The sequence below is a fragment of the Gossypium hirsutum genome, chromosome D06 (genome assembly GCF_007990345.1).
Source record: "Gossypium hirsutum isolate 1008001.06 chromosome D06, Gossypium_hirsutum_v2.1, whole genome shotgun sequence".
Taxonomy (NCBI): domain Eukaryota; kingdom Viridiplantae; phylum Streptophyta; class Magnoliopsida; order Malvales; family Malvaceae; genus Gossypium; species Gossypium hirsutum.
In genome coordinates this window covers 61441675-61513763 of record NC_053442.1, presented here as the reverse complement: position 1 = coordinate 61513763, position 72089 = coordinate 61441675, and the positions used below count along the sequence as shown (strand labels likewise).

At 32.4% G+C, this 72089-nt stretch overlaps 5 protein-coding genes and 1 long non-coding RNA gene across 10 annotated transcripts in view; 4 read left to right on the top strand and 2 right to left on the bottom strand.

The window, feature by feature from the left end:
* Positions 1–841, bottom strand: part of LOC107902140 (uncharacterized) — a 1998-nt gene extending 1157 nt beyond the window's left edge. The window contains exon 1 of the mRNA XM_041095619.1: positions 1–841. This exon is cut by the window's left edge and continues 740 nt beyond it. Within this exon, the coding sequence (XP_040951553.1) occupies positions 1–841 (841 nt within the window).
* A 1819-nt stretch (positions 842–2660) lies between these two features.
* LOC121203274 (MACPF domain-containing protein CAD1) lies at positions 2661–4732 on the top strand. The gene is made up of 3 exons (XM_041096065.1): positions 2661–2770; positions 3744–3982; positions 4501–4732. The coding sequence occupies exons 2-3, from the start codon at positions 3744–3746 to the stop codon at positions 4706–4708; spliced, it is 447 nt and encodes a 148-aa protein (XP_040951999.1). The 5' UTR covers positions 2661–2770; the 3' UTR covers positions 4709–4732.
* Positions 4733–25820: 21088 nt separating this feature from the next.
* LOC107939534 (proline-, glutamic acid- and leucine-rich protein 1) lies at positions 25821–37264 on the top strand. 4 transcript variants are annotated; one of them, XM_041096063.1, is made up of 15 exons: positions 25847–26265; positions 26625–26741; positions 27766–27830; positions 28385–28490; positions 28907–28978; positions 30055–30114; positions 30237–30366; positions 30458–30630; positions 30801–30985; positions 32600–32727; positions 33874–34157; positions 34833–35076; positions 35961–36491; positions 36579–36744; positions 36851–37264. In XM_041096063.1, the coding sequence occupies exons 1-14, from the start codon at positions 25990–25992 to the stop codon at positions 36734–36736; spliced, it is 2529 nt and encodes an 842-aa protein (XP_040951997.1). In that variant the 5' UTR covers positions 25847–25989; the 3' UTR covers positions 36737–36744; positions 36851–37264. The 4 variants fall into 4 exon arrangements, with proteins under 4 accessions (XP_016728363.1, XP_040951997.1, XP_016728364.1 ...); XM_016872875.2 differs by having other exon boundaries at positions 35961–36744; XM_016872874.2 differs by having other exon boundaries at positions 25821–26265; positions 35961–37264.
* Positions 37265–39746: 2482 nt separating this feature from the next.
* Positions 39747–41822, top strand: LOC121218600 (F-box protein At3g07870). The gene has a single exon (XM_041096062.1). It carries the CDS (start codon positions 39844–39846, stop codon positions 40993–40995), a length of 1152 nt encoding a protein of 383 aa, XP_040951996.1. The 5' UTR covers positions 39747–39843; the 3' UTR covers positions 40996–41822.
* Positions 41823–42697: 875 nt separating this feature from the next.
* On the top strand, positions 42698–45584 carry LOC107939523 (uncharacterized). Of its 2 annotated transcripts, none has more exons than XR_001695135.2 (2): positions 42698–43220; positions 44942–45584. It is a non-coding gene; the product is annotated as an uncharacterized lncRNA (long non-coding RNA). The 2 variants fall into 2 exon arrangements; XR_005915071.1 differs by having other exon boundaries at positions 42713–43948.
* Positions 45585–45898: 314 nt separating this feature from the next.
* LOC121218599 (pentatricopeptide repeat-containing protein At5g66520) lies at positions 45899–47833 on the bottom strand. The gene has a single exon (XM_041096061.1). The coding sequence runs from the start codon at positions 47695–47697 to the stop codon at positions 46420–46422; it is 1278 nt and encodes a 425-aa protein (XP_040951995.1). The 5' UTR covers positions 47698–47833; the 3' UTR covers positions 45899–46419.
* Positions 47834–72089: the final 24256 nt, after the last annotated feature.

Here is a 72089-nt window from a genome sequence, read left to right as displayed (position 1 = left end):
TTGAGATAGGTAGCATGCACCGATCACATTTTCTATCAATTTCCTCCTCCAACTTGTCTGCTAACACCAAGCAATGTTGATGACTAAAATGCTCAATCTTTGTAGCTTCCCCAGCTTCATTCACCTCAATAATACGAATGATGGAAGACTGCATAGATTTTTCTTCAAGCTCCTCACATTGCTTTTCATCCTCAATTACCTTGTACAACCTTGCATCCTCTAAGACACAATTCACATGGACAATGTAATTGCAACCTGGCCTCCTACAAGAGTAACTCCCACGATCTAGTTTTACTTCATTGAAACAAATCTTGCAATCTTTCCTTGTAAGCTCTCGTGTTTGAAGAAAATGTTTGTGAAAAATGCAGTGATCATGTCGAGAAAATTTGATAATGCGTGGGAGTGAAATGCATTTCTTATGGACTATGGTGCAACATGTAGAACATATGTAAGAAATGTAATTTCCTTCAGTGCCACATGCATCACAAATGAATGAGTCTTGTCTCCAAAATAAGGTGAGTGGGTGCTGATGACGGCTTTTGTCTTCAACAATGGACCTCAGCAAAGCATATTCAAGATTGATGTTAAAATGGCAAAGAGAACAGCCATAAAAAGCTCTAGAATGTTCCTTTTGGCATAGGTTGCAAAAATGGTTGCGATAACTATAATAAAGGAAAAGAGGGTGTATGTGGTGGGAAGGGTGATTGATTTCAGTGGGTAACTCATCAAGGCATTTCTTGTGAATGATGAATGATGGACAATTAGAACAAAAATATGTAGCATCTGTCAATGGTTCATGACACCAGGAGCAACTGAATCTTTTGAATACATCTATGGCCATGGGACTTTCTATGAAGGTCAATGGATGTTGGTGGATGTCATGTTTGGACAGTTGGCTAAACTTAAATGAAGAAGATAATTGAGCACATTTGATGTCAATGGAAAAATAACACTCCCGACATAGATAAAAAAACATGTTACATTTTTCCTTGCATAATGCACAACCATATACCTTGAGATCCCTAGGATATGGCCCTCGTCGAAGAAAAAGACCTGCGCCTGAGTGCTTGGAATGGAGAGGGTGATTATGAAGGTAAAGGGGTGCCTCTGCACATTGCTTGTGAAGGTGATAATTGCAATGAATACAAGTGAAGTATGGAGCTGAAAGCAGTTCCCCACATCCATCGCTGTGGGCTTTGAGACCTTCATTGCTTTGCTCTGCCACTAACACCAAGGGATGTTGCCGATGAAAAGGATGCTGAATCTGTTGCACCGACTTGTCGTGACTTGCACTCTCATTCTCGTTCTTCATATCGATTAATTAGTGTGGTTGTGAGAAATGAAAAAGATGAAGGAGATGATAGGAATGAAAGAAAGGCAGAGGATGAAGAAATGAAAGAAGAAAGGAAAGAGTGAAAAAGAGATGGGTAGAAAGAAAAGAATGGTGTAGATGGTTGAAGGCATTGCAATTCATCTTTGGTTAATTGAAAGTTATGGTAAAATGGAATAGAAAAGATGCCAACTATCTTCTCTTTCATATCAATCATTTTTTAATATTATAACAAACTATTTTACTTTTGCTAATTAAGAAATAGTTACCACTCATGATTTCTTCAAATTTCAATTTTGTTTATAATATTTTGTAAATTTATTTCAAAAAGGTTTCTACAGTAATCATCAATATTAACTATTTGGACTAAGCATTATTAAAAAACAATACCAAATTATTGTAGAAATTCAAGTAATTTTAGGCCTAGTAGAGGGACTAAAAGCAATATTTGTCCAATTTTCTGTAAAATGCAAAAAAGACTGAACATGTGTCAAGTAGAGGGACCAAAAGTGATATTTGACCAATATTACATAAAAAAAAATGAGTCTGAACACGTTATTAATTTGTAATGTATTTTTGTATTGCACAAAACGAATACAGAAGATACAAAGAAAATGACAATTAAAGAAATTGATAAAAAACATATTGATAAATTATTTATATATTTTAATAACAATTATAATGTAAGCACATATTAATTTTTTATATTTAATTTAAACAGTAAATTAATTGTTATATAAAATTTTTATTACATTCAATAAAAAAAGATTTTACAAAATAAAAAAACTAAAAAACTTAAAAGGGTTTAAATGAAAAATAACTTTATAAAATGAAAAAAGTATTTAAAGTAGGACATATTATTTTTTATATTTATTTAAAATTTAAAATTAATTACTTGATATATTAATTTTAATACACTCAATATAAAATAAAATATATTTTGATGTTCAAAGCGAGCCAAAAAAAGTATAACACAATGTTTGGTTGGGTGTATTGGTATAGTCATTACACCCCTAATCGGTGGGCCCCACTTAATCCCCCTTTAATCCTTTGTTTGGTTCAGTGTATTACTATTACGGGTCTAATACATTACAGATCTAATCCTCAAAATCCACCGATTTCTATTCCGGAAGGAAAGCTCAGTTTTGCTGCGTATTAAGTTCTCCCGATTTTTTCTACCCTGTTTTACCCTTCTAACTGCTTCTTCTGATTTCTTCTGATTCCATAACTTTTTCCTTCCTTTCGGCCACCACAACTGCTTCTTCATCATCACTCATCAGCAGACTGCTTCTTCTTCTTCATCCGCTCGCCGATCGCCAGTCATCCGTGTCCATTTTCGGACAACGGTGTCTTGACAGTTCGTATTCCGTTGACACCAGTACGAGAGGGGAAGATCTGTGTCGGTGCTTCTCCATTGCCTGACATCCTTATACAAGAAAGGTTTTTTATTTGCTAACATTTTACATTTCATTCTGTTCTCTGAAAAAAATTGAATTTTGACCACACGCCAAGCAGCCCGAGCCCTTCTAGTTTTTAGTGATTACACTTCTCGGCTCCGGGCACTTAGCTCCTTATGGTTAGCCCGACCTAGAAACTGATATTATTTTATTTCATGAAAGCTCAACTTGACTGCATTAATGCTTTGCATAGAGTGTTCTCCCTATTTCACCTTTTGGTACCCATTGACGATTCTTGGATGGTGAAGCATAATGTGAAATGTAAATTTTGGTTGCTGTGGTTTACACTCACTAGCCTATGGAAATGGCAGTAATTTAGACAATTGCTGTATATTAAGTAGGATCTGAGCAAAATGTGTTTGTGATTGTGTGTAGTAATCTCACATGTGAGGCAAATCTTCCAAAACTTTGACCATCTTGTAATCACCTTAAGTGCAATGCTAACTTAGATAGTTCAATGCTTCCAAGTATTTAACCATCCACATATCATATTAGCATCAATTTTTCTCTGAATTGGCTATCTCTCTATATTACAATGTCTAATGTAATCAATGATGGAAATGATCCACAAAAGTTATTTACAAGTAACAAGATATTATGAACCACGATGTTGAACTCCCAGGCAGTTGATTTTGCATCTTGCTTGTTCATGAATGTTTGGTCTCCACTGGCCTGTAAAATTTTCGCCTATCCTTCCTTCCTGCAAGCATGAATGTTTGTTCATGAATTCTCAAATAAAAATAACAACTAGCTTGAGGTTAACTAATTGTTAATAATGGCTGATATTAATCAGATAGCTACTGTCTATCATGCTGAAAACTTCTGTAACCTTAACGATGAAGAAATCCGAAAAAAGAAAAGGCTAGAAAAGTATATAGAATTATGCAGTTTGTTCAATTTGGTGTTTTAATGATGTTGTACCTTACATTTGTTCCAAAATCTTATTTCTTTTACAGATGTCTGAGTTACTTAATCAGAAGTCTTCTATACAAGGAAAAGTTCATTCAGGGTATCTTAACAGTATCTTCGATTTGAGTGGAAATTGGCTTCATGATGCTACAGACACCAAAACTCTCGCTTTCGATGGTTACTTTATTTCGTTGTACTATTTACACCTTACAGCATTTCCACTTGTTCTAAACGACAGAGTTAAGAAGTCTGTTCCACCTCATTGGGATCCAGCAGCCTTGTCTAGGTAACTTTTCCACATATTGTTTGCACATTTTTGGCATTAAGAATCATATGGATTATGCGGATGCTTTTTGAATGAATGAAGAAATAGTACTGGTGACCCTACTTTATAAACGCTTGCCTATGTTAAAAGAAAAATATATTATTATTATGCTGAATTAAAGTGGTTCTCAACTGGTTGGGTCGATCATGTGGCCATATGCTGTAAAAATATAGTGTAACTAATTATATGTGGGATGATGAAGGAGCTGCAATATGTGTTTTCAACTTTCTTATGCAATTTTAGCTAATTTCTAAACATTTTTTCTCAAAGAAGTAGGATTCTGTTTATTGATCATTAGATTGAACTTTCGGCATATAAACTGTTACATAATTGTGCTTCTATTGCCTAATTGGAAAATTTTGAGACAAGGATAAGTTACTCTAGTCCATCGTAAAGTTATAAAATTGCTACTGCTATGGTTGTTGTCAATAGTTGTAGTATAATATGCAGTATATATCTAATAATTTGTGTTTTGGTAGGTTCATACAGACATATGGAACACACATAATAGTCGGCATGGCTATCGGTGGTCAAGATTTAATATGTGTCAGGCAAAACTCTTCCTCTACAATTCCTACATCCGAGCTTAGAGGGTATTTGGAGGACCTCGGAGATGTTATGTTTTCAGATGGGAAAAGCCCTTCATTAATACAGAGAAAGTCAAGAGATGGCAAACAAAAAGTATAAGCAACTCATTTATATTTAAGGGCCCTTTCTTCTTTTGTTCGGTAAACACTGATATTTTTACTAAATGTCGTATATTTATGTAGGTGCCCGACATCTACCGTATTTTGCAATCAAGCACCATGCAGTTGGCCAGCATTGCAGAAACATCGAGCGTTCAGCACATTGAGGTACTAAGCCATTGAGGGCTTGGTGGTGATTGGCAAAACCCCTTTGCATTCAAACCCCTTGTCCTCTGTCTCAACGGTTTTCTGATTCCAGTTCTTTATTCTTAAAAATTATATCTAAATTTGTTTATTGTGATCGCGATTCTGTTCGTTCTAAATAACTTTCTCATTGACAAAGAAAGTATGTGTCCCATAAAGAACTGCAAAAAGTTCAAAAACAAAGAAAGTAGTGTTAAACCACTAATGAACATGTCTAGAAGTGTGTATATGGTATATGCCCCATGTTTTGAAGTCTTTACTCTTTAGCATGTCTAAGAGAATGTGTATAGTATTTGCATGTTGAATTTTATATAAGCAAATTAAGTGATCAGTTTACTAATGCAGGGAAGAAGCAGATGAGTTGTGCCAAACGCTGGAGGAGAAAGAGGACAGTTCATGTACTGCCTCAGATCAGTTTTCTTGTATCACAATATAATGAACCTTGCTAAACAAGTTATGCGTGCAATTTAGTTGGAGAGGTTTTTTGTTAGGTCATGTAAGACTTTTGTTGGTTAAACTATTAGAAATTCAAGAGCAAATTGGGTCCTCTAATATAAAAATGAGCAATTTAGTCCTTATATAATTCGTTTTGAAGCAAACAAGTAACTTTTGAATAGTTTTAATATTTTTCTTATCTAAATGCTCGTGGAAAAAATTGAAAATAAACATGTCTAAAAGTTTAATCATAAAAAAATCCATCTTTCTACAGAAAATATAACAAAAAAGAAGTTCAAATGAACGAAGAAAACAACATTGAAGACCAAAATTGCTTCAAGTCAAATCTAGAAACAAAAATGAAATTGAGAAAATAAAATTTACGTTCTAAATTTTAGAATTCGAAATTGTTGATGCACGAACAATAGAATCCTAATTTGTCAATGGACAGAAAATCACTGATGAGATGAGTTGAAAGGTGCTTTACGGTCGGAAATGGAATACATAATTGGGAATATGAAGAAAAACCCTAATTCATTATGTTGATACAATCATAAGAATATTTAATACTAAGAATTTTATTAAATTATATATTTTTGTTAAATTATATTTAATAATAATTATTTTAAATTATATTTTAAAGTATTATATATTATGATTTTAGTAAATTCATATAAGAATATTGATTATTAAGAATTTTATTAAATTATATATTTTAATTATAATATATTTAATAATAATTATGTTTAAATATGATTAAATTATTTATTATTGATATTAATAATCTTATTAAAATTTAAATAACAATAACAATAATCATTTACCAAAACAAATTTATGCTAAGGGTATTCTAGTCATTTTAGTTTTTTCCATTATGCTATTACACCTCTATTCCATTCAACCAAACACAAGATTATTATTACGTCTCTATTCCATTACATTCAACCAAACAGTTGATTTGCTATTACACCTCTATTCCAATACACCTCTAATCCATTACACCTCTAATCCAATACACCTCTAATCCAATACAGCGAACCAAACGTGCCCTAAGAACTTAATTGATTTTCTTTAGAAAAATTTAGCGGCTTTAGTCTTAATTTTAATCTCATAGTTAATTTTTTCAACATATGATATATTTAAAGAGTTTGATTCGAAAACATAACCACCAAATACACAAATTATGTACCAATTGCTTGCAAGAAAGCAAAAACATCAACATTAATCTTCTATGGAACATCAAAGTATCCCCTTGAAGCTCCAAATCTCATTATAAAATTATCATATTCCATAAACATATTTTTATTTATGAATTAGTCCTCCAACATATTTTATTAAAAAAATAAGGAATATTACTATAAATTCTAGCAAGTAAGGTATACGCAAGAGTGACTCCAAAGCTTCCAATGTTAGGGCTGTCACTTTTCTAAGACAAAATTAAAGTAATCACTTTGCTTTGTCTACTTTAAGGGGAAGACTACTTTATAAATAGATTTTATGTATAGGAATGATAATTATATAATCAGTCACCCAATTATTACTATATTTTTATTTTGATTATTAAATTATAAAAATTTTCAATTTTATCACTCATTTTTGTTTTGGTCATTTGCCCTCTCACTAGTTAGAATGTTAAATGGAAATGGTGGGGTGGGTTTTTTTTTACTTGGTATAATAATATATTTAGTCCTTAACACTTATACATTCTATCAAATAAGCTCTAATTCTAAATAATGCAACAAATTTAATCTAAATTCTATCAATTTAATTCTCAAACCATACTATTAATTCGAGGAATGACTGAGAAATGGCAGTTTGAGGATTTACAGTTTGACTTCTTTATATTTTTTTTTTCCTGCTTATAGTTGACTAGGTATGTAACAACTTGTCAAATAAAATGAGAAAAAAAAAGGAAATAAAATATATATGTGGGAAAAGTTAACGAATGTTAACTTATTGATCTGGCATCCATGTAGAAGTCTACGTGTATGCCATATAAGAAATTAATTATTTTTAAAAAAAATATTAAAAAATGCTTTTCATATAGTATAATAAAATAAATTTAAATAGACATAAGTGATTGCAAATACCTTATTGGATATTTTAAAATTAAGTTAACTTATAATTTTCAATGGTTGTGTGTGTTAATTGGACCATGCATGTTATTTATAATTTTGAAATTAAGAGGGACCAAATATTGGAATTAACTTTATGTATAGTTGAAATTGAGCTTCATATTTGTATAATTTCAGTGACTCTTTTATATCATATTCTATCTTTTGATCATGTTTTATTTCATATAAATATTTATACTTATACTTGTCAAATAAATATATGCAATAGAAAAGCATTTAGCATTAAAGAAAATCGGTGGCTTCCAAATATTTCATTCATATACACCCTAAAACAATAATTTAAATAATTAATTAGTACGGCAGAAATGATTTAAATAGCAAATAAATTATATTAGAAATAATTCAAAAAATTATTAATTTTCTGACCCAAAATAATATTGAAAATTAAATCTTACACACTCGTACAAATCATAGATGAACCCCTAAGTAATAGTGAATTTAAATCATACAAACCCAAATAAATCTTAAACAAAGCAGCACTTAAACCAAATCACACTTAGAATTTGAGCATCATTTATTGAAGAAGTACGAATGAAATGTCAAATGCTTCGTGAACTCCTTGAAACGGATAAAACTTCTGGTGCTTTGCATTTGAGCAAAACACATCTGCAGCCATGAAGACAATTAGAACTAATGTTAATAATGAAAATAAAATCATGAAAACAATTAATTGCATTGATGATTTTTTTTAAATAATAGCTATTTAATCATCCAAAGTACTAACCACAAAGCTCTAAACTTGGTAATTCAGACATTTGCAATGAATAATATAGTTGCATGAATAATTCAGACATGTTTTGGAAAAAATGCTCATCGTGCTCATCCTCAGTCTTAGAGTAAACCAGAATATCATCAATAAAGACAAACCAGAATATCATCAATAAAGACCACGACAAACGAATCCAGATACGGCTGAAACACTCTGTTCATCAAATCCATGAATGCATCCGGAGCATTCGTCAAACGAAGGGCATAACTAGGAACTCGTAGTGCCCATAACGATTCCTAAATGTCATCTTATGAACATCCACTTCCTTAACTCTAAGATGATGATACTCAGAACGGTGATCTATTTTCAAAAACACTAAAGCCCCTCAAAACTGATCAAAAAAGTCGTTGATCCTCAAAAGTGGATACTTATTCTTCACAGTTAGTTTATTCAACTGTTGGTAGTTGATGCACATCCTCATGGTACCATCCTTTTTATTTACAAACAGAACCGGTGCTCCCCACGGAGACACACTAGGACGGATAAAACCACGGTCCAGAAGCTCTTGAAGTTGAGCCTTAAGCTCTGTAAGCTCCTTCGGTGACATTCGGTAGGGAGCGATAGACACCGAAACTGTACCTAGTAGAATCTCAATGCCGAACTTAACTTCTCAATTTGGAGGTAAACCCAGTAACTCCTCAGGAAAGACATCCAGAAATTCCCTCACTATTCTGATATACTCGACAGAAGAGTCCTCAAAAACTGAAACACTGACGTAAGCCAAATATGCCTGACACCCTTTTCGAACCAATTTCTCAGCCACTAGAGCGGAGATCACATTAGACAAGTAATCTCGAAGCTCACCGATCACAACCACTTCCTTATCATCCACGGTCCTTAGAATAACCCTTTTAGTCGCACAATTCAAGCTAACTAGATGCTCAACCAACTAGTACATTCCCAGAATTAAGTCGAACTTCCTAAACGATAACTCTATTAAATTTGCCAGAAACACAGCCCCTTGTACCTCTAATGGAACATTTCTATATAATCTACTAACCTGAATAGATTGTCCTAACGGACTTAGTACGGTAATCTCGCTAGAAGTACTCTCAACAGAAACCTCCAAGTTTTCAGAAACAGTACTAGCTACATAGGAATGTGTAGAACCTATGTCTATCAAAGCAGTATAAGGAATATAAAAAATAAATAATGTACCCGTGATCACATCAGGAGTATCTCTATCCTCTTAGTGTCGAGCAACATAAACTAATGTAGGCTGTCTCGCCTCAGTCTAATTAGCACATCTGCCTGATGCTCTCTATCTTGGCCCATACCATTACCACCCCTAGCCGGTCCACTGCCACTAGGTGGCTACTGAATTGCCCTCTGAGGCTGTACCGAACTCGGTCCTAAAGCATGCATTTGATCAGCACGCTGTGGACACTCTCTAATCTGATGCTGCAAAAACCCATACCTCAGACAAGCCCCTAACCTCTTCCAACACTTGCCCGGATGGCGCCTACAACAATCACCACATGGCTGAATCCCAGTAGGAGCGACAGGAATTACCACCTTAACAGGTCTATCAGGTCTGGCCCATTTCTTAGGCATCTGAATAGAACTAGAGGGCTCCAAATCCCTTTTATTCCTACTTATCTCATAATCCCTATTCTGGCGCTCCAAGCACTTAACCTCTTCAGTGATTTTCGCATTATCCACCAAAATAGCAAACTCACGCTCCCTCTATGGAACAATCAGAACCCTCAAACTATCCCTTAAACCATCCTCAAATAGGACGCATTTTTCATACTCAAATGCCACCATGTCTCGAGCGTAGTAGCTCAACCTTTGAAACTCAGCCTCATACTCGGCCACAAATTTATCGTCTTGCGTGAGATTCATAAACTCACATCTACGAGCATCAACATAACTCGCGCCCACATGTTTTCCCTAGAAGGTAGTCATAAAATAATTCCAGTTCAGACGATCTAGTTGAGTACCCTCCTCAACTGACAACCACCACTGATATGCCTTGTCACGAAGGAAAGAGACTGCACCCTTAAGTTTATTCTTAAGAGTAGAGTCGATATCGTTTATGATCCTCTCAGTGGCCTCCAACCAATACTCGGCCACAATAGGGGCGACTCTAGTGACACCCCTAAACAGCTCAACCCCATTGGACCGGAGTCGTTCAGTTACCAACCCACGGTCTCCAGATCCAAAATAGAGTCTAGTGACCTTCTCTAACACCCTCAACATAGCTTGGACAGTGCGTCATCCTCAGCTGAGCAGCTTTGATACCCAGTCTCAGTAGCAGGTGAAACCAGTGTCTCACTCGTGTCTAAGTTTGGTATACTACCCAGAGAGAAAGACTCAACTCGAGCCCCTTACGGCCCTTACTGCACTCATGAATACCACGGCAGTAAGTTTCACGAGCGTTCATCATATATTTCAAATTTATCTACATTATAAAATTTTATGTATCAGTTCCAGTATTTATTAACAAATATTTTATACTTAATTTATCAGAAGTTCAAAAGTATTTTAGAGGTTTTAGTCTCTAACTAACTCAGTATAGTTTCAGAAAGTGCTAACTACAGTGTTTTCAGAATATTCTATCTAAGTTCAGAAATACTTACAGGATCGGCGCTAGAGACTCGGTATACCACAAACTTACTCAGTGTGATCTAAATCATTTGAAAACTAGTTCTTTCTGAAACACAATTTTGGAACTCAAAATTTACAGCCCGAGTTTTGTAACCTATCTCTAATACCACTAAATGTAACACCCCAGACTTGGCTTAGATGTTATGGTCGAATCCAATAGTGTTACATGGAAGGGTTTTTAAAACAGTGTTAATTTTATAAAGTTTTGTTTAGTCGTTTGATAAATCATCCTAGTTTAATATCGGTTACTGAAAGCATTATTTAACTAATTCATTTTTCCAAAACATGAACTATAGCTAAAGTTTTTAGAAAACATTGTATTTTGGAAATATAGTTCGTGCGTTTGGAAAATCCTTTTATTTTTGTAAAATCGTGATTTTAGTCAAACGTGACGATAAAAGTTAAAATGCCTCCAAACCAAAATAAAAGTCAAACAATCCAGAGAGTCCAATTATTACAAAACTTCCAGAAATAATTCTTAAATTAAATAAAAACCTTAATCTTAAATAATTTACGGACTCGTGGTCACCATGAGGCTCCGTCACACTGATCCGCCTAAGTCTGTAGATTACCTGAACAAAATAAACATACAGATGTGAATTTTTGTAAACTCAGTGTGTAACCCAATAGAAATAGACATGTAACACATACAGAAATCTCATATACAGTCAGATACAGATTCGGACTTATGTCAATTTCAGATACAAATAACATATTCAAATAAACAGTACAGACATGTAGAAGCCTACCCCATCCTCTACACACCATCTCCGACCATCTCATCACATCATGTGGGGTTAAAAACACTCACTCATCCTAACACACCATAGATGCGACACATTACAGATAATATGCAGACAAGCTACCAGAGTATAGGAGAAGTGTCACTGTACAGAGCACTTCCTCCACATATACAAAACCTGGTCCAATCACAGATATAGCTTATAAATACAAAAATAACAGATACAGTAATATCATTCATAACATACTTATACACAGATAGCATATATATATCTACTTAAATAGAACAGATATACATCTCGGTATCCTACACAAGGCAAACTATCAAAATATCAGATCACATAATTGGTTTGGTTAACCCTTACCGACCTTACGATTGGCTCACAGTCGATCGAAACAAACTGTGTAACCCTAGGGAAAATTTTAGAATTATGGGCCCACATACCCGTGTGGGCCCACACGCCTAGATTGGCCTTGCCCTGTGGCTCACACGGGCTAGCCCAAAACGTGTCGGTCCAGATGCTTGTGTGGCCCACACGGCCTACTTGGTTTAGCCTGTGTGGCCCACACGGCCATACCCACACCACCGCACGGCTGTGTCTTACGCATGGTCATGCCTTCGACAAACACACGGTCGTGTCTCGCACACGGCTAGGCACACGCCCGTGTGGCGTCGATAGAATTCATTTTTTGGCTTTTACTGAAACTTGATTTTCTGCGTTTTGGGAACACAACTGTTTCAGTTTTAATGCGAAAACACTTCCGAACCAAAACAACACCTAAAATTGACACAACTAAACTTCCAACATCATTCTAAACTCACAATTAAACCGAACTAACGAAATTGATGACGATGAAACTCGAATGTTCAACGCTTACCCAATTTCTTGAATGACTTCGACTACGATTGCGCAAGAGGAGAGTCTCGTTCTTCACGATTCGCTACTACCAAAAACATAATTTCAATACCAACGAAAAATCAACATCATTCTAAACAGCTTAAAAGAAAAATCTCTATAACCCGAGGAAAGCATTCTAACACCACTTAACAAACGCACAAGAACACCGAAAAGCTGAACTACCAAGACTGATCAATTAAATTGATAAAAAAATGTAGAGAAAGGGAAAACCAACATCAGAAATTTTTTTGAGAGAGAGGACCAATTTTTTTTTTGAAAAAAACAAAAACAAAATCAGATAACCCCAGTATCCCAACTTCCCACTATCATCTCAACCACAACTAGCCACTCACTCAGACTCCCACTCCCATCCAAACTCTCTTAGCCAATCAAGGCAAAAATTAATACCCACACTCACGCAATGATTCAAACACAAGACCTTCAACACACCAACTCCTTACCACTCGAACCAATAAGCTTATTCTAATATGAATTATCAAACAATTTTATATAAACCCACTCAACAAGGATAAGGCTAGGATTAGAAAAATAACAAAATTTACCTAAAGTGGGACTTGGACCTAAAACCCCATACACACACCCAAAACACTTAACCACTAAAACAAATATACAATTATGTCAAGTATTTACAAAAACAAAAATAAATTATTCAGGGCGTTACATATCCAAATATGATTAATATATAAATCTAGTAAGTTAAAAAATTTAAAACAATTTTTTAAAAATGTAAATCGAATCATTCAAATCCAAAATAAATATATATATTTTTAGTATAGAATTACAATTAGTAGTTTAAGTATATCATACCAATAAGTGTTGGGTACTATGATAAGATACATTACACTCTTAAGCGAAGAACGTATATTTGAATCTTGAAGGTGATATTATTAAGAGAGGCAGTCACAAACCCGAAACATGAGCAATAAAACGAACTTGAAAAATAGTAAAAAAAAATCTCATTATTTATACTAATAACTTAATTATTTTATGAACAAATTTATGCTTTTTATAATAGTTTTTAAATTTTATTAATAATTTTAATAATTTTCTATATTTTTAAATATTTTCCATAATTTTGCAATTTTTTTTGTAATTTATATATATTTATGTTTTCTTAATCTTTATTTAAAAAAGTTTCAATTTTTAATATTTTTTTATGTTTTATTCCATTTATTATATTTTTAATTTGAAGATATTTATATGATTTTTTATATAAAATATCCTATTTCACTGCATGGCACAATCCTGATGTGCCACATCATGAAAACAACCTCTAAAATAGCTATCGTTACTCTTTTAACAGTTGACCGTTAACTTTAACAATTAAATGGTTTAACAATTAAAATATCCTATTTCATGATTTTGTTATTATTGTTATTCTCTTCTTCATTTCTTTTAACACGTAGTTTTTCTATGTTTCCATATGTTAAAACTTTTTATGGGACCAAAATGAAAAAATTAAATTGCTCAAAACAAAAAAAAATATAGGGACCAATTGTAAAATTTAGCCAAATTTTTTTGTTTGAAATGACAATTTAACATGCCACGTCAGCTTACCATTACACCGTTAACTACAATTAACGGCTCAGTGTCTAAAATGTTACAACAGGTTAACGTAAGTGACTAATACGTAACCTGAAGTAAACAAAAGTGACTATTTTGGTATACCCTTTTTGTAGTTCATCTTATTTTTAAACTTTTTTTTATAATTTTTTCACTTTCTATATTTTATAATATTTCAAATAATTTTCTATATTTTAAAAAATTTTCATAATTTTTATAGTTTTAATTTTAAATTTTAATACTTTTTAAATTTTTTCAAATTTTAATAAATTTAACATTTTTTTGTCATTTATATAATTTTTGTTGTAATTTTTCACTTTTATATATGTTTACAATTTGTATATATATATTTATAATTTTTATGATTTTTAATATAAAATGTCAGATTTCACCATATAACACAATCCTAGTTTGCTATGTGATAAAAACAAGCCTCAAAATCGTCATATTTACTCTTTAACAGTTGACCGTAAACTTTAACAGTTTAAAAACTTAATTACTTAAAATTTTAATATTTAAAGACTCAATGGAGTGCAAAAAAGAAAAGAAAAAAAAGCATAAGAGCTTAAATAATTTTTCGTAAAAAAGTTTAGGTGCTTCAAACACCCTTTAATCTTAATTTTTATATCATAATTAATTTTTTAATGCATCACATATATAATATTTTTATTGGAAAACATAATCATTATTAAAAAAAGTAAGAAATTTATGGAGAAGAAAGATAATTAAATTGAGAATAATTAATTAAAAACAAGGCATATTACCATAAATTCTAGCAAGAAAGGTATATGCAAGAGTAACTTGAAAGGTTGAGATGCTAAAGTAAAAAAAAAAAAAAAAGGAGTATTGTGCTTTGCTTAATTTCAAGTACAGATCACTTTGCTTTGTCTAGTTAAAGGGGAAGACTACAAAAAAAGCATGCCTCTCTTATATAGATTTTATGCATAGGAATGATAATTATATAATCAGTTACTCAATTATTAGCGTATTTTTTTGTTATTAAATTATAAAAACTTTCAATTTTATCATTAATATTATCTTTTATTTTTGTTTTAGTCACTTATAGACCTATTAATAGGTTGGGCCACCCAGCTTGGCCTAAAGACTTACCCATAAAGTTAGAAAGTTTAAGTAAAAATATAGGCTCGAAAAATTGGTATGAGTTAAAAATAAGGTACATTTAGAAAATGGGTCGGACCTTGAGTAAGGTTTTTTTGACCCGAGTCTAGCCCAAATTTACAAAAAAAAACAGTTTTTGTTGTTGTTTTGTTTACTATTCTGATTCTATTTTCTTGTTGTTTTAACACTATTTTGCTACCATTTCATTACTATGTTATTATTATTTTGTTGTTATTGTTTAGATATTATATAACTCTTATTTTATTGTTAATTTTGTTACTATTTTAAAAATATTTACTTGTTAAATTAAACTATGTTGAGTTATAATAACACGGTTATTTAAGTATATATATATATATATATTAATTTCTTAGTGTTACTAACATATTAAACTCGATACAAATAGGATTAATATATTATAACACTGTTATTAAATAAATAACTGTATTATTAAGAACTTCACAAGGTTAAATAACAAAAATATTCTTTGTATTTGTTACTTAAAAAAGGTTAATATATAGTAATGTTATTATAACAGTGTTATTTGTACACATAGGATGTTTTTTCATTCTTTATAACAGTGTTATTTGTACGCATAGGATGTTTTTTTCATTCTTTATTTAAGTATACATTTTTTAATTTTATTTTTAATTTGTTAGGAAATATTTATTTTATTTTTAAGATATTATAGTTTTTAAAAAAATTATATGAAAATATAAAAAATTTAATATAGTTGGGCTTGGGTTTTAGCATTTTTATCTGTGTCAGGCTTAGGAAAAATTTCAGGCCTATTTTATAAAACTTTTTTATAAAATAAAATGTTAGACTATACTAGCATGTTGCATATTCATAATTTCAATCTTAGGTGAAATTGTGATGACCCATTCTTCATAAAGTACATGGAAGAAAGAGATCTCGATAATCTTAACGATGCATGTTCAAATTGAAATGATGACAAGGAACATGCGTTAAATAGTAAAAGAGAGAATAACCCAACAAATATGCACTAGAACAATTAGATAAAATTACATATGACGTTTATTTTTCTTGCTATTTTTATTAATAATCGTATTATCAACAACTTTTTTAGACTAAAATCTTCGAGTAGAGAAAACAATGCAACACAAAATCTTTCATGAAATGAAAAATCTTGAACTTTTTTTTCCTTTTTTTTTATGACTTGGATATATCATCAATAATTTCCAAATTTGGTAGTCCAATTACGACGGTCAAATTACCAAAGCTCCAAAAAACCAAATTTTGTCGATTCCATGTCCCATGGGGATGTTCAACTTTATCTCTCGTTAATCCTCATAATCTATTTTGCGTTATACTGTTTTTGTTTTATTTTTTACTTATATTTGGTTTTTTATTTATAATATGTTAGATATGTTTTAATTATGATTTGGAAATTATTATTATATTTAAATTATTAATTAAGTTAATATATTTTAATTATATTCAACATTTTGGATAAATATTATCATTTTAGAATTATTACAGTAATTCAAAATATAATATTTAAAAAACTAATTGAATATTTTTTTACACTGATTATCATAATTAAAAATATATTCTTTTAAAAATTAATTAAATTATTAAAGGCTTAAAATCATGTACAATGTATGTGATGCTAAAAATTAATATATAAAACATAAATTTAGAGAAACTTTTGAACCGATTAATATAATTTTTGTTGTTCATTATAATACTAAAAATTTTCATTTTAATACTTCTATTTATAAGATTTATTACATTTATAAATAAAAAATTTAGCTTTCCTAAAATATTTGGTTAAACAAATTTACTTGAAAAAAGTGATCTCATAAGTAAGAATTTGATTATATTAAAAGACTACTATTAAATGACTATTATATTTCCATTAAAGAAAATTTTAATTATTTATATAAGTTGCATATATAAAATTTTATAGATAATACATTTATATAATCTAATCTAATATATTATAATTATATTAATTATATATTATCTACAAATTTTTGTATTCAATTTATTAACTATAAAGAAAGAAAGAAAATACAAAATTGAATATGAAAAAGTTTAATTTACAATATATCATTTTTTTTTCTAGTTTGTACAAATGGTGTAATATTATTAGGAATTTTTTTATTAACATTATTTTTTAATGATAAAAATTGTAACATCCTCAACCCGACTTGATTCACCGAATCTAGGTCTCAGATATTACGACATACATTACTTAACAAAAGCTTTCAAAGCAGATGGCAGACATTCTTTACTTAAAACATTTTTCATTACCATTTCATATGAATACTTATTATCAAAGGAACAATAGAAAGTATTTAAAAATAAAAGTTTGCATCAGACCAAAAACAATTTATTACAAAACAAGTATTTACTACATAATTGACTCTTATAGTAAAATACTACAGTGCGCCTTTTTTTTCCACTGTATGCATAATAATCCTTTTCGTCGCTACTTTAGCGTACTCCTTGCGTCGTCCCTCCTAGTGCACTATTATATCGCATACCTAAAACAACCACAATCGTTGTAAGTTTCAAAGAACTCGGTGAGCCTTAATATACAATACCTTGACGGATACTTCCTAATACTTGCAATACATCTATGCGCCAACTATCTTTTTTAATCACTTACTTCTGTTTTAGGCAGATACTATACAGTTTCAGCGTACTCTTACACACCAACTACCTTATTCTTAACTTATCCATTCTTTATGAACTAACTAGCTTATGATCCTTTCAAACATTACACCCATCCCATCTTTCTCTTAATCACAAAAGTACTACTCCAAAAAATATGACTACAAGCTTACTTCGTACAAATAGTCTCTTAACCCATACACTTATTCCAAAATAGTGGTTCTTATCATTTTGGCAAATGCTTATACAGATCTGAATTCCCTCAACTACCTGTCACATCATGTCTAAGCTCGATATCATACCAACTCACACTGATAACATTTTATACAGATCATTCTGATAAATTTCATACCACTCTATCATAAGACTCCAAATACTCAAGATAACAATAACTCAGATTCCATGTGATTTTAGAAGAAGGCTTAATGCAACTCAGGTATGGTGGATTCCTAATGACTCGTATTCAACCCTTACATAACACAGACTGTAACAGTCTAATTTTCAGTGATGTCGAAAACAGTGGTTCGAGACCACCAAATCTAGTAAATAAGCTCGTAAATTTTTATTATTTAATATTTACGATTCAAATGTGGTTTTTAAAAGATTTTTGAATTAGTAATTTGAGTTTTACAAGGCTTTATTAGGTAAAGTGATTTAGAAAAGAGGTATCGAGATCTCGGTCCTATAAATCGAGCCGTAAATATTTTTATAAATATTCAAGGAGTGTCATTAAGGTAGTACTAAAGTTTTGTTAGAAAATTTTAATGTTTTGGTAGTTAATTAATTAAAAAGGACTTAATTGAAAAAAGAACAAAACTTGCTAATTAAATAAATAGTGATTAAATAGCATAAATAGTAAATAAAGGAGGACTAAAAGGGCAATTGGACCCACATGGGATGGCTGAGGTGGCATAAGCATAGAAAAATCAAAGGATTGATGTGAAATAAGGGCCAAATTTAAGTGAAATAAAAGGGAAATTGAAATTCTATACATTTTTATCATCATTTTTCAGTTGTAAAACAACCATTTAAGAGGGTTTAAGCTGGTTGTTCAATATTTTCTTCATGTAAGTTTAATTCTTGCTCTTTCCTTGAAATTTTTATTTTTTGGGACTTTTACAATTAGGTCCAACTAACCATGTCATTAGTTTTTGATTTTGTTGAAAGTTTTGAAAGATACCATTGATAAGTTTATATGATTTTAGTTATTATACGATGAAATTGAGATGTATATGGATATTTAAAGGTATTTTATTAAAGGATTTTGGATGAAATCATTATTTAGGGATTAAATTGAAAAGTTGTTGAATTCATGCAAAATTCTAAAATTTCATGGAATTCATGATCTGCTATTAATATATATGAAAATATCTAGGCTTGAGATAAGGATTAAATTGCATGAATTTTATTTTCCGAGCCTAGGGACGAAATCATCATTAATTAAAAGTATAGGGGCAAAATGATAATTTTGCATAAGATGTGACTTGGATTAAATTGAATGTAAATTGTATTAAATTGATGTTAAATTTAATCGTATAGATCTAGATAGATCAAAAATGGAGTTAGATCGTGGAAAAGAAAAAGTATCGGATTAGGAGTTTACAAGTCACGAACAATTGTCGAGGTAAGTTCGTGTAACTTAATTGTGTATATTTATATGCTTATATTGAGTGTTGAATATGTAAATTATGTAAATTTCATATATGTATATGTAATTGATCTCATAACTGAAAATCCCTGATAAATAATAAGTCTCGTTTGGATAATGAGATTCGATGGAAACACGGTTCTATTTCCCGAAATGGTAGTTTTCCTGCATATATTGTGAACGTATCGTAGCTCGAAAGAGCGTCCCGTTACAAGCCCTCTCAAGCTTCCTGTTATAGTGTTCTTGCGAGCTTCCCGTTAAATGCTCTTTAGAGCATCCCGATCTGTTGTGACCCTACATGTGTTGTGGGCACACTGCAGCTCTTATGATCGTCTCGTTATATGGCTCTTCATGTGCTTCCCGATTAAAGGTTCTTTATGAGCTTCCTGTTAGTGCTGGCTTGAACTTCCCGTTATATGGTTATCATGTGCTTCCTGTTAATTGCTCTTCGAAGCTACCCATTAATTGCTTTTTGGAGCTACCCGTTATAGGTTCTTTGTGAGCTTCTCGTTATATTGACCGGATAAGCTTCCCGTTACAAGGCTCAATGAGCTTTCCGTTATAGTGCTTAAGAGAGAGCTTTCTGTTTAAGTGCTCATAAAAGCACTCTCAGATATGAATTGACGAATTTATAGTATTGTACACTTTAGGTGTACAACTCAAGTATCCATCGAGATTTCAAATGATTCAACGGGTGAAATTCTGACATGGAAACATGTGAAATCAAAATGAAACTATTATCTGTATATGCATGAAATACTTGGAAATTCAATACATGATGAGCTCATCCTTGTTCTTGTTATTTACATGAAACACATGACTAACATGTTTGTTGAGGTTACATGTGTTAGGCTAATTGCCAAATTACTTTGGATGTATTATGCATGTTTATTATATAAGTAAATGAATGGTAAGTTAATTTTCCATTATACGGACTTACTAAGCATTAAGTGCTTACTCTGTCTTATTTCATCTACTTTATAGTACTTAGAGGCTCGTAAAGGTTGGAAGCTAGTTAGAGCTACATCACACTATCCCTCAGACTTTTCGGTATATATATAAATAGTAAACTAATTTTGGTAATAATGGCATGTATAGGTTAAATGTTACCATTGATGGCAATGTAATGTTGGTTGAAATTAGCCATTGTAATGGCTATTAAGTGATATGTTTTGATATGTAAATAGTCTTAATATGCTTGATGAGTATGTTTAAAGGGTTGAATAAGGAAAATCATATAAGTATATTGGATATTAGTTTATGATAGTGTATTTAGTAAAACATGTTTATAAGTATTAGACTATCTTGGTAAGTTGGACATTTGATCATAGGTATAAATATGTCATGCATAAGACTTGAATTTGGCTAGGTTTAAATGTCTTGGATTGACTCTTGAATGTGTTTAAGTGTTTATATAGGTGGCAGGTGAAATTGGGTGAAGAATAAGGCTTGGAAATGACCTTATTTTGTCCAGACGGGCAGAGACACGGGCGTGTGTCTCAGTCGTGTGTGACACTTGGCCTAGCACATGAGTGTGTGTTCTAGCCGTGTATCCTCTACAACTTAAAAATTTAAAGCAGAATGCTCAGAAATTTTCACACGGCCTGGCACACGGGCGTGTGACTTGGCCGTGTGACTCTTGCACCTAAAAGAATTGCAAGTCAGAGAGTTACATGGGCTAGGGACATAGCCATGTGCTCTACTTCAAACGCCACACAGCCTGAGACACGGGTGTGTCACTTGGCCATGTGAGCCACAAGGCTTGGCCATACAGGCGTATGTCCCTTGTACCTTAGAAAAATTTTGAGATTTTACAAAAAATTCTTTGAGTTTTTGATTTAGTCCCAACTTGTTCCTAATGTATGTTTTTGATTTAGATAAACTTCATTCATTATAATTCATAAACTTATAATACTAACATTTTTAAGCATTTATATTAAAACATAATAATCTTTATACACATCCTATGTACATGCCACATTACCAAAAGAAAATATACATCACCAAAGTTATGCTGAAGCCGAGATTAATCTGGATGCTGAACCGGGACCTTTGACTTCTATCGACCTGCGCACGGAAATAACCGTACTCTGAGTATTTCATACTCAGTGGTATTACCATAATTCAAATTATAACAATAATAAACATGTAATGCATAAATCTTATATACAAATTTTAATTCAATATCTCAACAGTAGCAATTCATCAATTAATATCATACATCCACAATTTGATTTTAGACATATCATGAACCTTAGGTTCATTTCTCAATCTCATATCACATTTCAATTCATAATTCAACTTTTTCATTTCATTTCAGTAGCACAATTGATCAACTCGTACGTTTATCATTTCATTATTTACCCTATTAACAAAACTTGGACTTTGGCAGATACATGGATTCAACCAAACACACCAAAATGGCACCCAGTGCCTCATCGGATAGTTCGAAGCAATAGTTGACACCCAGTGTCTCATCGGCAAAGCCGAAGAAAGTTGGTACCCAGTACCTCATCGAATCTATCCGAAGAAATATAGTGACACCCAATGTCTTATCGACTCGAGATCGAAGTATCCCTGAACTCTTCCAATCCTATGGCATGCCAACTATATCCGACTCAGCCCGACTAGTTAATAGGGTATTTAAATCACATATAACCTCAATTCAATCACAAATTCTCACATTTTCAATTCAATAATTTTTCCACCTTTCAATCAATAATTAATCTACAATTTCATACATTTTCACAACTCAATACATTTCAATACAATTTAATACCATTCACAATTTGATTCAAATTCATTTCCCAATTTCAATCAACAAACAATTCAAATATTAATTCATATCAACTATTCAATTTAATTCCCACTCATCTTTATAATAATAATAATACTAATAATAATAATAATAATAATAATACTTACGTCACATTTCATTTACTAAACACATAAATTAATATTTAACATTTAATAATAAATAACTTGAATTATAGTAATACAAACCGTAAATCTCCCGTTTTAGTCCTCGATAACTTTGTCCTTTCCTTTTGACGCCGATGCCTCAAGTTCTTTGTTAGCTACGAAAATAATAATAATTTATACTATTAATTACAGCACTAATTATAATAAATAATTAAATTTCTAATCGATTCCTACCTTGTTCTCAATTTAATCCTAACTAAGTTCACTTACTTTTCTAATTCAATTCACACTCTATTGCTATTCAAATTTCATCCAAACTTAAATTTAACTATCAAAATTTCAGCATATTTTGCTAATTTCGAATTTCTCTAAATTTAGTCCCTAAAACGTAAAACTTATAATTTCTTTTACAATTTAATCCTTTTATCAATTCTAACTTGAAATTCATTCAATTAAATCCCTAATTCAACAATTTGTTCAACATGAACCATCCCTAAAAACCTATAAACTCTCAAAACCTCAACTTATTTTCAACAAAACTTTGTTTTAAAACTTCTAAAACATCAAAAATAAAAGAAAAGACTTGATTGACTTACCAAATTACATTCCAAGCTTTAAAAACCCTATTTTCCCTTTTTCTTTCTTTTTCTTCTTTCTCCCCTGTTTCTTCTCTGTTTCGTCCTTTCCTATTCTGTTTCTTTTCTTCTTCTTTTTTTCTTTTATTCTTTTCTTTTATTCCTTTTATGTATTAGATAATAATAATAATATAATAATCATATAATAATATTTAATTCACAAATATCTTTTACTTAAATTATAAGAAAATGTTTTATTTTATTACAAGTGTGTTTTTATATATTTTACACATGTAATATTTTATCACCACACAATTGTCTTTATTTTATTTATTTCTTATAATATAATATCTTAATTTTAATTAATATAATTTATAATATTTTAATTAAATAACATTTTTATAATATTAATCAAGAAAAATCTAAGATTTTTCCATGTATTGCCGCCTACTCTTAAGCCATTGGCTTATTTCCGATTTAGTCCCTCTTATTTTCTTTTGATCTATAATTAGACTTTTACCTTTTATTCAATTTAATCCCTTTTTCCTAATTACTCTCAATTAAGCTAAATTCACCATTCTAAAACCTAATTAAACATACAACTAGTTTCGTAAATATTTCTAATAATTATTTTCGAACTCAGTTTACTAAGACGGAGGCCCGATATTATACTTTTCCGATGCCCGTGAATTTTGGGTCATTACAATATCATAACCTTATCTTAGTAATACTTATCACAGATCAGTCAAAATGTTTCTAGAACTTACCATAAAAGCGAATAAACACTTTTTTACGAAACAAATTTAACATAGTACGCCTTGAGAGCTCAATAGAATACGATACTAGAGTAACAAATAGAATACACTACAAAGGTGACATATAGAATACGCTACAAAGACGACATACAGAATCATGTCTTTAATATCTCGGTGGACTCTCACAAAAGGTGGTATGGATTTCTCCCTCATGGACTTATACATAAGTGCATGTATCGTGAGTTGCCATTTCAATTTGTACATTATCGAAGGCTACACCATGAACATATATACAAACATATTATGCCATGGATCTCAACCACATGAACTTGCACATTCTCATGTATCGTGATTTGCCTGTCCAGTCTTCATCTTATTGGAGGCTGCACCATGAGTGTTTTCATATCATACGATGTCATAGGTCTCAACCTCATGGTCTTACGTACATTTTCGTATCGTGCTTTGCTAGTCCAGTCTTCATCTTACTAGAGGCTACACCATGAATGGTTCCAAATCGTATTAAGATGCTATAGGTTTAAACCTCATGATCTTACTTTTGTTTTCATACCGTGATTTGCCAGTCTGGTTAGCAATATAATTGTCTTACCAGAGGCTTCACAAAGAAACACATACTCAACATTCACTTACCCAGATGTTCACCACTTTTACTTGTTTATACATATTGTATTTTAGACCTTACATGCGTGCTTATAAAACATTATTCATTTTAACAGATCTTGTTACACATCTTCATAGCACAAATCTCATCTTCATTATACTTATACTTCTACTGATTATTGAAGACATCATCATCCCGTATATACGTATATAGTTATACTTCCATTGAACAAGTCACATAAAAGAGTTAGGATAAACACTCACCTGATTCTCATTTACTGCATCTAAGTTTTAGACTCAAACATCCTTCTCGAACCAGCAACAACAGTTGCTTATAGGACATAAATTCACTATTACAAATCTTACACATACAATTTACTTCAACTATTGACAACCTCATGCAAAACCTTACACCAAAAGCTTTACTGTTCATATATCTCTTACAAACTTGCTCAATCAAAATCTAACATACGGAGCTGTAATACTTACCCGGAAATGGAATAATCATTCAGTAATTGAGAACCATAGCTTCCAGCATCACGAGGAAGAAATACATTTAGACTATAAGAAAAAGAATCAATGAGTAGCATTTTTAAGGAGGAAGAAAAATAAGAAGAACCTTCCCCTAGAACTCTTTTCACACACACATATATCACCTATTTCTTCTTAGTGGAACTTAACAAGTGCCATAAATTTTTAGAGTTGTCCATTATAATGGTCTACAATTTCTAAGAAAAATATAAATGAGAATCCGATAGAATAAATATCAGACCAATCTATCTAGTTAGTTCCTAACCAAATTACCTTACAACTTAACTAATACAGTACTTTGGACAAACAGGGTGTACTATACCTTTGACGTTAACTCATACTATAATTATCTTTCTACTTGACAAAATATTTCTTTTCAAATAACATAATAATCTGAAATAGAACATTTACCTACTTACAAGACAGTTATTAATAAACCCACATGTTTAAGCCAAAAGAAACATACAGGTGAAGTACACTTCATCAAATATATTATTTCATTAAAACACGCCCAAATCTTGAATCTGTCAGATTTGGGGTGTGACAAAAATAATTTATATAAGTTAATTATGTTTATTAATTATATTAAGTAAAACTATATTCTACACTAAATATGGTAAAAATGTTTTGTGATTTGGAATTTATTATTACTATTATAATTTGAATTGTTAAATAAGTTACTACACTCTAATTATGTTCAATAATTCAAATAACGAAAATCAATTTATATTAATTATAGTAATTAAAAATATATATTTTATAAATTAATTAAAAATTACATGTGTGACACTAACAAATTAAAAATTTTGTTGAAAATTTATTTATATTATATAATATTTAAATAAAAGTAATACATTTATTTTCATATTCTTTTATAAGATTTTAATAAATGTTTTTAATAATTAATAGTAAAAAATTTTCAAAAGAGTTTAAGGCAGGGCTTAATTGTCATTGTATAGATAGTTGCAGGTTTTTGGTTTTCTTTCTTCTTCTGTCAAACATAAACCCTAAACCCTTATTAACAAAAAAACAACTTATTTTGCATTTTTATGGTTAGCACCAAGAAAAAAAAAAGCAATTCCATTTCTTGAATAATGGCAAGGTTCGATCAATTAGAAAACATGTACGACCTGGGATTGAAGCCAGTGATGCTTCGCAGTCTGATTAGACAATATCTTCCTGCCGAGAACCACCCTCTCAATCTCAACAACAGCTGTTTTGAGCTGCCAAGCCTGGTTTCCATCGTCCAAACTCACTGTCTCTTGTCGGAATTGGACTCACAATCCATCGATCCAAAGCTCATTAACACCTGGAAATCAGCCGTCGATGATTGGCTCAGTTGCTTGTTATCGCTGCTCTCTAGCGATATGGTATGTTTCAATTCTTTCTTTTGAGTTTCTAAATGTTTTCCTTTTTCCTGTTTAAAATGAATGACCTGTGATTATTTCACATTTTCTTTTCCCTGAAAATAAAAGAATGTTCTAGCTCTGAGCTTTGGGTTATGAAGCATCACTCTGTTACTTTGTTTTTTTGTTACTAATGTGTAGTTTCTGTTTTCGAAAGTTGAAGAATTAAAATTTGAGATTTCTTTTATTGATGAAAGAAAAAAGAGAGAGTGTAATTTGGCTTTATTCTGGTTCATTCTTATTAATGATAAAATTGTAACTCTGCCTAAATTTTCTTTGTTGCCCCCAATCGTATTTTATTCATCTTATGTAAAATTTTGTAGTCAGATAAATGTTGGGTTGGAATCTGTTTGCTTGGGGTTACTTGTCAAGAGTGCAGTAATCAACGGTTTTTGTCTTCTTACTCTATTTGGCTCAACAAGCTTCTATCACATATTCAGGTATATGAAATATTGTGTTGACATTGTTTTTTATGTCTACTTGTTTATCTACTTTATTTAAACTTCGTGCAAGTGGGATTTTTTTATTTATTTGTATTTCTTTAATTTATTTTCTAAGGACTGATGATGTGAACATACTACTATGATAGATTGTAATTGTTTATAACCATGATGATTTATGTATGGTTTCCAAAATGTTCTTTGTATCATATTTTTTGGGTATGATTCTGAGAATCATGTTTTTGTACATGAAGTATTGCAGTTTTACCCTGTGAAGTTAATTAAGTTTTATGGGAATGCATATCAAATCCTGTATTTCCAGTGGATAGATCTAAATCTGGTTTACATTGGTTGCGTAAGAACACATAGAAGTTTGCAAAGAATTTAACATTTAAGGAGCCATCAATAATCTGTTAGTTATAGATGAACGTATTTAACATGATTCTGTTTAGCAAACATCTACAAGATGTGTTATGTCTGACTTTGAACTGCTTTTAGGGAGAGAGTAATTGAAGGTTAAACATACTGGGATTCTGTGTTTCAGGATTGTGTATGTGTATAGGCTGAAAAGTTTTGAATGAATTTATTCAAGAGATTAATGTGAGTGAGTACCTGTGCCCTATTTAGTTTATACAGAGTTAGAGACAAAAGCTGTAGGTGGCGTGATATTGATGTGGGTAGAGATCAAAATCAAGTAGTTCTTCCAATTTCATTTGGTTTGCATTTTAGATTTTCTAACTCTGTCATTTATGAGTAGTAGATAGCATGTTAGCTATAAAGCTTGTAGTATTTGTGCTATTGAATCATATATGTTTCTTATGCTGCAAAAAGTACTGGAACTTTGATATTTTTCTTGTAGTTAACAGTCATGACTTTTCCTTGAATTTTATGAAAGCTCGAATTTCTTTTCAATGTATAATGTATATTGGTGTGTGTGTGTACTCCTAGGCATATTTTGATGCAGTTCTTTACATTCTTTTTTGATGTACTTGACAATACATGTCATATCCTTTGTTCTAAACAGCCTCCAGCAGACTCTCAACTTGTGAAGATTGCTTCATGTACCTCACTAGCAGATCTATTGACGAGGTTAGATATTTGTTTTTCTTGCCAACAAACACGTGTATAGCCTGAACAGGTACTTACATATGCATATGCACTCATGTGCTTGTCAATGCATTGTTTTATATATATTTTGCATGTAATATTTATGCTGATAGCAGTTGCTTTGAATATGATATCGACAGAAATTTTGGTGATTACTTATTCAATGGAGGGAAGCTTAGTACAGTTGACAGTTGGGTTAAAGTCAAAATTTAATGAGTATTGTAGTCATAGAATTAGTCAAGATGTTTGTATGCATTTTGGATAAGATCCGGCCATTTTCTATTTCTTCATAATTATGAACAACCGTAGATCTCCTAATATGGTTTTGTTTCACCATAAATTTCCAAAGCTTTTTCTAACTAACTCTTATATTAGCATAAGTTGTTTACTTTTGCATATTGACAACACTTTTGCTTCAGCTGCCTCTGTTTTGTGTCAGAGATTGCTCCAAACAGCAAATTTTAAAGCTCAAAGTTCTCTATGACATATATCATACTATTTTGTAACTTGGAGAACTGCTCTTTTTGCTGATCTAGATTGGCTAGATTTCCAGAGGTAAAGAAAGATGGGAACTTGCTTGCTGGGAAGCTCATCCAACCGGTTTTGAAGCTCTTAAATGAGGATAATGTGGAGGCTGTTTGGGTATGTAGTGTATTTCTAGGTTTTTTTTCCTGCTGTACCTTCCAAGCTTGTATGGATAGAAATGTCTCAAAACATTGTACTTGTTCTTTGATTAGATTTTATTACAATTAATATTATCTTTTTCTTCAAAACATACAATGTTTAGAACATATTTATTATAATGTGTGAACAAGTCTTATAATAAGGGATAGTAGCTCATATTCAGAAAGATATGGAAATGCATTTTTTTCATTCATTTATTCTTTCACATGCATCTATAGTTTCATTTAGATAGAGGCAACATCAGTTGAAATTCATTTTTAGACTTGGGAGGAATCATAGGGATACAGACTTAAGTTGTAAATAATGATGATTCTTCTATTTGCTTGTCTTGTTGCTTCGAAGTGTTGTTTACCGTCCTTGTTTTGTCGTGACAGGAAGGAGCAGCTAATTTATTATATGCCCTTATAGCCTTCTTTCCAGCTTCTATCCATCACTATTATGACAAGGTAAGTTTATTTGCATTACGAAATTTCTGACTCTCAATAATTGTTGGTAATGTTAAGACCTATGAGCATGAATATCTCCTCCTACCCCCCCTCCCTACGTATCATTGTTGTATCTACGTCAGTTATAGACTTGGTTCGGATGTGTTTTGATGCATATCAGGTGCAGCTTATGGTTGCTGGGACTGGAAGGAGTTTTTTTCGGGGGTGGGGGGTTAAAGTGTTAGAAAAAGAAGATATTGGTGTTATGGCATATTTTTTAGGGTGCTTGAATGTATTGCGTCCCCATGTTATGTTTGAATTCTATGCCAACTTCTGGTTCCTTTCAATTTTAAAAAGAGTTTATAATAAGTTCAAATTTTATGGGATTGAATTTTAAAAGCTGCTAGGCCATTAAATTGTAATAGAAACAAAGCGATGAACAGAAATATGTAGGTTTTATTTGTTTGACCTATTTTTGGAAAAAATGTTAATCTTATTTAACAATGTCTGGAATGAACTCATGTCCCATGTCAACTCGTGTGCTATGTAGATACAAACTCATATACGTTGAGAATAGAAGCTGAAGAAACATGCTGTCCACAGATAAGAAGCTTCTTTAGCTGGATATTAAAAACATTAATGATTTGGTTTATGTTCCGTGGCTTAATCTTGTGCTTTATAGGGTTGCAAAATGCTCAAATATGATAACATGCAATCTCTGCAGTCATGTGCCAAAGGAAAAAGAGGAAGAAGTGAGAAAGGTTGGGTGATAGAGAAGTATAGTAGACAACATGATTCAATATTGTTAAACTTCATACATAAAAATTGTTTGTCTGATAAATCTTAAATAATATATCAGGGGCATATTTGCTATGATTCGTAAGATTCCATAAAATCATGGGGAGCATATATGATACTTCATACATTAGATTCAATATGATAGGAGAAATCAAACCTCAGCTGTTATAGTTTTATTTGCATATTGATGTCAGAGAGGAATAAAAGGATTTCTTTCAACTGAACTACACCTTAATACAATTATTAGATTCGTCCTGCTAACGAATTTACTATGTACTGGTCGAAAATAATTTTTGCAGGTTGAAGCTGCTATTGCTTCAAAAATTCTTTCAGGGAAATATAGTACTAAAACATTGAAGGTAAAATGTTTCTTTTCCCTGTTTTATGGCATGAATACAAAAGAAAAGGTGAAAAAAAAGGTAGCATGGGTAAATTCCATTACATGCTTTAATTTTATTTTTTGGTCTGGTTCAATCTCCAGAAACTTGGTTATTGCTTAGCATTGCTCCCCAAAGCAAAAGGAGACAAGGATAGCTGGTCATTAATGATGCAAAAATTTATGATATCAATTAATGATCACCTCAATGAAGCCTTTCAAGGTGTAGAAGAAGGTATAATACTATAATTTAACTCCTTTATGGATAAATCACCATTTATTGTTAAGATAAATAAGTAAATGACTGTACTTTGAATAACTTGCAGAAGCTAAATCTGATGAAGCTAGGAGATTATTGGTTCCCCCTGGCAAAGATCTGCCATTACCTTTAGGAGGTGCCTCTTTTAAGGGAACAAGTTCTGAGAGACTGCCTACAGCAACTATCTCTACTCTTATGTTTTGCTGCTGTAAAATGCTCACAAGTTCATATCCAGTTCAGGTATTATCATTGGCTTTTTCTTTTACTTTTGAAATAGAAAATGCAATATATGTAAATGTGGCTTTATAAGTTTGAGTCAAAGATTCTTCTGGCTTATTTTTTTCTTTCTTTTAAGCTACTGCTCCATCAGAATCATGCTTTTCAGCAACATTATATGTTTTGGTTAACAGGTTACTGTTCCAGTTCGGTCGATGTTAGCTCTTGTTGAGAGGCTGCTGAGAGTTGATGGTTCTTTGCCACACACCATGTTGCCCTTTATGACTTCTGTGCAACAAGAGTTAATTTGTTCTGAGCTTCCGGTCTTGCATGCTTATAGTTTGGAGCTTCTCATTGCAATTATAAAGGGGATGCGCAGGTACAAAGAGCTGCTTGTTTTACTACAATGTTCTTACAGTTCTTTAGAAGAAAGTAGGCATATTTGATCTTTTTCTTTTGTCTTTTTTCTGGTTTGCAATCTTTATTATACTAGAATATATGTGGCTCTACCTTTTTCCCCTTTAAATACAAACCTTAAACTGCTGCTCTTACGTCGATTGCTTAAATATCTAACTGAAAGTACCTGCGAAAAGGAGAGTGCTCTTTTTATGTTTCTTTCTGATATGTTTCTCTTTGATCGAAGTTTGAGTTTTGTTCTTCTATTAACTAAATTTGGCAATTTAGTCCCTTCACTCCAATTCTAATGAATTTAGTCCTTCCAATTTAACTAAGGTGTTAATATTTGCCTATAACTTGGGTTATGCAGTGTTTTGGTAATAATCTGATATGATGAGGTGGATTAATGTTTTTCTATGCAAATATAACAGTATAAAAGAATAATTTATTATTTTGATTGAATAATAATTATCTTTCTGGAAAATTTCTATAAAGGGTTTAGTAATTTCTTTAATTAAAAATAAAGCTTTTTCTTGCGCATTGTAGAAAAATTTGAGGCTAACATGTTGCGTAATGAACAAAATGGCCACAGTGTTGAATTAACTGCATATCATTATCAATATTCTTAAATCTGACTTTTAACTGAACTATAGGGATCAAACCATTAAAATTGCAGTAGAGGGACTGAAAATAGCACAATTGAGATATAAACTCCGGCCCTTCTCTTTAGGCTATCTTTTCTACTCATAATTCTTTGCTAGACTTTTTGTCATAAGTTGGGTGCAATCGTTGGTTGTTCTCTTTTCAACCTATATGAATCAATTGGGAACAAAAGGACAATTTCCTTGTCAAGACCAACCACATCAATCCTTTGCTCGCATCTATGACGTATGTCTACTTTGAAATGACAGCTAATTCCTTTTTTTTTATGTCTTTGTCTATCTATGCATGTTTCCTAATATGTTTGTTTTAAAATACAATTATATATTCAAAATGTTTCACCTTCTTATCTTCTGTATTATTGTGATTACCAATCTGTTTGTTTGTTGTGTATGCACCAGTGCTTATTCCATAATGCAATTGCTTATATCTTTCTCAGTGGTGTTTTTGGATGTCTACAAACACACAAGTTATGAAGAATGCCAAAGTAAAGTGGTCATATCTTAGCATATATAGTGTACACAAGAACACTTAAATGCTAATCAATTTAAAGATGTTACACTGTTAAGGTTCAAAATATCTTTAAATTCTGAAAGAGATTGTGAGCAATACACCTTAGTAGAATAAGAGAACCAGAGGTATTATCCTCTTGAAAAGTCATGTTAGCCTCATTCACCACATGCTTCGCTTTAAACCCTTACTGATCTTTTCTGAACTTAATATTAGTAAAACATATGGTCCCTCCTTTAAGTAATTATCTGCTTGCTCCTTGCCAACTTCCATTTTTGTAGATATTCTTGGATTATTTTCTTCACTTTTCTATGCGTATGTATTTGTATAATATATTTCTTATAGATTTCAGTCATGTGTAATTTTTCGATGATCGATTTTGAGTAAATATATGTGCTTTATTTTTTTATCTTGATTTTGTTTTCAGGCAACTGTTACCACATTCTGCATACATTGTGAGAGTAGTTACAAGATATTTCAAAAGATGTTCTCTTCCAGAATTGAGGATAAAGCTCTATTCAATCATACGGATGTTGCTTGTGTCAATGGGTGTTGGTAAGGAGTAATTCTTTGAAAACCTTTATAAAATTTACCCCCTATGCTTTTAAACATCAGTCTATTACTATTTCTTTCCCTTCTTTTTTGGTTATTAGCAGCTAGTTCGTATCTTCAGTCATGCATGTATTTGCATTTCCAGTAATTCTTTTGATACATGTCAAGCTTTAGACCTCCATCATATTCAGAAAATTCAGCCAGGAGCCTGGGATCTTTTACTCTGCTCAAATGAGATATCTTTCCAGACTGTGCTTTTAATGCTTCAAAATAGAAACTGGGTAAGGGAGGGAAAGGACAATAGCATACCCTTGAGTTCTAGTGCCAACTTACATGTAGGTTTGTCAAACTGTCCAATCTAAGAATGAAAATAAATGAGAATCTGTCTGAAGAATTGAGTCTCAACGTGGCAGAGATAAAACATTATTTTGGATAAGTACTTTTCTGAAGTTTCTGGAAATGATATTTCTGGATAGTAGAATATTTAACAGTAGCTACATAGGGCCTACTGATTGCCACCAATTTGGTACTGACTACTGAGTATTATGTCCTGCTTGCAACTTAAAGCAGTACTTTTTTCTGGCAACCAAAGGTTTTTTCCTCAATGTTGATGCAGTTTTGCTCAGATCATTCTCCTTGTTAATAGCTGTCTTCTTCTTCTTCTCTTTTTAATTTAATTTGGCTATTTGTTGGTTGTTTTGTATTTGCTGCTGTTGCTTTGCAGTATAGGATACTAGGAGTAGCTTGTGGTTATTTATGGGCTTGTGGCTATATTCTGAAAAGAAATAAAGAAAAATATCTTGAAACAAAGTTTTTAACACTTTGAGGCTATACATTAAATGCATTAATAATACTTTTGATAAATGAATGAATGTAGAGTTTTTAAGACTCCATTTGCTAAATGTTCATAAAACTTGGTGAAAGTTGAAAGGTCGGAGATTTATGTCTTTTTAAATTCTTTTTTCCATATAACAATCTAATTTGCTAAAGGAATAGTGCTTTAGAATACTAATGGTACACAGGAATAGATTGGTACTTTTTATCATTTAGGACTATAAGTATTGATTTTTAACCATAGTGGTCTTCTATTGTCATGGAGATGAGCTTTGACTGAAATACTAATATGCAACCTTTTTTCTTTTAAACCAGGGATTGCTATATATCTTGCACCAGATGTCATTGAGAATGCTTCTAATGATCTGAATTCTCTTGGCGGTGAAGATATTGAGACATCCCCTGCAAACACAGGTCCTGCTACTGGAGCTTTGCCCCAGCTTAGCAATAGGAAAAGAAAGCATGGTGCTGAAACTGGATCTCTGGAGGAGAAGCGAGATGCACCTAGTCCAAAAGTGGGAGAATCCAATACCCATCAAATGACTCCAATTACTGTAAAAATGGCTGCACTTGACACTTTGGAAGTCCTCCTTACAGTGGTATGTTATTTCTAGAAAATTTTGCCATTTGACAACTTTGCTAGCTTGATATATCATATATACATGTGTTTGTGTATATATTTGTATACATATGTACATATGCATGGAGAGAATAAGTTGTCATTGGCTTACTGTATAGAGAAAGAAGTAACATAACATGAAATATGGACCAAATTCCTTTTTTCCCCCTAATTGGAAGTATAAGATAGTAAAACAGCTTATATATTTGTATATCTTTTCCATTCTTTAAGGATTATAGAAACTAAGTTGATAAAATTGAATTGTAAGCAAAACTAGATGAAACAAAATAATATTATGCTAAACTATTTGCTTGTGATGTTTGTTTTAGATTGTTTGTTCGTTTTTTTTTTTGGCCAAAATATTAAGATATTTTTGAAGACATTTATTTTCATATTTTATATATGTATACAAATAGTTATTGTCCAACTAATAGAAAAATGTTTGTTCTACGTTTTTTTTTTCTGGATAATTGTACTTGATTGGTCTTATAGTAAATACTATTGAACTCAACCTAAATACATACATGATGATGTTTTTATCATGTTTTCCAGAGAAACTATATCTACATGATTTACAGGAAGTCTGCAGTTTTATGGTTCATAATGGTTGTCAAGTATTCAATGAATATAATACTGTCATGTTTATTTGTCAAAGGGTGCTGCTTCGAAATCTGAGAGTTGGCGATCAAGCATTGATAGTCTTTTAATGAAGACGGCCATAAATTCATGTAAAAGGGGATGGGGGAATTTGGAAAGCAACATTTTCTTGCCTCATGAATCAGCCTCAGTATGGGCAGATTTCCAGTTCTCATCATTACGTGCACTCTTGACATCGTTGCTCGCCCCAGCTCGCACCCGACCACCATATTTATCTCAAGGGCTTGAGCTTTTTCGTAGAGGTAACTATTTTCTACATGGTAACATTGTTTTACATTTAGTAAAATGACAATAAGAACAAATTTTTTTCCTCGAGATGGTAATAAAAATAAGGTCAAATTCTGCTATTAGACCCTGTGCTTTGTGTAAATTGTGGATTTAGCACCTATACTTTAATTTGATCAATTTTAGTCCCTGTACTTTTTGAATTTTTAAATTTTAGTCCCGACCCAATGGTAGCAGTTAAATTTGGTTGATTAAATTATGTCATTAGTCCTATATTATATATAAAGTTATAGATTTAGTTTACGTTCACCAAGTGGATCATTCTTAGTGGTTATATTTTATGAATTTCAAAATTTTAGTCTTAATGCAAACGACAGTTGTTAAATCTATTAAATTTTTTTTTTTGCGAGTATAATGTGAAAATAACAAACAAACATAGCATTACACGTGATAATATGTTTGACACATCAAAATTTTAAAATAACAGAACTTAATGAATTTAATAGTTATTATTTAGTTAGGACTAAAATTTTCAAATTCTAAAAGTATAGAGATTGAAAATGACCTAATTAAAGTACAAGTACTAAATCCACAACTTACGCAAAGTATAGGGTCTAATAGCTGAAATTAACCTAAATATAACAATGCCTTTTAGGGTTCAACCATAAACTAAATTCATTTTCAGCTCAAATGACCTCTTGGAACTCCTCTTTTGTAGTACTTATTATGCTTCACTCCAAATTGAGGCCAGGGCAAAAAACCAGCTTAGCCTGTAAAGTCAAATAATTAATAAGTTAAAAACATTGTGCAGGCATTTCCATAGTCTGTTGCATATATAGATTCTTGTTAACTTTTGTGCCATACTTCATTTTGTTTAACTGTAATTATATGGCTATTCCAGGTAAACAAGAAGCTGGAATGAAGCTCGCCCAATTTTGTGCCTATGCTTTGTTTGCACTGGAGGTGCTCATACATCCTAGAGCCCTTCCACTAGATGATTTCTACTCTGCTTGTCATAATTCTACTGATGGAGCTAGCAATAGATTCCTAGAAAATATTTACTCTGGCAGTCGGAAGCAAAATACATCGTTTCTCAGTGACATGCGTAGAACAGAACAAGGTGGTGTTGAGTCACATGATGTTGATTTATATGACAGGTGGCTACAAAACGAAAATGAAAATCAAAATGAAAATGAAAACATTCCTGTTGAGGATATGAAGGATCAAACATCAAGACCAAATGATCCATCATTTACAAATGTTTTAGAGGTAAGGGAACAAGAGCCAGCAGCAGCTAATGCAGATGTGCATATGAGAACGGAAAATGAAATTGTGGTGCAGCCCTGTCACTTAGAAGAATCAGTTCCAAAGTCTCAGGGAGTAGCTTCTGCAAAAGCCGTCATGAGTCCTGCAGTTGGAACAAATCCTGAAGGTAGTGAAATAGAATCTAAGACGCCTCTTTCTGCTAGTGATAGATTAAATGATACCAATCATGATATGTTCTCTTGCGTGGATAAAGTTGATGGTTTTGATCATGTTGCTGGAAAAACTTCATCAACCTTGCGAAATGCCGAGAAGGGTAGTTCATCTATGGTGCATTTGGATAGTGACTCATCTATGGACTCATTTCCAGGCATTGTTGATGCTGATCCAGATACTGATGCTGATTCTGACTAGGAAACAGGGTAAGAGAAATGATAATTCATCAGCTGTTCATCAAAATGAATGGAATCTAAGATGGGATAGGTTGTTTGTACCATGTTCTGATTCTTCTTACTAGCAATTTTCCAGCACCAGCAGTTGTAAGTAAAACTGAGAGGAGCACAGCAAGGAGCCAGAACGGAGCAAATTTTATCTTTTGTTTATTTCAACATTAAGTTTCGGAGAATAGAGATCGAATAGCATCAATTATGAAGCAAGGCAAGGGGGCTTGAGAAGTTGACTCACTCTCCAAGTGAACCAAGTTTTGATTGACTCGTGAGTCAGGAAGGATAAAGGGTTATTGTTAACATATATATTTATTCATGGTGATTGTTGTTACGGTAGAGGCCACCTTGTATAAGTTGTGTTCCATTTGCTCTTAGTAGGGAGGTGGAGATATTAGAAATGGTTTAAGAACATTTACTATTGTTTTAGTTCAATTTATGGATAAAAGTTCGTTTTTTGTTATGTCCTAGTTAATGAGAAGCTCCATTTTTGAACCAATATTACGACCTGTCTTAATCATATTTCATGAATCCATGCTTAAGCTGTGAATCTGAGCCTTCGGTGGCGATAAATCACGATGAGAGGATATATACCATCTTATAATCATTAATTATGTAGGGGGTCCCAAAAGTACGTTTTCAACATGCATATTGGTTCAAACAAAGTTTTTACATTGTAAAATATATATTTGATAAAGGTTTACATAAAAATTAGATTAAACTTTAAATCAAATGGTAAAGATTAATGCTATGGTGTTTTCAAGTTTGGTTATGTGTGGGATTTTATATAAAAATATTTTAAAACAATAAACTAAACTCTTAATAATATAATTTTATATAAATAATTATTTTTAGAGGTTTTTTCAATTGAGTTGTTTATGACATCAATTTAGTAAAATGTTTAAATAATAATAGAGATATTTGAGAGATGTTTTTATGCAGAATGCTCGTTGTGCAATTACGAGACAGAATGATTTGAGGACTTGACATTGGCAAGATTCAACAGAACAATTGTTGAGATAATGCTATTTTAATTTAAAATATTGTTGCTATTATTTATTTTAATTAGATTTATTATTATTTTTTAGTGACCATTATCCTTCTACTAAATTTTGGATAAGCTTTAAGATAAGATGATACTTAGGATATAGATAAAAATTATGTTTTAGATAAGAATGATGATGTGAACACAAATGATTGGTGTTTACGATATAACTTAAATAAGATTTTTTTAGCATAAATATGCGTAACATCCATTGTTTGAACATTCAAGTAAGAAACAAAAAGGCTTGCTATTGAGGCTAAGGATGGATTAAATATTCATAGGAAGGTGAGTCTAGTGGTGATGTGAACAAAAATAAGAATGGAGAAGAACCCATTGAGAAAAGAGTGTTGACAATGTTATTAGAAATATGAAGGTGATAACAGGAGCAAATCAACGATGAAGTTGTACAAAGATTGGAGAAGTTTGGTGGGGATACCTCGATGTTATTATGAAACTTTTAACACTTAAAAAAGAGAATATCAAAATGGAAGGAGTCTTGGACATTAAAGTTAAGAAGATAGTAATTTTAAATCCAGTTTGACGATGATGGAAAGCTTAAGCTGGTTGTCATTGAGGAATGGTTCACGACCATTGAACCTTGGACAATGCAAAATAGAGTTACACGGCTTACCTATTCTCGTGTGGTCTTACTATACATTTAAGAAGACTGCTCGGCTATGGGGTGATTTCATCTTGATTGGGGGAGAGCCTTTAAAGATGCAGGGCCTTTAGCTTTGGATCTATGCTGCTAATGGTGAATCAGTTGGAGAGAGTTGAGGTGTGAAAACTAGAACTGGTAATGTGGTGAGGTTAGTGAAGTGGGCACACCTTTTGTAACACAAACACGCAAACATGGACTATTAGAATAACAAAAAAAAAAAAACAATGTTTGGACGTAACCTACGTCTATGGGACATTAACTAGAGAAAAATTTTACTACTAAATCTCATAGAACAGCATTTGAAACCTCATTGCATCTTGTGCACCAACATGGTGAAATGGAGGGAGTTGTATGTTTCAAAAAATGAATCAAGCAAGAACATTCAGTTGTATGAAGCAAGTAGTGAATCAAACTCTGTAGAGAATTGCAACACGAGTATCAAGTGACGAGCCCAAGGAATGAGGGAACTCAAGGAGATGATGCATAATGATAACGGAGTCGTGTTTGAATTGGGTAGTGTGGAAATGAGACGACGGAGTGGAACTAGAGGAGCTTATGGGCCGGGTCTAAATATGGTGCATACTTTAAACTTGTCCAAGCTCGACTCGGTTTGAAATTTAAGTTTAAAATTTTATTTAAATCCATCCATATTTGCAAAAGACTAATTTAAGTTCATTTTAAGTCCGTCCATATTATTTTTATTTTAAAAAAATATATTTATATTATATTATATTATTTTAATATTTATTTATTGAAATTTTTTATATAGTCATCTTAACATTATTTTAATGTTTAAATTAGAGTAGTATTATATATTTGTATATGTTTATTTTTTTAATGTGTTCTAAATTATATAATATATAAAAATAACATAATATTAAGTATTATAAACTTAAAAACGGGCCTTTGGGCCTAATTTTTTTGTCTAATCTCATTTTCGAGCCTAATGTTTTTTTACCAAATCCTCCCAAATTTCAAACTGGCGTTTGAGCTTGGGTGGATAACCTAACTCATGAACAGGTTTAAGTGGAACTAACAAATTTTGAATGATTAAATTATGATAAATTTAAAATTTAATTATTATATTTTGAAATTTTGAAATTTAAGTTTAATTGTTAAGTATATTATATTTTTTTTATTAAATTTGCTTATTTGACATTTTAAAATAAAAAAAAATAATTTATTTGGTAGTCGATTGAATTTAATAAAAAGTAATTCATTTGGGAGTTTTCTTGAGTTGCTGCCCGTGTTTAGTGGAACAGGCTAGCTTGAAACTGTCCAATTTTAATATGTATATAATATTAAAAAAAAAAAAACCTGTTTACGCCGGCAATACCTTGATAGAAAACCTCTACTTTTTTAGCAAACAAAGATGGTGAAAAGGGAGAAGATTGCACCAAGTTTTCAAGTTCCGGACGATATCGAAATAGATATCTTATCAAGACTGTCAGTGAAGAGTTTACTTCGATTCAAATGCGTTAAGAAATCATGGCGTTATTTCATTGAAGATCCTGTTTTCATCGCCATGCATCTCGATTATTACGGTAAAAGTAGTGTTGGTTTTCTGCTTTATGGATCTCGTCCTTATAAGTACATTAAGCAATATCTTAATTGCAGCAGCATCGATGTTTCGATGTCGATCAAAATTTTATTTGGGGAATCACCCGGATACATGATTGGTTCTATCAATGGATTAGTTTGTTTAAGTAATAATTTATATTTCTTCTTGAAGGAAGATAAAAGGTTGAGTATTTATATCTGCAATCCTTCTACTAGAGAAATTTTGGAGCTTCCGGAATGTCATCATGCTTATAATGATTTTGTTCTTAGTATTGGCTTTGGGTTTTGTCCTAAATTTAATGATTATAAAGTGGTAGTAGTAAAGCTTCTGGACTCTGTAGTAAATGTTAGAGACCCCAATTGTTGTCTATTTTCATTAGGGGTTGAAGTTTATAGCTGGAATAGGAATTCATGGAGAAGTACAAAAATAGTAAATCCAAGGTCCGTTTTGACAACTTCATTCCAAGGTAAAGGGTATTTCGATAGAGCCTTTCACTGGGGAGGACGAAATCTAAAGTCATCTAAGAGGATGATCATGTCATTTCAATTTGATGAGGAGGTATTTCGAGAGCTTAATTTGCCAAATCATCCTGATTTTCAAGAGGAGAATTACTTTCTGAATGCACTGATTATAGAATATCAAAATTTCTTTTCCTTGATCATCAAACAAAAAGTAAATATGCATGTTTATGATTTATGGGTGATGAAGGAATATGGTGTATCAGATTCTTGGATTAAGCAGTTGACGATCGAAGTACCGGTCCTGGAAGATCGACTAATGTTTCGACCGGTGATGAGCTTTGAGAACAATGGTGAGCTTCTTGTCCTTAGTGATTGGTATGGGAGAATTGTTTGGTATAATACTAAAACCAAGCAAATTGAGAGGTCAAAGGAAGTATTAAGAGGACGATCCATTCGTTACAAGGAAAGCTTGGTTTCATTGTCTAGAAAAAAAGTAGTATGATTCTTTTTAGTGCTTATTATTTCTGATGCTTTTCGATTTATGATATGTATTTGCATTTGAATATGACTAGAATGTCTTTAGTAGAAACTATTCTTATCTTTGGAATTGAATGTTCTTTATGTTGACAAAGACTCGTTTCCGAGTCCACTTGAGTCCGAGTAACATAGCTTAGGCTTCTCATGTTTGCAGCAGTTTTCCACGAACCTTGGAGTTGCGATCGGAGCTTGGTGTTTCTAATGTTATAATATGAGCATCTTTTAGGTATACAATGCTCCAAGTAGTCTCTGCCTGTACCCCTTACACAGCCTTTACAAAAGCTTATCAATGGCCTCAATGGAATTGATATGCAAGCCATCAAGGGAATCGACTAACATACTGCAGTTCAATTACGTTCCGGTCATCATCTACTTTGAGATGCTCTAAAAGGATATTGAGAGATAAGCTGCAATAAAATGATTAGTCGACTATAAATTACTCTGATAACATTACGAACTCCGAACAGGAAATGGTTGGCTCTGCCCAGTTAAGCAAGGCAGAATATGCTCTAAACGAGAGCTGTTGAACTTATTGTTTTTGCTCAACTCACTGCCAATCGGCTCTTCACTAATGGAACAGGACATCACAGCTTTTACCATATAAACATTATAACACATTGATCAAACTGATATAATGATGGCTTCCAAGGGGAAGAAGAAGCTTCAAAATATACGGATCGGAGATCACCTTTACCGGAAGAATGAACTTGGGAGCAAGCAACTCATTGTATGAACAGATGTAAACTACATGAGAATATGGCAAGCAAAATACCACCACTCATTGTAAGAAGAAATGTTTAGCTACAATATGTGCAATGTTCCATTTACTACACGACTATGGGGATAAATTAACATACAGATGACGAATCTTGCTGGCTGGACCGGCGATGAAAGCAAGAAATCGGAGATGCCGACATTAACTTAATGAAAGACTTAAATTGCAAATTAAAAGATTCAGTAACTAGCAAATCCTAAGGAATCTACAAGAGAATCTTGGGTGAAACAGCTTAACATTCAAGTTCCAATTCTACAAGACCTGTCTAAAGGACAAGAATACCCGTTCAGCCCGACTTAGATGAAGTGTGGACAAAGTTTTTCTAAAATCGGATGAGTCCGACTCGACTTGAAATAAAATATTAAAAATAATAATTTAAATTAAGGGTAAATTATATTAATTGTCCTTAAATTTTGTTTAAAATTATATTTCAATCACTTAACTTTTAAAAATTATATAATAGTCATTAACATTATCAAATCATGTTGTACTTTAATTCAAAGGGTTACTAATTTAGTCCTTGAGCTATAGTTAAAAAATTGTTAAGAAAATTTTAAAACTTTTTATAGACTTTTATTTTTTTATTTTTTTACAATCATTGTTAAGAAAATTTTAAAACATCAAAAATGATGTTTTAACTATAGCTTAAGGACCAAATTAACTATTAATCCTTTGAAATAAGTGCAATGTTACTTTTTTAATAGAAGTTAATGGCCGAGTGACAAAAATGTAACAATTTGGTAACGTTAGTGATGATCATGTAACTTTTGAAAGCTATGTGATTGAAATGTAATTTAAACAAAGTTTAGGGACAGTTAGTGCAATTTACCCTTAAACTAAATAAAAAATATAAAAATATATTATTATTTTTTAATAGTAATATGGACAATTCAAGCTTGCTTGAGCCTCTAAATGAATCCCTCAGATGACATCCTTTATAACCCAAAAATAAAAAATTCTGTCACTAGAATCAGCATGTTGATCAAAGAGGTTCAACAACCAAAGCATCGAGTAAAGAAGAAAATATTACTTGAATAGAAGTTACAGAACACAAAGGAAGCCGAAAGAAGGCCTTCATACATAGCCTGCAGGCAATGAAATGCTTCCAACGGTCTGTTTGATAGGGGGAAAATATTTTCCGGAAAACGTTTTCTAGATTTTATGGTGTTTGTTTTGTTGGAAAATGAATTTCTAAGGAAAACATTTTCCAAAACACGGGTAAAATCATTTCATTCTTTCCGAAAAATGTCTTACCGATTTCTATGTGGTAAGACATTTTCCACAGCTCCTCTCTTCACTCTCTTCACCCTAATGATTACAGCCTCATCATCTCTGCCTCGTCTTCTCTGCTAGTTCACCTCTTCTCTTTGCTTGCCTCGTTAGCGTGCTGGTTCAACTCTGCTGGTTCATCGAAGGTAAACTTGCAAGCTCTAGGTTAGGGGTTTCTTCTGCTCGAGTTTGGTTTGTAGGGGATCTGTTGGTTTCTGCAAGTTTTTGAAGCCGGATGTGTTAGGGGTTTCTGTATATTTTAGTTCATTGATAAAATATACTTTTTTCTGCAAGTTTTTGTAGTAGATGTGTTGGTTTTTGCAAATTTTTGATCTTTTTATTTTTTTTAAATTTCTTGTCCATAGTTTTGTGAATCGGTTTCTGGGTTAGTTCCTTTATGTTCTTGGTTTCTTGCTCATATATTTGGTGGTTGGGAATAGTAACTGAAAGATTTTGGCCCCTGGTTATGCTGAATGTCACCTCTGTCGCGGTAATAGTAACTTGCTCTCACTGATCTGTGCCGACAGTCTTCTCTGGTTACCACTTACTGTGTCGTTGGTCGCAGCTTAGATTTTAATCCATGCTTTTGATGTTCTAACAGCATCCAATGTAGTCAAAACAGAAAGAATTTCCGGACCCTGTGTTTATTACTTATCTAGTTAGAAGTTAAATTTGTTAGTATTTGATGCTAGAGAAAAGGGGTGATGAATGTTCATTTGATATCTAGCATGTTTGATTACAAAGGAAGGTCCTTAAGTAACATTGATGCCTCTGTTTCATCAGAATGGGCTCTTTGGCTTGTGTTTGAGGGTGAAAACATTTATGATTTAACTATCTTAATTTCTCGGTTTGCAACTTCCTTTGATACTGGCAGGTTATGTTTCAATCCCTTCTTGTTCAGTTCAACATATATTGAATTTCTAGATTTAGCTTATTGGATACGTAGAGCTCTGTGCAAAGAATTAATGGCTAAAGGGCTATTGTTTCAACTGGTTATTTCTGGCTTTCATTGAATATTTTTGTCGAGTAAAAATGATATGGCAATTTGATTCCTATAGGAATTAAAGTCCTTTAGTTTACTTAATTTGGCTGTTGAATGCTTGTTAATGAAAAGACAATTGAATTGTAGCTGCTTCCTATGTTTCAATTTCTGCATTTTCTTTACTATGCTCAGCTTGTATATGATATATTTGCTGAAGATGTGTTTCTAAGAAGCTGAGGCCTAGAAATGGTTTCAAAAGTTGCTTTTATGCTTTGCTTTTATTATAATAAAACACTTGACTTTCTTTAGAAGAGTGATCTTCTGAAATCTGTATATGCTTAATTTTTAATATAGGATTTTACTTGCTAAAGGTTCCCATAGAATTATTAGACTTTGAAATTTTAATAAGGGTTTTACTGCATCATTTACAAATATATAAAACCATTATTTTGTTTATATTTGAAAATCCATTATTTTGTTTTTTCGATAACTATGTCAGTCACTCGATTATTTTATAAGCAAATACTAAATAGTATTTTTATTTATTCATGGCCAAACATAAACAAAATTTGATTTTGATATTGAAAATTATAACTTATAATGTGATTCCTTAAATTTTTTTAGAACATTAATATCCGATTATTGTTTTTTCTTCCAATAACCTTAGATAAATTTTTTTTTATTTTTATCTCAGATTATTAAAAAATTTACTAATAGTTTTTGCCAGTATGTTTGCATTCATTAATAAAAAATTATTAATGCAATTATAATTAGTTGATATGTATGTATGCACTTTAGTCATGGTAACTTTTAATATGTGATCTTATGAAAATCTTACATCTTTTTTGTAGTGATCAAATATTTGTGTGGCATTATTTTGTGTAGATGGATTGTAATCAACATCAAAATGCAATTGTCGGAGTCGCGGCTTCAGTTTTAGCTTTTGGGGCTATTTGGATTAAAAAATTAAAAACTATGAAGGAAGTTGCTTCTCACCCTTGTGTGAATCGAGATTATGAAAGAGAAAATTATATTAATCTGGTACATCCAAAAGTAAAAGAAAAAATATTCAAGAAAGTGTCGTTGATGAACAAATTAAATTTGTGGGTGAACAACTTGGCAGAATTGCTAATACTTTGAAACAATTTACTGCGGATAAGACACCACAGCTTTACGAAGAAGTGATGTCGATGGAGGAAGAAGGATTTGACGATGACTTCTTGTGTTCTGTGTTTGATTATCTAGTGAGTCATGAATCCGAGGCTAAAGCATTTTTAGTTAAAAGTAGGAAGCATAAAAAAATTTGGCTTCAAAAATTTTCCCAAGGTTGAAGATATTGATACTTTTATGTGGTGTAATATTAGTTATGCACTTAGACAATGTTGTTGTTATTATATGGTTTACTACTAAGTATGCATTTTGATAATATTTAATTTCTAGTATTAATTGTGGTTTGGAATCTAATTTATAATTATTCAATCCTTGTTTTTTTTAACACAATTACAAATAATTTATTTGACTTTAATTATTTTCAATTTATGGTGGTTAATATTGTAATTTAATAATTGAGTATTATTATATATTTAATTTGATTTGTTTATTTATAAATAAATCATTGTAATATATGTAAAAATAATTTAAAAATATAAAAATTTATTAATATGTATATAAATTTATTAATATATGTAATAACAAATTTTTCAGAAAATATTTCTACCAAACAGCATAAAATATTTTACAACATAAAATATTTTATACAGATTCATCTAAATACCAGAAAATATTTTCAGTAAATCATTTTCCAGAAAAGTAAATCATTTTCTAGAAATTATTTTCCGAAAAATATTTTACTGACAAATAAATAGACCTTAATAGCAAAAAGAATTTACTTAAAAAAAGTTACTGGAATGAAATGATAAGGACTTACATGTTTGATCTCTCTTTATTTTTAGTCAAATCAATGAATCTAGTGAAACTAACAGTCCAAGTATATTGTGAGGTTTCTGAAAAACTCCCATATTCAATCGCAATAATTGTTAAGCAAAGGCAGCTTCAAAATCTTGCCTTCGATTCCCTTTGTCAACTTGAAATGATCCCATGATTCTGGCTTAGTAATGAGATGACAAAAGTACATAAACTGATGGATAGTTCCTGCAAGCCTTAGATTGCAATGAGCTGCACAAGCACTGAACAAGGTCTACCAGATGCTCAAATATTCATGTCCAATGCATACCCTGGACGTGCATATTGTGAAACTCCAAAAACCCTCCAAATATGTGAAAAACTTTAATACATATCCTACCCAATACTTCTGAGTCTGACTGACATAGATCTTGAGAAGAAACAAAATTGCTTTCAAGAATTCAACTTCTAATAAAACTAGAGCCCCTAGTCTTCCTCACATATTGATTAACCATTAGTTTCCTTACTCTTTCCGCATCATCCCATTTCTCATTCAAAACATATAAATCAGATATAAGAGAATAAACCCCCCCATCACTCTCTGGCTTTACCGTTTCCATCACTTGCTTGATCACTCTGTCAGCCATCTGAAATTGCTTATGATCCTTACAAGCAGACAAAAAAGAACTCCATATAACAACATTGGGTTCAACTTTCATTGTACCGATAACCCGATAAGCTTCTTCTAGCAACCCTGCCTTGCCATACAAGTCAACCATGCACCCATAATGGTGAATCCTTGTCTGCAAACCATATTGTTCGATCATATCGAAATACTTGTGGCCTTCCTTGACTAAACCTTTACGAGCACATGCATTGAGAATGCCTGTAAAAGTCATCTCATTAGGCTTCACTCCCGCCTCTTGCATTGCTTCAAAGAAAGACACTGCCTCGTCACTGTAGCCATGTTGTGCAGATCCACTAATCAATGCCGTCCAAGTCATTACATTTCTTTGTTGCATTGCATTGAAAACTATACAAGCATACTTCAATAAACCGCATTTTGCATACATATCTACCAAAACAGTGCCGATTTCGACAGTCAAGTTCCACCCATTTTTAGCTATAAACGCATGGACCGATCTTCCCGCCAATAATCCAAGAGAACCCACGTGAGCGCAGCCAGATAGAACCGCTCCCACAGTCACTTCATCAGGTTTCAACCTCTCATTTGCTACCATTTCTCTAAAACAAGATAACCCACAATTCCATTTCCAGTTATTCATGAAAGCCGCAATCATGGCAGACCAAGAAGCAACATCCCTCAAAGTCATTGCCTTAAAAAAGGCATACGCTTTGTTTACATCCCCAGACCGTGAATAACCAGTTATCATGGTGTTCCAGGTAACAATGTTTCTCTCAGGAATTTCATCGAACAGTTTGCATGCATCGTCAAAACAAGAAACCACGTACGCATTCAACAAAGAAGTAGCCACATAGACATGGGAAACGAACCCTAACTTCAAGATATGACAATGGAGGTGGGCAACGAGACTCGGATTTCGCAAAGGAGTACATGACTTGAGGGTGAAGAGAATTGAGAAACTATTAAAAGGAACCGATTGGCGGTGCATTTGAGAGTAAAGAACCAAGGCTTGGTGAGGAGAAGAAGCATTTTTTATGGCTAAAGTCCAATTGTTGAAAACTTTTATAAGTTTTTGTGGGTTTGGTTTGCGCATTGCTTTAGTTTCTTCTCATTTCCATCGATTCAAAGATCAAGTTTCATAATCACACAGGTAAATGTTTGAAAAATACATGGTAATAACGAAGATGCAAGTTGCCAAATAGCCGAAAGCCCAGGTACTAAAGTAGCAAATCAGCCTACTATTTTATGTAATATTATAATCGAGTAATTTACGAAGAGGTATAGGAATTGTTGGGTTTAATTATGAATCCCATCCCTCTATTTTATGAAATTTGAAAAATTAATCTTTTATTTTAATTTGTCAAAATTTAGTCCACATACTTCATGGGAATGTTATGAATTGTTTCCTTCACTTTGTTGCATGGCTGGTTGTTAATTTTCATTCTGTTTTCTTGTAATAATAAAATGCTGCGTTTTGGGGGAGTCTTAGATCGTTTAATGAAATGATGCGTTTAGCTTTGGTTGTTAGCACAAAACTCTTCGTTTCAGTTAACTGTTGTCAGGCTGTGAATAGCTATTTCTTCTCTCTTTTATCAGGAGTGAAGGAAGCCTGAGTCAATTATGAAATTGAATGAATCATTTACTCTTTTCTTTCTCATTCTCTCTAACAAATTCTCTATTCTCTCTTCTTAATTTCTCTTTTAGATATTTGTTTCGTTACAGGGTATCAGAGCTCCAATACAGTCCATGGCTACTAATGGAGTCACTACCAGACTGCAGAAAGAGATAGGTCAACTTTAGCAAGAGTTGTCCCAACTCGGAGTTGATATTGATGCTAAAATGGATTCTCGATTCAAAGATTTCCAGGAAGGATTTAAGGGGGACATGCAGACTGCGCTGTATTCCTTGCTTGAGCAGTTTATAGGTCAGCATCAACACCTTGGAGTAGGAAGCTCGAGTTAGGGTAAAGGGAAGAAAATATTAAGAGAATCACCTCCTGGATTTCCTCTCCGAGAGTCCTTAGTTATGTCCCCAAATTATGACCTGGGACTTGCAGATTTGTTTCCTAGACTCCCTACTGTCGAGGGCCGGATCAAGAAGATTAAGTGGGAGTGTCCTCATTTCAATGGCGAGGATTTTCGTGGTAGGTGGTCAAAATTAAAGCAATTCTTTAAAGTAGAGTTAACACCCTTGTTAGGAAGGAAGAACTCTCCTAGTTTCTTCGATGATAATAAATTCTGGTGGAGAAGATGAATTAAAAATATTTTCTCCACTATCACGTTATCCAATTTATAGATAACCCATGTCCAAATCCCAATAAGAATTATCTCTAATCATTAATCATTCTCGTGCGCTTCTACTAATTAATCATATCCTACGAGGCTCTACAAGTGTCCTAATTACTGACACGTTGCCTCCACTAGGATGCCAGGTGATGTAAACGTATCCTACAACCAATTGTACTTACTTAGGTAACGTCACTAAAACATAGGTAACAATCATATTAGCAATAAGGTCTGGATAATAAGGTCCCCGCCCTAACTATAATCTCGCTATCACTCGGACTGGTTCTCCGCAATATTGAAGAAGTTCTTCGTAGCACTTCACCATGAAGTTACCTATATTATACAATCTATGTCTCGCAACTTAGGCGGTCTTCCCCATCGTAGTCTCCCGAACTAATCTGGTTTGCCAAACCAGGGTGTGACACTCAACTACAAATAGAAGCATTCCACCTCAGTTGTAATATTTCAAAGTAATGAAAACACTTTGTGAACATTTACCCAAACACTTGGTGTGCTTAGATTTATTTTAGCTTTTCTGTTTGTTTGTTGCTTCTTTGCTTTTGAAAGTTTGCTTTTACTTTATTTTTGTTCCTTAGAGAATTTCTTTAAGAATTCTCATCTTTTTGAGAGATTGTCTGACTTAGGCAATTCGAAGCAGAAGAATTACCTAAGATCACGCGGTTCCTGTATGAATTACAATAAATTTATCAATTAGTGACGAAGCTATATGAATTACAAACACAAACAATAATCATCCTTATTGCTAGAAAATAGGAGATTTCACGTAAACTTGTGATTGAATTGAAATTCAATCTTAGGAAGTTTGCAAAAATCATTTCTGAGCTTATTTTTATTGATAGTTTTTGGGAGCTAAGAGTTGCAAACAATGAAGCAAGTAGCTTAATGAAATAAGGGGTGGGCAGATGTGCCCTTCTTATTTGGGTTAGGGGCTAATGATGTGTTTAACAAAGCACTTTATTTTGTTTACTTTGCAAGGTCCTGTGTTGTTGTTTGGCAGGTGCAAGATCTTATGTTTTGGTCTTTGTTTTGTACTATTAATTGGTACCTGAATTGTTAATTGAGATTAATACAATTTTCATGACTTTTCAAAAAATGATAATCAACATCTTATATATCAAGTTCAAACATCAAGCTATCAAGACATATGCAACAATCAGAGAATTAAATGTAGCTAAACTTTACTCTTAGTCTTATTAAAATCACCAAGCCTGCTAGATTTAGGATCTCAAACAAAAACTATCTTACTGGGACGAATACCTGACTTATCAAGAACACCCATGAGATGTCTTTGAACTTTTGTTTGAATTCTTTGTGAACAAATGAATTGTGTGCTCTTTGGTGAAGCTAATACATGATTATGTTCTGCATGAAATTGAGAAATAATTTATTTCCCTCCTTTCTTGGATATTAAAACCATTACTTTATAACATTCTATTATTTCATCTGAAGTTGCATGGACTCTCTTTTCTGTCTTAAAGTGTTTTTTTGCCTTCACACTTTCTTTCGAACAAATAAATTCTCCAGCAATCATTAGATTATGGGGATCCTTACGTGAGCCAAAACCTTTGACTCTCGCATAATATAATAATATTTTTATGCATCATTTGGTGGCTCAAATTCCATACCAATATATGGTTCTAGCTAGCTTTAATAGTTGGTTGTTAGATTGCAAGCTATATTGTATCAACTGCAAAGACTTGATGATATTCAACTTCTTGTAATCTCTATCAAATGATCTTGTACAGTTGTGTTCTTCATTTTAATCCTTGGAAAAGCATAAATAATTATTTGAATTGAGAGTGATTAAACATAAGTAGGAAAAATTGTAACCATGTTCACAATCGTAACATCAAAAATGCTTTTAAGACTATCTAGTGTCACGGGGCTAAACCTTTTATCTCGCAATTCGTGCAACCTTAGGCGATCCGTTCGTCCCAAACTCGCCTAATTCAGCCTTTACGCCCAAAAGTGAGGATTCTTTTAAGAACTTCTCCAAGGCACCAATTTGTATAGCAGAAGCGATTGTGCCAAAAGAAGCTACAAGTGAACAACAGAAAGCCAAAGAAAGAATGCACACAAAGTGTTTGAGTAAATGCTCAAATAATTCTATTACTCTTAAGAATTCAGCTTACAATGGATGAGTACAAATGAAGGGGAGGCTCTCTATTTATAGTTGAGCTCCCCCAAAACCAATGGTCAAGATATATTTACATCAACGGACGAGATTCACCATATCCATTGATTTTAGGGATTTACAAGATTTGCCATATCAAATCTAATCTAATCTTTACAGGATATGATTCTCTCTATCTTCTAAGATTAGTTACTAAAATTAGCCTAAGTTTCCATGTCTTCATCATCGGGCCAACCAGGCTTCAATCTGACAGGCTTCTCCAACAGCTCTCTAAATCGGGCTAGTTCTCATGGGCTAAATATTCCCCATCTAATCGATAGACCTCCATGGGGCACTTCTTATGCCATGGTCACGGGCTTCGCACTTCGGCCCGTGACATTTTCCCCCACCCATTCTCGTAACACCTTCGTCGTGACTTCTCGATGACACTGACTTGATTCACTTTGAAACTTTCTCATTGCCTCAGTTTCTTCCCGACTTGTCTTGCGATCGGGTTGTCTCTTCTTTCGGAACCTATGCCTCGACTTCCGTCGCCTCTTATCTTGAACTGCTGCACTCGTTGGTACATTCTATTGGCAAGAAGTCTTTTCTTTAACTTGCCCCAATTTTGACTTGTTCCATTGGAATCCCCTCGATTCTCACACCTCGGCTTCGTACCGCCCACAGTTCTTTAGCCTCATTGCTTATGAACTTTGAAAAGGCCCCTACAACATTGTCAAACCAACAAGTCAAAAGTCAAAACACTATCAGAGTGTTTACAATGTACTTTACTTGCAGCATTTACTCATCTCGACTGTTTTTGCATCACTCATTTTCCCTCGAAGCTCGATGCACAACCCACATTTCTCAAAGGTGTCTGCTCCACAGTCAAAATCGTTGGCTTCATATCGGTCCCTTGCGCCACTAGCACTTTCGAAGGGGCTTTCGTAGCATTCCATTCTGACGAATTAATATTTCTCCCATACAAAACATCTTCGACTAGTTGGATTGACGATAACACCTTAGTCTCAACCTTCATATCCCGATGCACCGGCACAACCGTTTTTGTTGACGGACCGGTGACAATAAGGATTTGATCGACCCATGGTTACAGAGTTGCCTGAATCCTGTCAAGGAAGTTTAAGCCAAGCACATAATCGTAATCATCCAATTGGATTACCTCGAAATCGTCCTTGCTCTTCTATTCGCCTATTTGTAGTTCCACCTCACAAACTACTCCCACAGTTGGGGCTTTCTCGGAAGTTACTATCTTAATCTTCTTATTCAATTTCCTAATCAATAGACCAAGCATCTTCGCAACCTTTTCTGACATGAACAAGTCCGATGCTCCCGTATCAATAAGAGCACTCAGCTTCTGACCCGCAATGTTAATGTCCACAAACATCAACCCTTTCCCTCCATTCCTCTTCCCAAGAATGAGCACCATCGAATTGACTCTCGATGTCTTTCCCTCAGTAGGCTTCGCCTCTTCCTTCGGCTCATCTTTCTTTTTGATTGTCGAAATTATCATTTTATTTGGACATTTTCGCGCCTTGTGCGGTCCTTAACAAAGGAAACATTTTATCTTCTTCCTCTTTTCATTTGGGTTGTTGAATCCCCGATTTGTATCTCGTGGTTTCCCATTGCCACTTGTGCTATCGATACTATTGTCATCATCGCTATGTCCCTCTTTATCTTCTTCATGGTTTCTCTCACCATTGCCCTTTCCATTGGGCTTAGATGCCTCGAGCTTGTCTCTCGCTAGGCCAAGTTCAATAAAGGACTCTGCTTCTGCCATGGCTACAGTAAGTTCAGTGATTCCTTGCCTTCGCAACTTATGCTTTGCCCACTGTTTTAACCCATCCTCAAGCCAATAGAATGCTTCTTTCTTGCTCAAGTCAAAGATTTGAAGCATCAACTCGTTAAATGCCCGAACATACTTCCGAATAATGCCTTGTTACGTGAGACGATACAACTTAGCCCGAGCCTCCTTCTCGACATATTGTGGGTAAAACTGCTTCTTCATCTCTCTTTGAAACTCTTCCCAAGTCCTAATTGTGTTCTCACCATGTTTCTCATCCATGGACCTATGACGCCACCACAAGAAAGCTACATCAGTAAAATAGATTGAAGCAGTGTTTACCTTAATGGCATCATCCTCGATGCCCATCGCTTGGAAGTATTAATCTATTTCCTATAAGAAGTTGTCCACATCCTTTGCGGATCGTGCACCCTTAAACTTCTCCGGTTTGGGAACATCCATTGCTTGTTGCTTTGGCCTTGAAGACAACATCCCATTACTCAAAGCGACTTTGTAAATCGTGAGTTCCCCTTTGAGCTTATCTATTTCTTTCTTCATGGCTAACACCATATCCTCGTGATTCTTATCCCTCTCTGCCAGCTTTTTCGTAGTGGACTCGAGTAATTCCTTCATCTTTTCTCCATTGGCATCGAGAGAATCCAATACAAAATCTCTGAGTTGCTCTTCCATTGAGTCCAACCCATCCGTGCGTCCTTCGACCAATTCAAGCGTCTCTTTCATGTTCCCTACGGATTCCTTGAGATTAACCACTCGATTTTTTAAAGCTGTCAGCATGTCCCTCGAGCGGCTTTCTTTTCTAGCCCTTTCACGGGTCTCCATTGGCTCACTCTGACCAACAACTTCTTTCGACATCCCAACGGTGCCTTCAAACCAAACTCGAATATCACTTGGTTCAAAACTTGGCTCAGATACCACTTGTCAACGGGCTAGACCTTTCGTCTCACAATCCGTGCAGCCTTAGGCGATCCGTTCATCCCAAACTCGCCTAAGTCAGCCTTTACGCCCAAAAGTGAGGATTCTTTTAAGAACTCCTCCAATGCACCAATTTGTATAGCGGAAGCGATTGTGCCAAAAGAAGCTAGAAGTGAACAACAGAAAGCCAAAGAAAGAATGCACACAAAGTGTTTGAGTAAATGCTCAAAGAATTCTATTACTCTTAAGAATTTAGCTTATAATGGATGAGTACAAATGAGGGGGAGGCTCTCTATTTGTAGTTGAGCTCCCCCAAAACCAACGGTCAAGATACATTTACATCGACGGATGAGTGTAATGGCCCAAATTCAAAATTATCGGAATAGTGGTTTCGTAACCACAAATCTGATTTAAAGAGAAATTTATTTTAATATTTTTGCATGAATATTGATATGATAGGAAAAATCGTATGAAAATATCGATAGAAAAATTTTACTGACTAAGTGGTTAGTTAGAAAAAGAAATTATTGAAGAAATTAGGTAAAAATAAGATATCGAGACTTCGATCTCGTAAAAATGAGTCAAAAATATTTTTATAAATATTTATGAAGTGTTAATAATATGGTATTAAAATTTCGTTAGAAAATTTTAATGTTTGGGTAGTCAATTAAGGGAAAAGGACTAAATTGAAAAAGGTGTAAAAGTTACTAGAGGGATTAAATAGCTCAATTGTGAAATGAGGAGGGACATAAATTGCAAATAACCCCAAAAGGAGATATTTTGGGCGACATACGCTGAGAAAAATCAGGAGAATTGATGAAATAAGGGTAAAATGGGAAAATAACAAATTTCACTAATATAAAAATGGGACCAAATTGGAATATCTAGAATTCTCTTCACATTTTCTGCACTCTCATCAGCCAAAAACATCCTAAGGGTTTCTTCAAGCTGGTTTTTCATAATTTTTGCACCAAGTGAGTTAATTCTTGTCTTTTTCTTGTAATTTTTGTGTTTCTAAGACTTTTACAACTAGGTCCTATTACTAAATTCATTAGTTTTTGATTTTATGAATGATATTGAAAGTTGATATGAATATGTTCTGGAAGTTTATGAGGAAATAGGATGAAATTTAAGCTTTAATTTGTTTATGAGATGATTTTATTAGGTAATTCCAATAGAAATTAATTTATAGGACCTAATTGTGAAAAAGTTTGGAATTAAAGTTTAGTGCTAAAATTCTGATTTCCAAAGGTTATAAGGTAGTTTAAAGTGATATAATAAAGTGTTGATTGAGAAAAATCAGCTCAATTGAGAAGTTAATTGAGCAGGGACGAAATTATCATTGTTGAAAGCTTAGGGGAAAAATGGTAATTAACACCATGCACTAAAACAGTTTAGACAGCAGCAGTAGTCTAACTTTGAAAAATCACCAAAAATTTTAGAAATCGAATTAGAGAATGAATAAAATTTTAAATTAAATCTTATCGAGTCTAGTTTCTTATAAAAAAACGGTGTAAGCAATGGAATTGTAAATCATGAGATATAATAGATTTTGTGAGACATGGTCAGAATGAATTCGGGTTCCCCTGTTTTGACTTTAGAATATCATTAAAAATTGTAAAAAAAATGATTATGAGTTATAATTTATATGCTTAGAATCCTTAATGAGTCTATTTTCTGAAGAAATAAAGGGAAGCATTATTCTAATTCTGTACAGTGAGATAATTAATTTTTAGTGAAGAGGGGTCAAAACTGTCATACAGTGAAATAGGGGAAGCTTTAAAGAATAAACTGTACTTATTGGCTAAACCAAAAATTCTGAAAATTTTATGGTAAGAATATATGTGAGTTTAGTTTCATGAAAAATTAACGGATATTAATTTGGAGTTTTGTAGCTCAAGATATAAATAATTTAGTGACAGTGACTCAGTGAGACAGCTTCGAATGCACTATAAATAATAATGGAATTTTAGAGAATGTTACATATGAACATGAAATGTATTAGATTAATGATCAAATTTATTTATTTATATCCAGAAAATTCAAATATGAAGCAAGATCGAGGGAAAGAAAAAGTTTGGGATTAGTAGATTTTTGGTTACGAACAAGTGTCGAGGTAAGTTCGTGTAACTTGAATTATATTCTTAAATGCTTGAAATGTTTGTTATTGATGTGAATATGATCTGGATGTTTATTGTATGATAATTGATGAAGTATTAAAATTCTTGATGAAAAGAGGAAATAAATCCCGGTTGAATGAAAGGAAAATTCGATGGATCTCTGAAAAGGAATTGACGGTAAAAAGGATCTAGCCCGGACGGGTGATCCTATCCTGATATAGCCCTCCCGAAGAATATGTGGAAAATGGATTTAGCCCGGACGGGTAATCCTAATTAGGGTCTGAATTTAGCCTGGACTGGTAATTCAGATCCAAGCTCATTAGAGTAATTGTCGTTGCAGGGGATTTAGCCTGGACTGGTAATCCCGACAATACTCCATGAGTTTATATTACAGGGGATTTAGCCTGGACTGGTAATCCCGCTGTAAGGATGAGGTTCGCGGGAGTGTGCTCTCTGAAATGGAAATGTGCGCACTTGAATATGAATTGACAGACCCAGATTTGTACACTAAAATGTACCTCTAAAAATCCATCGAAATTCCGAGAAATTCAACGGGATAAATATGGAAAAATAGTAAGGGAATGGAAATCATAGAATTGATGAGCTCATCAATCATGGTATAAATTACTGATACATGGAAATTATTGGACTAATTTGAATGTTGAGTTTGTACATGATAGGGGAATAATGTATGGAATGGGTGTATGAATGTTTATTACATTGTATGGAAAATATTAGGTAAGTATAATTCTTGTTACATGAGCTTACTAAGCACAAAGTGCTTATCCTGCTTCTTTTTCCCCTGTTTTGTAGTGTTAAGGGCTCAGAGGTCGGATTTGGTCGGAGACGCATCACACTATCAACCTCAAAATCTCGGTATATAAAGAAACTTTATTTTGGAAATCAATGGCATGTATAAGCTAGTAAAGTAGATGTTAATGGTGAAATGAATGTATGGTTAGCCATTGGTATGGCTAACAAATTTTTGGTTTTGGCATGTGATGAGATTATCTTATGAATACACTAAATCTATCTTGAAAATATGTTGAAATGGATTGGTTGTGTTGGCTTGGTATCGGTTTAAAATTTGTAGGGAGGATTAGATATTTATAAAGGGGTTATATTGAGTTTTAAAAAAAATCGGTAAAATCTGGTAATACCTCGTATCCTATTCCGGCGACGGATACGGGTAAGGGGTGTTACAATGAGATTCACCATATCCCTTGATTTTAAGAATTTACAAGATTTTCCATATCTAATCTAATCTAATCTTTACAAGATATGATTCTCTCTATCTTCTAATATTAGTACTAAAATTAGCCTAAGTTGCCATGTCTTCATCATCGGGCCAACCAGGCTTCAATCTGACAGGCTTCTCCAACAGCTCTCTGAATCGGGTTAGTTCTTGTGGGCTAAATGTTCCCCATCTAATCAATAAACCTCCATGGGGCACTTTTTGTGCCATGGTCACGGGCTTTGCACTTCGGCCTGTGACACTAGCTTGTCAGTCAATGAATCAAATAAATTAGAGAGCAGCAATCAAAACGTCTAAAGTAATTCTGTTGAAAGATACATAAATATGTATTAAATCCATCATAGGATCAAACAGAATGGAAATTTGGTACGAGAGTTGAGCATTCAACAAGAAATCAAATATACGTGAAAAATAAGAAAACATTAAATAAATGAAATAGTAAATTACCTATGATACCGAGTTGCAAGGCGGGTTTCTACCCCAGAATCCAATTTGAGGTTTAATAGCACTTTAAAAGGTAGATTTTAAGAATGGCAGATTGTAATTTATGTTCAACTTAGGCTATTCTTTTTCTTTTTTAAAAGAAAAGATGATGAAGAAGAAGAAGGTGGTTGTGGGTTTTTTGAAGCAATGCCTTCACCTTTGAAGTCACTTCCCAAAATCTCCACCAGCCACCTAAATTGCCTCCACCAACTTCCATATTGATATCTGGTAAAACACTGATTCGATTCTCCATTGTTACTTTTTTTGCATTTAAATCTGAGAAACACAAATAACAAAAAAAAAACAAAAAATCATTAGTAATATATTCATTAATGTTTTAAAAAGTTTTCATGCTTGTTTTTATGATATTAGTGTCTGATTTCAGTTCACATAAAATATGGAATGAGTCTATGATTAAATTAAAATAAATCGAGTCAAGATTTAATTCTTAAAAAATTTCTTGCTTGAGTTTAAAAAGTGCACTTCATTGACCTCATTTAATAAAATACGTCTTTTAGTTTATATATGTAAAAATTTTCAAGGAAAAAAATAAAGCCTAAAAATCTGAAGAAAAAAATAGAAGGAAAGTGAAACTTTTACCTTTGAAGAATATCCAATTTAGGTCACCAAATAAGATGAACAGAAACTTCTTATGCAAAGAGAACCTCATTACTTTTGTTTTGATGATTTACTTAGAAAATGTCCTTAATTTATAGGCATCTTATACGTTTTTATTTATCAATTATTTCCATACATGTCAATAATTATTATAAAAAAATTGGGTAGGTAGATTTTTTTTTAAAAAAAATCATTGAACTTGGAAAGGCGTTACAAATGGTTTTTTAAAGGAATTACATAAATGTTATATATGCTGGCAATGCGTTACATTTTATTTACCATATATAATTTGGTAGGTAGGATTTTTTATTGAAATCGAAAAGCGTTAAAATTAAACAAATGTTATTTCTGTTGGAGATGTGTTACATTTTATTTTTATGTTTTAATATCAAAATAAGAACACAAACAACTTTTACATGGAGAGATAGGGGTTTATCAGATACTACAATGAAAGATGGTTTGATATTATATGTATCACATTGAACATTTTTAAATAAGAAATTCTACATTGATAAATTTAATAAACTTAAGGTGCCATATATGAGATTAAGCCATTTAATTTTTTTTAACTTGAGTAAATTGTAATAAATGTTGCAGAAAATGTGTTGCTACATACAATTGTTGCTTGTTGAAACTCAAAACTGTTTATGGAAGTGCTAATGTCACGGGTTACAGATTGAAGCCCATGATGAATGTAGACAGAATGTCCCATGGAGGCCTACTAATTAAATGTGACTCATTTGACCTACTTGAACTGGCTAAATTCATAGAACATATAGAGAAGTCCATCTACTTGAAGCTTTAATGGTCCAGTGAAACACTCTAGTAAAACTAGAGTTATCATGGTAAATATATTTTCATCCTAAGGGATAAGATTGTATAGTGTTTAAATCCCTTAAGACTCTCATTTTGTAAATAGATTTTGATCTCAACCGTCGGCGTAATTTAAACTGTATTGTTGGATTTGGGGGAACTAAAATACAAATAGAGGTCTTCCCCCTCATTTGTAATCATCCAGTTGTGACTATTCAAAGTAATAGAAACACTTTGAGAGAACTTACTCAAACACTTGGTGTGCTTAACTTTCTTGTGGCTTTTTTGTTTGTTCATTGCTTCTTCGATTTTGAGAGTTTTAGATAATTTCCTTGAGAATTCTCATTTTCTAGAGATAGGCTGGCTTAGGCATATCTGAAGCAAATGAATTGCCTAATTTGATCTAGTTTAGCGGTTAGGTGTTTTGTTTGTGTGTGAGAGACTTTGTGTTCAAATCCTTTTCCTTAAGTTATTCTTCTGTTGGACTTGTCACAAGTAGTTTATTTTTTATTCTTGTTAGTTTGTTGACAAGAATGAACCTACTAGTTTTGTAGTAAGGATTCAGTTTACCCAGGGGTCTCGTGTTTGAATCCCGCGCATGTGAAGCGAATATATTTTTGCTATTCTCTGTTTGTACTGTTCATGGGGTCAAAATTTGAGCAAATTCTGGAAATTTGATAGGGTTTGGATAAATAAGAATTTAATTTTTTTTAAAAAACATATATTTTTCGTTATTCCCAACAATTTTCTCCCTCAGTCGTCCTTTCTTTCTCTCTCCCCCTCCACTTTCACGTTTGTTTTGTTCTTCCTGTAAGTTTCTATTTTATTTTTCCCTTTTGTTTTCAATTCAATTTTTGTCACAAGATTTCCTCTTATCGTTTCCTTTTCCTTTGTTTTGTTTTCTAATTCTTTGTTGATAAGTGCTAAAAGTACCATATTCTTAGCTTCCCTATTCTTGTTTTAAACAAAGAACTCTCACGGTTTCTTCGATGATAACAAATTCTTGTGGTGAAGATGAATCACAAATCTTTTATCTACTATCATATTATCCTATTTATAGATAACCCACGTCTAAATCTCAATCAAAATTATCTCTAATCATTACCCATTCTTGCACATTTCCACTAATTAATCACGTCCTACGAGGCTCTACAAGTGTCACAATTACTGACATGTTGCCTCAACTAGGATGCTAGGTGACCTAAACGCATCCTGCCAACCATCTTACTGACTTTAGTAACGACACTAAAACACGGTGACGATCTTATTAGCGATAAGGTTTGCCTATTAAGGTCCTCGCCCTAACTATAATCTCATTATCACTCGAACTAGTACTCCGCAGTATTGACGAAGTTCTTCGTAGCACTCTGCCACGAAGTTACCAACCATATACAGTCTAAGTCTCACAACTTTGGTAGTCTTCACCAGTGTAATCCTCCAAATCGATCCAATTCACCAAACCAAGTGTAACACTCAACTACAAATAGAGGCCTTCTACCTCAATTGTAATTTTTCAAAGTAACAGAAACACTTTAAGAGCATTTACTCAATAACAATGTGCTTAGCATTTACTCAAGCATTTGATAAATGATTCACACTTAAGTTTAACTTTAGATTTATAAACTTTAAATTTATCAAGTGCTTCATCTTTTGAATGCAATAAATATACATAGCAATATCTAGAACAATCATCAATAAAAATAACAAAATATTTCTTTCCACCTAATGTAGGAGTATTATGTATGTCACATAAATCACTATGTATCAAATCAAGTAACTTTGTTTTCCTTTTAAGCTTAGGGAAAGGGTTTCTTGTAATTTTAGTCAACATACATGTATTGTATTTTTCAATATTATCATTAAAAATAAGAATTAAATATGACTTATGCATGTCATTCAATTTTCTATAATTTAAAAGACCTAATCTATAATGCCATAAACAAGAAGATTCAACCATATAAGCAAAAATAATATTCTTATTATTAATAATATTGAGTTTGAACATGCTCTCATACATATATCCTTTCCCTACAAGAATTTTTCCCTTAGATAAAATAAACTTATCTACCTCAAAAACAAGTTTGAAACCAAACTTATTCAACAGACTTCTAAACACTAAATTCTTCCTAACTTCTGGTACATAAAGTACATTATTCAAGGTTAAAACTTTTCCACAAGTGAATTGTAGTTCAACAAACCATTTGCCTTTGATTGTTGGGGTGGAAGAATTTCCCGTGTGCAAGACATTGTCATTTTCACATTGTGTGAACTTTGTGAGCATGCTTTTGTCTTTGTACACATGTTTGGTTGCTCCAGTATCAATCCACCATGCATTATCATCTTGCTCTATATTAATTTCATATATCATTGCAACAAACTTTTCGTTATTATCAGCCTTAGAAGATGATTTCTTCTTTAAAAATTGACATTCATTCTTGAAATGTCCCAACTTACCACAATGATAGCATGAGTCCTTTTGTTTCTTTTTGAACTTAGGTGCTCTATCAGTCTATTTGAACTTTCTCTTGAATGGTTTAGTAGTCCGTACTTCCTCCGTAACATGCACTTTGACATTTTCAGAATTTAGGTTCTGATCTTGCTTTCGATATTCTTCTTCAATACGAAGATGATTTGCCAAAGCCTCAAGAGATATTTCCTCTTTCTTATGTTTTAGACTTCTTTAAGTCTTCCCAAGATGGAGAAAGTTTGTCTATTATGGAGGATACAATAATCATTTCATCCATTTTCATATCATGTTGCTTAAATTGATTCAGCATTTTTTCAATATCACGAAATTGTTCCATAATAGAAAGACCATTAACCTTTTGATAACTATTGAAACGACTGACAAGAAATTTCTTGCTTGTGGCATCTTCGACCATGTATCTTGTCTCCAATTTGTCCCATAAATCCTTAGCGGTGACCTCGTTTTGGTAGGTGTCGAGCAAACCATTGGATAAACCATTCAATATGTGACCTATGCACATGTAATCAATATTGTCCCATTTTTGCCTTTCTCGGGTTGCAGCAACATATTCGTTTTCATTCTCTTTCGGTCTTGGAGTATCCAAAACATAAACAATCTTCAAAGTTGTTAATAAGAAGTGCATCTTTTTCTGCCATCGTCAGAAATTGCTACCATCAAAACGATCAAATTTGACAAAGTTGGAAGCCAACTCCCTTAGTGTTCCACTTTCATGTTTTGTTGTAGTCATCATGAAGTATAACCTTAAAATTGTTAGTACATATCTCCGGTGAGGAAAATCTCGAACACACGAACGAAACTCAAATAGAAAATGAAGAAATAGGACAAGGCTCCAAGGTGTGTATCTAGCTACTATCTTTAAGGTTATATTCACCCCCACCTATATTCGATGTGCAAAAAAGTTTCAAGCAAATTAACCTCGAGGATACAATGAAGCCAATGATTATTTGCGTTTTGCACTAACGAGAATAGTCCACTGAGTACTGAACAATGAATAACAAGAAACTCAATTTCTACAAAGGATTTCTATAGCAATACTTTATAGAATAATCTAATAATATTAGAAAATGGAGGAATGAAAGAATTTTAGAATTTGTTGGTGTGATTTCCAAATGAAATCTCATCCCTATTTATAGGAATTTTCATGTCTCTTCATAGAGACATCTTTCAATGTGTGTCTTTCTGAATAAAAAATATTATTCATCTAATTTTATAACTATTCAAGTAATATTATTTGAATAGTTATAATTCTTTTTAAAAACTCAAATGATATAACTTTTGACCAATGACCAAAAGATTTATCTTTTGATTAATTACACCCATTCATTTATAGTTATTGGAGCACTATAAATATTTGAAAATGTTAATTGAATTTTCAAAAAATTATAATAATAAAAAAATATCATAAATTTATGTAACTGAATAATTAAGATAGTATATGTTTGATACATCACAGTTAATATATAACAAGTTCATACAATACCAAACCCATTAGATTTATGAACTAAAACAAAAACCATCTTACTGGAACGAATACTAAACTCATCAAGAACATCCATGAGAACTCTTTGAATTTTTATTTAAATTCTATGTGAACGAATGGATTGTGTGCTCATTGGTGAAGCTAGTACATGATTATGTTCTGCATGAAATTGAGAAATAATCTCTACATATTAGAACCATTGCCTTACAACATTTTATTGTTTCATCCGAAATTGCATCGTCTCTATCTTCTCTCTTGAAGTGTTTTTTTGGCCCTCACGCCTTTCGAATAACCAAATTCTTGAGAAATCATTTCTTTATTAGTTCTAGATCTAAAACTGCGATTCTTACATGTTCCATAACCTTTTAACTCTCGCATAGTTGTTATAATTAATAATTTTGTGCATCATCTGGTGACCCAAATTTCATGCCAATATATGATTCTGGTATAGCCTCAATAGTTGATTGTTTGATAGCATGTTCAATTCACATGAGCCTGGACTCTAAGAAATCTCCATCAGCCGATGCTTTCGGATGGCAGTGATTGTGGTCAAAGCACATGAGAGCTTGTGTTGATGCTCTACATCTACTGGGACTCCTACAATGTGGGCGCCATTTCAGCTGCCACTTTACAACAATTATAAATTTCAAAGAATTTGTTCAAAAACAGAGAGAGATTAAGGATTGTCATAGGTGAGATGAGATTGGGTTTTGTCCATACATATAAATAAATAATTTATTATATATTTTGAAAATATTTATGTATATGTTTTTGAATTATTTAGAATTAAAATTAAATTGAGGTCATGCGTTAAATTTTTTTAAATAAATATGATTAAATTAATATAATATGTAAACATTGAGTGTTAAAATTATTATTTTATTGATTTTTTAATTTCCATGTCACCTTCTTGCCAAACATTTAACGCACTAAACAAAAATGGACAAAAGAAACTCGATTAGTTGAATGGTTAATGTAAAAAATTTCTGAAAAAAAATATAAGTGCATAATTTGAGTAACCTATGATACAATTTACCCTAATTTTTGCTCTATCAAAATTACAACATTTCTCGATTAATGTACTGAATATTGTACCTAAAAGATATTAGGTAATCCAATGATAAAATACCAAGCATGATTTGATGTCGATTGCCAAAATCTCCACCTCCTAAAAAAGAAAATGCCTCCACCGACTTCCATATTTAATATCTGGTAAATCACTAATCCGATTTTTCAATGTATATTTATTTGTTTTGCATTTGCACCTGACAAACACAAATAAAAAAATATTAATAATATATTCATTAATCTTTCAATAAATTATTGTGCTTTCTTTTATATTATTATTTGATTTCAGCTCTTATAAAAATATAAAATAATTTTATGATTGGATCAAAACAGGCCGAGCTAAAACTTGATTCTCAAAAATTCCTTGCTCAAGTTTGAATAAAATATGTTTTTTTTTAGTTTATATATGTAAGAATTTTCAAGAAAAAAATTTAAAGCTTAGAAACCACAAGAAAAAAATAGGAGGAAAGTGAAACTTTTACCTTTGAAGAATATCCAATTTAGGTCACCAAATAAGATGAACAAAAATTTCTTATGCAAAGAGAACCTCATTACTTTTGTTTTGATGATTTACTTGGAAAATGTCCTTAATTTATAGGCATCTTATAAGTTTTTATTTATCAATTATTTCCATACATGTCAATAATTACTATATAAAAATTGGGTAGGTAGATTTTTTTTTAAAAAAAATCATTGAACTCGAAAAGACGTTACAAATATATATATTAAAGGAATTACATAAATGTTATATATGCTGGCAATGCGTTACATTTTATTTACCATATATGATTTGGTAGGTAGGATTTTTTATTGAAATTGGAAAGCGTTACAATTAAACAAATGTTATTTGTACTCAGTATACGTTACATTTTATTTTTAGGTTTTGATATCAAAACAGGTGTAACAGCCCATTTTTAGTGAAATTGAAAAGCGTTACAATTAAAAAATGTTATTTGTATTGGATATGCGTTACATTTTATTTTATTATTTAATATCAAAATTAGCATATAAACAAATTTTACATTCAGAGATAGGGGTTTATCAGATACTACAATGAATGATGGTTTGATATTATATGTATCACATTGAACATTTTTAAATTAGAAATTCTACATTGATAAATTTAATAAACTTAAGGTGCATATTAAGCCATTCAATTTTTTTAGCTTGAGAAAATTGTAATAGATGTTAAAGATACTATGTTTCTACCTAAAATTGTTGCTTACTGAAACTCAAAATTGTTTATGGAAGTGTGTCAGAGTTTGGATCGAAACCCATGATGAATGTACACAGAACATCTCATGGAGGTAAACTAATTAAATGTGGCCCATTTGACCCACTTGAACTAACCCAATTTGTGGAACATATGGAGAAGTCCATCTACTTGAAGATTTAATGGTCTAATGAAACACTTTAGTAAACTAAAGTTATCATGGTAAATATATTTTCATTCCAAGGGATAAGAATGTATAGTGTTTAAATCCTTTAATACTCTTATTTTGTAGATAGATTTTGATCTTAGTCGTCAACATCATTTAAACTGTACTGTTTGATTTAGGGGAACTGAACTACAAATGGAGGTCTCCCCCCTCATTTGTAATCATTCAATTGTAACTTTTTAAAGTAATAGAAACAATTTGAGAGCATTTAATCAAAAACTTGGCGTGCTTAACTTTCTTGTGGCTTTTCTGTTTGTTCATTGCTTCTTTGTTTTTAAAAGTTTGCTTTCACTTTATTTCAGCGTCTTAGAGAATTTCTTTGAGAATTCTCATTCTTTTTGAAAGATAGGTTGACGTAGGAAAATCTAAAGTAATTAAACTGTCTAAGACCGCGCGACTTGTGAGACTAAATTTCTAGCCCACTGGCACTAGATGTCAAAGTTAAGGTTCGACTGCATCAAAAAAGATTATGAAAGAAGTAGATGAACAGGTTGAGCAAAGGGAAACTCATAGGAGGAGCAAGAAAGCTAGGAGATCGAGTCATATGATGTCGGCTTTAGAAGGTCGAGTGACAAATCTCGAGGAATTTGTTGGTGGTATAAAGGTAACATTCAAGGTGGTTGAGGGACACACCATAGAGCTTGGATTGAGATAAGATTAGCTCAAAAGACATGTGGCAGGAGCTTTCAATGCCAATGTGGATACGATACAATGGGTCCTCAATATCGTTGTAGGTGAGCTGAAAAAGAAGGAAAATACTCTTGAACCCATGGTGATGAATTTGAATGAACATATTGTAAAGCTTAAAGGGGACCTCGCTATCTACAAAGTTGCTTTGGGTAATGGGGTGTTAGCCACGACACCCAAGCCTAAGATTGATATCCCCAAGTCGAAAGAGTTTAAGGGGATGAAATTTGTAAGGGATGTGGATTTCTTGTGGGGAATGGAATAATACTTCCATGCCAGAGGCATCATGGCATCATGGATAATGCTACTAAATATTGTTGTTATGTATTTTACTAATGTTCCTCTTTGATGGTGGCATCGTAGGTCCAAAGATGAAAAATAAGGTGGAGTTACAATTGGGACTTAGGAAGAGTTCTAGAAGGAATTGAAAGGCAGTTTTACCCAAAGTATGTCGAGGATGAGACTCAAGCTTAGTTGCACCGGCTTATGCAACAAGACATAGTTAGGGAGTATGTAAAGGAGATTATTGAACTAATGCTCCATATTTCTAATTTGGGAGAGGAGACATTTTTATCCTTCATGGATGGGATGAAGCTTTGACTGAAGAAAAAGTTGTAATGCTGAGGGGTTAAAGAACTTACTAAAATCATGACCATAGAGGAGTCATTAATTGAGCTTCCTTCGAGGAAAGACAAGTTCAAGTCTTCCAAGCCCAAGAAAAAGGTATAATGATGTGAGAGATAAAGAAGGATAAGGTAAAAACAAAACTAGTAGAAATGATGGTAATGGGAAACCACATAATGAGAGGTTGAAGCAAACAACAAACCAAAAGAGTCGGTATAGTGGTCTATTTATCTGGTAAAGCTAAAAAGAAGGTTCAAAAATTTACCTGCAGACAACTAGCGCAGAAGTTCTCTTAAACCTTTACAACTAACACCCTTGTTAGCAAGGAAGAACTCTCTTGGTTTCTCACCCTAACTATAATCTCGCTACCACTCAAGGTGGTACTGTTTCCTATTGACGAAGTTCTTCGTGGCACTCCTCCATGAAGTTACTAACATTATACAGTCTAAGTCTCACAACTTAGGTGGTTTTCCCCATCGTAGTCTCTCGAACGAATCCAGTTCGCCAAACCGGGGTGTGACACTCAACTACAAATAGAGGCCTATCACTTGTAATTTTTCATAGTAATAGAAACACTTTGAGAGTATTTACTCAAACATTTGGTGTGCTTAGATTTCTTTTAGCTTTTTTGTTCGTTCGTTCGTTCGTTCGTTCGTTGCTTCTTCGGTTTTGAAAGTTTGCTTCTACTTTATTTCGATGCCTTAGAGAATTTCTTTGACAATTTGAAGCAAAAGAATTGCCTATCACACAGTTTTTGTATGAATTACAATAAATTTATTAATTAGTGACGAAGCTATATGGATTACAAACACAAACAATAATCATCCTTATTACTAGCAAATGGGAAAGTTCACATAAACTTGTGATTGAATTGGAATTCAATATTAGGAAGTTTGCAAAAAATCATTTCTGAGCTTATTCTTGTTGATGGTTTTAGGGAGCTAAGAGTTGCAAACATTGACGCAGATAGCTTAATGAAATTAGGGGTGGGTAAATGTTCCCTTCTAATTTGGGCTAGGGGCAAATGCTCTGTTTAGCAAAGTGCTTTGTTTTGTTTACTTTGCAGGGTCTTGTGTTGTTGTATGGTAGGTGCAACATCTTGTGTTTTGGTCTTCGTTTTGTACTATTAATTGGTACCTGAGATGTTAATTGAGATTAATACAAGTTTCTAGACTTTTCAAAAAATGATAATCAACATCTTATATAACAAGTTCAAAAAATATCATAAATTTATGTAACTAAATAATTAAGATATTATATATTTAATACATCAAGTTTAATAAGTGACAAGTTCAAACATCAAGCTATAAAGACAGATACAACAATAAGAGAACTAAATGTAGCTAAGCATCATGCCTAGTCTTATTAAAATTACCAGGCCCACTAGATTTATAAGCTAGAACAAAACTACCTTACTAGGACGAATATCAAACTCATCAAGAACATCCATGAGATCTCTTTGAACTTTTGTTTGAATTCTATGTGAACAAATGGATTATGTTCTCCACGAAATCGAGAAATAATCTATTTCCCTCCTTTCTTGGATATTAAAATCATTGCTTTCTAACATTCTATTGTTTCATTCGAAGTTGCATGGACTCTCTCTTCTCTTTTGAAGGGTTTTTTTGCCTTCACACTTTCTTTCGAACAAATAAATTCTCTAGCAATCATTTGATTAGGGGGATCCTTACGTGTGTCAAAACCTTTGACTCTCGCATAATATAATAATATTTTTGTGCATCATTTGGTGGCTCAAATTCCATACCAATATATGGTTCTGGTTAGCTTTAATAGTTGATTGTTTGATAGTCTGTTATATTGTATCAACTCCAAAGACTTGATCTTCAACTTCTTGTATCTTCATCACATGATCTTGTACAGTTGAGTTCTCCATTTTAATCCTTGGAAAAGTATAAAATAATTATTTTAAATTGAAAGTGATTAAACATAAGTAGGAAAAATAGCAACCATGTTCACAATCGTAACATCAAAAATGCTGTTGAAAAGCTTGTCAATCCAGGAATCCAATAAATTAGAGAGCACCAATCAAAAGGAGTAAAGCGATTCTGTTGAAAAATGCATAAATATATATTAAATCCATTATAGGATCAAACGGAATGGAAATTTTGTACGAGAGTTGAGCATTCAACAAGAAATCAAATATACGTGAAAAATAAGAACACATTAAATAAATGAAAGAGTAAATTGCCTATGATGCCGAGTGGCAAGGTGGGTTTCTACTCTAGGATCCAATTTGAGGTTTAATAGCACTTTAAAGAGGTAGATTTTGAGAATGGCATAAATGGAATTTATGTTCAATTTAGGCTTTTCTTTCTCTTTTTTAAAAGAAAAGATGATGATGAAGAAGATGGTTGTGGGATATTTGAAGCCGGTGGTAGCAAAGAGAGCAAAGCGATTAGTAGCACATGAGATCCATCAGTGGATGGTTTTGGATTGCAGTGATTGTGGTCAAAGCACATGAGAGCTTGTGTTGATGCACTTCATCTCCTGGACTTCTACAATGTGGGTATCTGCCATTTCAGCTATCACTCAACAACAATAATAATAAATTACAAAATGAAAAAGAAAATAAACAAAAAAATAATAATTTAAAATGCTATTAAGAATTTGTTGAAAATAGAGAGAGATTGAGGATTGTGAGATTGGGTTTTGTCTCTCTATATTTATAAATAAAAAAATTTATTATACATTTTTTTGAAAATATTTATATATTTTATGTATATGTCTTTGAATTCTTTAAAATTAGAATTAAATTGAGATTAGGTATTAATTTTTTTAAAAAATTATGATTAAATCAATATAATATATAAAAGTTGAAGCTTAAATTTATTATTTTATTAAATTTTTAATTACCACGTCATCCTTTCATAAGACATTTAACGAAACTTAACAAACCTGGACAAAAGACCTCGATTAGTTAGGTGATTAATTTTTAAAAAAATCATAGTTAAATAATAAAAAATTAAGTCCTTAATTGAGTGACCTATGATGCAATTTACCCTAATGATGAATTACCAAGCATGATTTGTTGTGGTTGCCTGCATCTCCAGCTTCTACCCAAAATGCCTTGACCTTCGAAGACACATCCCAAAAACTCCACAATCTACTAAAATGCCTCCACCGACTTCCATATTTGATATCTGGTAAATTACTGACTCGATTTTTCAATAGTTTTTCTTTTCTTTTTTACATTTGCATCTGCGAAGCACAAATAACAAAAAACAAAATCATTAGTAATATATTGATTAATGTTTTAATAAGTTTTTATGATGTTATTGTCTAATTTCAAAAAAAAATATGAAATGAGCCCATGATTAAATCAAAATAAATCAAGTCCAGACTTAATTCTTAAAAAATTTTCTTACTTGAGTTTAAAAAGTGTACTTCGTTGAACTCATTTAATAAAATATGTCTTTTAGTTTATATATGTAAAAATTTTCAAGGAAAAAATAATAAAGCCTAAAAACCTCAAGAAAAAAATAGGAGGAAAGCGAAACTTTTACCTTACATCATCAAATAAGATGAAAAGAAATTTCTTATGCAAAGAGAATCTCATTACTTTTGTTTTGATGATTTACTTGGAAAATGTCCTTAATTTATAGGCATGCTATATATTTTTATTTATCACTTATTTCCATATATATCAATATTTACTATATAAAAAAGGGTTGGTAGATTTTCTTTTTTAAAAGAATTTAATGAAATTGGAAACGCGTTACAAGTTTTTTTTAGGAATTACATAAACGTTATATATGTTGACAATGCATTACATTTTATTTACCATATATAATTTGGTAGGTAGGATTTTTTATTGAAATTGGAAAGCGTTACAATTAAACAAATGTTATTTGTGTTGGAGATGTTTTACATTTTATTTTTATGTTTTAATATCAAAATAAGCATACAAACAAATTTTACATGGAGAGATAGGTGTTTATCAAATGCTACAATAAAGGATGGTTTGATATTATATGTAGCTCATTGAACGTTTTTAAATTAAAAATTCGACATTGATAAATTTAATAAACTTAAGGTGTCATATATGATATTAAGCCATTCAATTTTTTTTAGCTTGAGAAAACTGTAATAGATGTTAAAGATAATATATTTCTACCTAAAATTGTTGCTTACTGAAACTCAAAATTGTTTATGGAAGTGTGTCACGAGTTGGGGATCGAAACCTATTATGAATGTACACAGAACGTCTCACGGAGACCAACTAATTAAATGTAGTTCATTTGGCCCACTTGAATTGACCCAATTTGTGGAACATATGGAGAAGTCCATCTACTTGAAGATTTGATGGTCTAATGAAATACTCTAATAAAACTAGAGTTATCATGGTAAATATAAGGGATCAGATTGTATAGTGGTTAAATCCCTTAAGGCTCTCATTTTGTAGATAGATTTTGATCTCAACTGTTGGCGTAATTTAAATTGTACTATTAGATTTGGGGAAACTAAACTACAAATAGATGTCTTCTCTCTCATTTTTAATCATTCAGTTGTAACTCTTTAAAGTAATAGAAACACTTTAAGAGCATTTATTCAAACACTTGGTGTGCTTAACTTTCTTGTGGCTTTTCTGTTTGTTCATTGCTTCTTCATTTTTAAGAGTTTGCTTCCACTTTATTTCGACGTCTTAGAGAATTTCTCAGAGAATTCTCTTTTTTTTTTTAGAGATAGATTGGCTTAGGTAGATCTGAAGCAAATGAATTACTTAAAACTGTGCAATTTACGAGACTAAATGTCACATCCCAAAAACCAGGTTAGTAGAAATTGGGTCGGTGAGCCAAGAGTGGTCACGTTTTGTTTTGGGGATAAACGTTGTGAAATTTGTCAATTAAATTGATCTGGTTTAGTAGTTATGTGTTGTGTTTTTGTGTGAGAGGCCTTGTGTTCAAACCCTTTTCCTTGAGTTTTTATTGATTTTATTCCTATTCTTGACTGGTCACAAGTAGGTTATATTTTGTTCTTATTAGTTCGTTGATAAGATTAGGCCTATTAGTTTAGTAGTAAGGATTCAGCTTACCCAGGGGTCCCGTTTTTGAATCCCATGCGTGTAAAGCGAAGATATTTTTGTTATTCTCTATTTGTGTCGTCCATGTGGTCAGAATCTGCAAATTCTAAAAATCTGATAGGGTTTGGATAAATAAGATTTTAGTTTTTTTAAATATATATTTTCCATTATTCCCAAAAATTTTCTCCTTCAACCGTCCATTCTTTCTCTCTCTTC

What these genes read in the sequence shown, in the direction of transcription:
- LOC121203274 (XM_041096065.1), top strand. Translation starts at nt 3,744, where the DNA reads ATGTCTGAGTTACTTAATCAGAAGTCTTCTATACAAGGAAAAGTTCAT. An exon ending in GATCCAGCAGCCTTGTCTAG is followed by an intron (nt 3,983 to 4,500) that starts GTAACTTTTCCA and finishes GTGTTTTGGTAG; the next exon opens with GTTCATACAGACATATGGAA.
- LOC107939534 (XM_016872874.2), top strand. Translation starts at nt 25,990, where the DNA reads ATGGCAAGGTTCGATCAATTAGAAAACATGTACGACCTGGGATTGAAG. An exon ending in CTTTCAAGGTGTAGAAGAAG is followed by an intron (nt 30,367 to 30,457) that starts GTATAATACTAT and finishes AATAACTTGCAG; the next exon opens with AAGCTAAATCTGATGAAGCT. An exon ending in ATTATAAAGGGGATGCGCAG is followed by an intron (nt 30,986 to 32,599) that starts GTACAAAGAGCT and finishes TTTTGTTTTCAG; the next exon opens with GCAACTGTTACCACATTCTG.
- LOC121218600 (XM_041096062.1), top strand. Translation starts at nt 39,844, where the DNA reads ATGGTGAAAAGGGAGAAGATTGCACCAAGTTTTCAAGTTCCGGACGAT.
- LOC121218599 (XM_041096061.1), bottom strand. Translation starts at nt 47,697, where the DNA reads ATGCGCAAACCAAACCCACAAAAACTTATAAAAGTTTTCAACAATTGG.